General features: G+C 40.7%; 1 protein-coding gene across 1 annotated transcript; it reads left to right on the plus strand.

The window, feature by feature from the left end:
* Positions 1 to 5,965: 5,965 nt before the first annotated feature.
* On the plus strand, positions 5,966 to 57,454 carry LOC311225191 (uncharacterized protein). The gene is made up of 3 exons (XM_084310400.1): positions 5,966 to 6,016; positions 38,266 to 38,403; positions 54,625 to 57,454. Exons 2-3 carry the CDS (start codon positions 38,295 to 38,297, stop codon positions 55,428 to 55,430), a joined length of 915 nt encoding a protein of 304 aa, XP_084166526.1. The 5' UTR covers positions 5,966 to 6,016; positions 38,266 to 38,294; the 3' UTR covers positions 55,431 to 57,454.
* Positions 57,455 to 60,948: the final 3,494 nt, after the last annotated feature.

Genomic DNA, 60,948 nt, shown 5'->3' on the forward strand with positions numbered 1-60,948 from the left:
TTTACATCGTAAAACGTTCGGAATAAAGATTTCAAATCTATTCTATTCAGATTTTTGCTTACCACATCTATCTATTGCTATGGCCGCCTATCACAATCACGCAAACTGTAACGCTTGTCCCATATCCCTGTCTCCCTGTGAATGGCTGTCTCGTGGTGGACGTCCCGTGATGATGACCGGGAGGATGCGACCCTCTCTGCGTCGCCCCATGCCTCAAATAGATCCGCCATCAGCTCTATTTACAATCTTTTAAAATGTTCAGTTGCTATTGTATGCACTTATCCGTGTTTCATAACATGTGTGCATGCTTACCAACTGTTTTATTGCAACACTAATAATGTGTTTTTTTAATGAAACTACATTAAGTGTGTCTTTAGACGACACGTTAAGGACAGCATTAGTTAGCTTGATAGGATGATCAACATCATCCAAGCTAGCTAAGTTATTCCATTCTGTGTACTGCATATTACCATACTTACCATATTTACCATCAGTCATGCTCTTGCTAATAATGCTATGTCTGTGTCTAGGCAAACACTAGGAACGGGTATATACAAGCTCATGAAAGACATGACGGATGCACCCATAAGCTACCTTGCAGCAGAAGACACACCTGAGGTAGAAGCTTGCGGCAGGACATATGCCTCAGCCACCAGGTGAGAAACGTATATAATTATGGAATAAGATAAGAGTGCATAACTAGTCCCCAGCTCCAGTACTTCCTGGAGGAAGCTTGCACATTGGTTTCCTGTCAAATATTAGATGAAGTTATTAATCTCAGGTGTGCAGCACAGCTGATTAATCACATCAGGAAACCAGTGTGTGAGCTTCCTCCATGAAGTACTGAAGCTCAGACATGTGTTTCCTGTGCAGCACACTGCACACCTGAGATTAATCACTTTATCCAGTTGGGTTTTTTTTTCTTCTGTTTATTCTATACTTTTCTTTGTTCTTAGCTATGTGAAGCTTGTGGTTGACAAGTGTCATGTCTAAATGTGATTGATTGATCCAACACTGTTTGACATGAAATTTATGTGAGGGAATTTATGTTCCCTCTCTTGCTTCCCTGTGTTTTTTTTTTTTTTTTTTTTTTACATCCTCTATATTCCAGATTTGGACATACTTGTGATCCTGGCGTGTGCCATCCTCAAGAGAAATTGATAGTGACTGTTCGAGTGTTAACATTTCGATACGATTGAATGATTGTACAATAGCCTACGTTCATAATCTGCATGCAAACTGAAAAATTCCTTTTGTTGGTCTCCTTTTCCCAGGTCATCAGAGAGGTCAACCATCCTGTGGACGTCCATTTGTAAGTGCTTTGGGTGTCTTGAAAAGCACTATATAAATGCAAGTAATTATTATTAGACCATTTATTATGTTCTGATTTACCTCTGACCAATGAACGATCTTCATTCTTTCATAATGTTAAATCTATGTTATTGTGTTACTTTGTTAGACCTGTGCCACTGCTGCTGGTGTACAGTAGTGAATACTGCAGCACTCCCAAGCAGCCCCTTTTTACTGTATATTTATATTAGAATGTACATACATTACATAGGAAAGGTGAATCCTGGACCGTATTTTATTATTATTATTTTATTCTTAAGCTTACTTTATTCTTAGGCATTTTTTTGTTATTCGTGATTTGTTTTGTCTACCTAAATGTTTACTGTGAGCGATTTGTAGTGCCAAATTTCCCTCTGGATGATTAAAGTATTTATATTCTCTTCTATTCTGGTGTGGTGTGGGAAAAGATACAGGTGATCAACACCTTGATCAATGCTGCCTGCAATACATGAGTATTTAAAACTGAAACATATCTTTTCTTATTAACAGGTGCTTCTTGGGCATCAACCCGGAGAAAGGCTCAAGGGGAAAGAAACAAAGCTCTATTAACCCTCATGTGACCACCCTTCTCCGGAAGCTGATAGATTTTTTTTTATCCACTTTCTCATTTTTCTATTTTTCTCCCATCCCAATTTTGCCTCGCCAATTCTCCCCTCCCCTGTCTTGAACGTTGCTAGACTATGCCTCCCACTGGTCGGCTGCAGTGAGGACCAAGCCTTGCATCACGTGTCCCCTCCGGTACATGAGGAGGCAGCTGTCGCATCTTTTCACCTGTACAGCGCGATCTCTCAGTGGCGAGGAGTAACGCGTGGGAGGCTCACGCTGCCTCCGTTACTTCCTGATTCTGCTGTACAGGCGCACCAACCGACCTGTAGGCAACGTCCGATCCCCACCCACCAGCTTTCCCACCCCGTTAGTGGCGAGCGCCTTGCTCACTGCGCCACTTAGCCGCCCTGGAAGTTGATAGACAACTGTTATGATCCTGTCGTCCCTGCTCCTCTTTTTATTCTTTTGAGTGCGTGCAAGAAAACTGTTAATTTATTAGTTCCTTTTTTCACCACGCTGTTGTAGAACACACAAGCATGTAGTTTCATGTATTTCAGAATATGGTTCTTTTGACTTGTCAATAAATATGCCAGTGGGCTTCCATTGATTTTACCTCATTTGTGCGTTTGGGGTGTTTTTAATGTACAATATACAATAGCCTATGTGCATTTTTGTAGTCCAGCTCCAGTGCTTCCCGGCAGAAGCTCACACGTTGGTGGTTAATTTATGTAAATTCATGTTATTGTTATGGTGTTTTTGCTATTGAAAGTATGTGCAATGTTGAATAAATTGTTCATTACTAGGGAGAATAAATACATGAGATCTCCCTAGAATTGGGAGAGTATCTTCCAAAGGCATACAGCACAGTGGAAACTCAGTCTTTAGACCAAATAGCCTACATTATGAAATTTCTGAGGAAAAAGAAAGCACATTTGGGTGAGTGATGCCATAATTATGTGGCATATAATAATAATTGACAGTGCAACACCTGCTGGTCAGTTTCTGTAAGTATAGTTTTAGATTGTATGTTTTTCCACACTTTACTGTAGTGTACGTGTATTTACACAGTTAACAAAGTCCATGTAATATTTTACTGCACGTTAGAATACACAGAAGTAACGATGGACGTGTACAAATTGCGCATAGAAATTAGGCATATGTATTGCACTGATGAAATACCGGAGGCTATACTAATGTGCCAAAATACCTAGATTATAATGTATAGTTACGATTATTTTTCTGTTGATCAAATAAAAAGCCTGCCTACTGCAAATCAATATGATTTGTCGACCATGTCACGGCTTATTGTGGTCTGCATCCCCTGAGCTGTACTGTATTGTACCCATTCTGCAATCTGTTAATAAAGTTTTCAATCACACGGACAATAAATATAATGTCTAAATGAAATGCACAAAAAAATGTATGTATCATAACGTTACCCTGATTGATTGATTGATTGAAAAGTTTATTAACAGATTGCAGAATGGGTACAGTACAGTACAGCTCAATACAATTGTTAAGGGGATGCAGACCAGAGAAAGACTTTCGTCTTGTTTACATCAGGGTCCCCCATTTTCAATTCATCATAACATATATGACATACACGACATACAGATAGACAGTACTGCTACATCTATACATTTATGACATATCAGATTTGCAAATACAGTACTGTTTGTGATACAAAAATGTCCAGAAAAAGAGTGTATATACATTTGGCGTAGAAACTGTACATTGGAGGAGGTTGGGTGGGTGGGGTTGGGTAGGGGACACACACACATTTTACACTGTACATTGGAATACTGACAAAGCCTTACTTGGTCATTTACTGTACAACTAGGTTAGGACATTTGTAGGGGCCAGTTTTGAATTGCAGTCTCCCGTAGGTGTTCTTTGAGAGTGCTTTTGAAGGTGGGTAGTGATTTACATTCCTTTACAGCTTTGGGTAGGGCGTTCCACATTGTTGTGGCATAATTGCGAAACGTGTTTAGTCCCTTGTTTGAGCCGAATCTGGGTTTTACATGATTTGTGGAGCTCCCTCTGGTGTTGTGATCGTGGTATTCACTGACCTTTGGGAAGTATTTTGACATGTACATGGGTACCTTGGTCGTGTAGTGTATCTTGTAGACCAGGCCCATTGCAAGTAGCTGTACTCTGTTGTCTACTCTAAGCCATCCTAGGTTGGCAAAGTGTGCAGGGGTGAGGTGGGTTCTAGGAGTCAGGTCAAGTAGTAGTCTGACTAGTTTGTTTTGAGATGGTATAGATCCCTGGTATAGATCTGTATGAAACTCAGTCTTTAGACCAAATAGCCTACATTATGAAATTTCTGAGGAAAAAGAAAGCACATTTGGGTGAGTGATGGATGCCATAATTATGTGGCATAATAATAATAATAATTGACAGTGCGACACCTGCTGGTCAGTTTCTGTAAGTAGTTTTAGATTGTATGTTTTTCCACACTTTACTGTAGTGTACGTGTATTTACACAGTTAACAAAGTCCATGTAATATTTTACTGCACGTTAGAATACACAGAAGTAACGATGGATGTGTACAAATTGCGCATAGAAATTAGGCATATGTATTGCACTGATGAAATACCGGAGGCTATACTAATGCGCCAAAATACCTAGATTATAATGTATAGTTACGATTATTTTTCTGTTGATCAAATAAAAAGCCTGCCTACTGCAAATCAATATGATTTGTCGACCATGTCACGGCTTATTCTGGTCTGCATCCCCTTAACAATTGTGTGTATTGAGCTGTACTGTTGTACCCATTCTGCAATCTGTTAATAAAGTTTTCAATCACACGGACAATAAATATAATGTCTAAATGAAATGCACAAAACAAAAAATGTATGTATCATAACGTTACCCTGGTATAGATCTGTATGCATGTATTTATTCATAACGTTATACATATTCGTTAACGTTAGATCGTGCATGGCTTTTACATTGAAAAATGTACTTGTCACGTGGTTCCGTTCTCCATTCTTCACATCAAAAACGAAAAACGAACTATCAAAACGTACACGGCCCATTATTGACTCGTTTTTTTCATTTGATTCTGATACCAAAATACGAAAAACAGGTCCGTATTTCAGTTTTTCCCCGTTTTTTCGAGTTTGGTTTCAAACGGAAATAGGAAACACCTCGTATTTCCGTTTTTTTTCGTTTTTTCGTTTTTCCTTTTGAAACGAAAAACGAACTATCAAAACGTACACGGACCTGACGGAGACGGTTGTGATTAAGTTTGAAGGTGAGGTTGTTCCAAGTAAGGTGTATGTAGGGAATGGGGTGTATAGGGTTAGGGAATTTGTTCAGAGTCCTCTGAGATGTTACAGGTGTCAGGAGTTTGGTCATATAGCAGTTTCATGTAGGAAGGGACAGAGGTGTGCTAGGTGTGGCGGGGAGCATGACTATGGGAAGTGTGGAGAGGGAGTGAAGCTGTGGTGTTGTAGTTGTGGAGGGGAGCATAGTGTAGCGTTTAGGGGGTGTGAGGTGATGAAGAGGGAGGTAATGGTTCAGAGTGTTAGAAGGGAGGGTAAGTTATCATATGCAGAGGTGGCTAGGAGGGTAGGACAAGGAAGTCAAGTTAGGGAGCAGGGGTTTGGAGAAGGGCAGTTGGCAGAAAGGGTAGGGCAGGAGGATAGAGAGAGGGTGTGGGAGGAGAAATTGAGTATTGTGGGCTTCGTGGCAGGGGTAGTTAATTCTGCGGCAAAGATTGAGGGTAGAACAGATAGGAGAGTGAAAATGATTGTTAGGATAGCGGTTCAGCATTTGGGTATGGAAGGTCTGACATTGGAGGAGGTGGTTAGGGAATTGAATAAGGGGGCAGCGGGTGACCAAGGAGTACAGAGTCAGGCAGCAGGGGGCAAGGAGTGTCTCGCAGAGGGGGGCTCAATCAGGAAGTAGCAGCATTAGTTGCATTCCATGAAGGTGAGGGGAATTGGATTTTGTGGGAGGTAAAGGATACCAGTAGATGGCGGCACATACCCTAACAAGTGGTCGGCCGCCGTTAAACCTCAAGAAGAAGAAGAAGAAGAAGAAGAAGAAGAAGAAGAAGACTTGGACGAACAACAACAAGCTTCATTGATTCAGATCGCCCCTTTACAGGTAACAATGAGGATGATATGGTTATGCACCTAATCTGATGTATATGCTCAAATGAACATGCTAATGTTAAATATATCTGAAAAGTAATGTTAGCGAGTGAATTTAGTCAAACCAACGTCGTGTGTAGCTTGCTGGCTAGCTTGGGTCAGACTGATTTCTTGTTCAAATGTAGCCAAGAGTATGGGATGCACGATAATTATCGGGCCGATATCAGCAATTATGACGTCATCCCGATAAACCCGATAACATTATTGATAGTAGCTCCGATAATATATAATACATGTTTTGGTTAAAATAAATGCGGTGTGCAATAGGGTCCAGCTGCATCCCCGGAGAATCAGCTCACTGGCAACTTCCGCCAGCCACAGGACGCGCTGCGTTATTTGTTTCCGTAGCCGCATTTTGCGGAGACGCTCTCTGATTGGCCACTGACGTTTCTGGTGCGCCCAATCGTGTGACGCCTGTTTCTACACCGGTTAAGCTTAGGCACTCTTTCGAAGTTGGTTAAGGTTAGAGTTTGTCTTAGAGCAGGGCGATAGAACACCAGCCCTGATTTCAAACTCTAACCTTAACCAACTTCGAAAGAGTCGCCTAAGCGCACATGTCAGTGGCCAATCAGAGAGCGTCAGTCAGTGGCCAATCAGAGAGCGTCTCCGCAAAATGCGGCTATGGAAAAAAATAACGCGGACGCGCCTGCCAGCCACAGGACCAGTGGTGCAGTGCTGGGCAACCGCGGTCAAACGGTGTTTGGGCTTCGAAGTGCGCGCATCCTATTATTATGCAAAGTCTAGGTGATAAGTGCCTAGACTTTGCATAATAATAGGATACCGTTTGGCCTCCGCCCATATTACGACTGCACCCCTGCACAGGACACGCACTGATTCGCGGAAAGTACGGAAGTATCTCGAAGTACGTCCCCCTTGACCAAGCACGGTTGAGACGTGCGGTTGTAGAGAGTGATTGATTGAAAACTTTATTAACAGATTGCAGAATGGGTACAATACGGTTGGAGAGAGGGTCGCGGCCTGGAATTGATTGAAAACTTTATTAACAGATTGCAGAATGGGTATTTCTTAGCATGGTGTTATTCACCGTCAAAGATGACATAAAGAAAATAGAATTGATATTCTCCTTTGGTTCATTACAATCAGTGATGCCACAGATTACTTGTAAAATGCCACAACATAAGAATGACAATTATTTTCTCTCTCTCTACCAAATCCATTCTGAGACTGAATGAAAAACTTTATTTAACAGATTGCAGAATGGGTACAATACAGTACGGCTCAATACACACAATTGATACATTCCCTGAGATCCATAGATGTCCCTAGATAAGAGGTTAACACTTTAACTGCCGAAAACGCCGGAACTCGTCATTCCCCGCCATGCTCAAGTTGCCGAGGACGCCGGAACTCGTCTTTGATATCAATATTTCAAAAATCTGTGATCGAAATCATATTTCCGTTCCGGAGCCTTGACACACAGTGCTGATCTCCTCTCAACCCTCTAGCGGTTCAAGAGCGCCATCTGGTGGCCGATCGGCAGATCGAAACCGGATATCAACCTTTGAACCGGCAGGACTCACTCCATATGGGGTCCGGGCACTCGCTAATGTTAGAGAGACTCCGTCTTCACACAGTGAACATCGATCGGTGGAAATAACTCGAAAAAACAACATGATTTGGACGTATATACTATTATACAACCTGGAAATAGATCGGGCATTTCAACATCCCATAATCGAAAACTGTCTACTCCATGCTGATCGCCCAACGGCCCGACGAGACTGGGGTGAGTTTTAGCGTGTAGTATTACCTAGGGGTGGGACGATACATCGATCCAGATCGATACATCGATGTAATTATCAACGATCGAATCGGATCGATGCAATGTAATAAGATCGATTCATATCGATACTCTTATTTTGAAAATCCTGTGGCGAGTCTCATATCCGCCCAAGAACAACAGCAGTAGCTCTGTGACGTTACAGCATAGCATTCTCCCTTTCTGTGTGTGTGTGCGTGCGTCTTTGGAAAGACCAGATGAGGTCAGAGGAGTTTGATGTTTAAATGTTATTTAAACATAAACAATATAATACATAATAAATGTAGGCCTATACATGATCATGCAACATCAACAAATTGTTGTAGGAACGGTTTGGGAGAGGGAGGTAGGGAGGGGTTTTAGGTTGTGAGTTTTGAGTTCCAAAAAATGGAGCTTAAAGTTTAAAGCTCAATATATCAAAACGTGGCACTTTACAGTGAAAAGGAGGTCTATTTGTATTAAAAACAATAGATTGATTTTCCTTTTTAAATGTCTGGAAGAGCTCAAAAATACAAATGTCAAATGATATTTTCGTTACCTTTTTTTAGTTGATCTAAATGTTACTGATTGTGTTAAATGGGCATATCGATTGCAGGCACCTGAATCTAATCTAATCGTATTGTATCGTGAGAGACTTTGTGATATCGGCAAATATCGTATCGTTGTCCAAAGAATCGATATCGTATCGTATCATGATGAAACTGGTGATTCCCACCCCTAGTATTACCGTGTTCGATATAAACTGCTATGATGAACATATGACCCACATTAGATGAATGGTATAACGTTGCCCACGGAATTATAAATGCCCCCTCGCCCATCCGGTCAACATCAGATGATGTGTAGTAACTCCTAGAAGTACATCCAGTTGACATTTTTTATCTCGCACAGATTCCTACCAAACTGTATTTGATCATCAATATAATGCATTTGGGGCTATAAATCATGTTCTGGAGAAAGCTGCAGAAAGAGATTTTAGACCATATTTTTGTATGAATATGTGAATGAAAAAGTTTAACGTTGCTACACCATGAACAATACATATAGGACATTGAATGGGCCCTAATAATGGCAATCTAGCAATAGAATTAAAAAAGTTATAGCCCTGCAAAGAAGGGGAACTTCTCCATGTTAAATAGAGCTGGCAAGGGATGGTATATCATGAATTTAACCCATGGCAATCAAAGTGTTAATGGTGTTACCCAGTGTCTCAAAATACTGAGGATGAGGTGTAACAAATACAAACATAGTTCAGTTATTGGGTTGTAATGCTAAAATGCATTTAAAATCTAATGGCATTACATAACTATTTACAGCTTTTAGGTAACACAAGTGTTATTGATCTAAGCGATAGTTATTTCAACATGTAAATGCAATAATAAACTGCAGAAGAAATCAGTCGACAGTGTTTTCAGCAATTTGTAAAAAAAAAAATTATTTCCATTGCCGAGAACCAGTCCCATGGCCAAATGATGGTTGAAGGCGTTATCTAGAAGAAAGCACAAACATAATGTCTGTTAGGCCAGTACAGCTCTTGTGCATTAATCTCTTCAAATAAGGGACAATAATAGGACGAGTAATATTTCTGTTGCACACAAGAAATTGGCCGCTCATCACCACAGATCAAACTGAGGTTGAGAAAGGGCAGGGACATCTCCACATTCTTAAAAGGTTATCATAAATCTGAAGTGGACCCAACACACAACTTGGCACGCATAACAACATGGCCTAAGCTAATATTCAAACCTATGATTGTGAAGGAAGTAGGCAAAAGCACTACCTACCAAATGGTCTCCCTTCCTTCTTCATTTGTTTGTTTATCCTCCGGTCAAATTCCTCCACCTGACTGAAACAATACAAAAGGACAACATAATATATTTTATTTATATAGCACTTTATTAGAAGTCATCTCGAATTGCTTCACAAAAGATACATGCATAATATAATAATGAATACAATACATACATAATTATATAATTATTATTAGTAATAAAGAGAAAAATACAAAATTATCATAGAATTAGCAGTAAGATAATGTACCACCAAGTTAAAAACCAAAACATATCACTGTTGGGTAAACAGAAATATTGTATTGCAATGTGTGAAAAATTTACGTTCTCGATTCTTACCTGCGATCGTAAACGGGACCAGAGAGGAAGACCTGTTCTGCTTCCTGCAGTGAGACCGTCTTCAGAACAGCCAGGGCCTGTATGATGGACTACCAAAAGAAAAAGGATACGTTTAGAAAAACAAATATCATTAAAAATATAACGTTATACCTGTGTAGGACAGCAAGTTATTATACACAGGTCTGTACACAAGTAGCACCATGGTAGGTGTATGTTCAGGAAATACTACAATGTATGCTTAGGATAGTGCAGGAGCAGGAACACACACAAAAACAACAATGAAATAGTTAGGCCTACCTCCGGGAATAGCACCTTGAGGATGAAGTTCACCTCATCCATGAAGATCGGTCGTGGTCGAGGTGCTTTCTGCAGGACCGTCTTAAGGTAGTAGAAAAGGGCGTCCTGTTGTTTCTCACTGTCGAGGTATACAGGCACCTGGAAAGAGGACTTCTTCCTAACTAGAGTACATTACAGTACAGTGCGGGAGGGGAGGGGATATTTTGGTTAATTAAGAATTGTGATAATTAATCACCAACTAACCATGTAGCGACCAGTAGTAATCACCAATAATCCCCTTAGCAACCACACAGGCTCTGCCACACCTAAACGTAATCTCACAAGTTGCAAAAACACTTCTCAAGAACAGACAATCACCCAGACACAAAAACCGTGCTACATATGCATTACTGACATAGAAAGTCTATCAGAAAGACATAAACAGTCACTTTGCACAGGGTGTCCAGTTGTATGCGTTTAGCATTTAGATTATATATTAGTGTCATGGTTCCTGCCAGGCAGCGGTTCCTCCCTCTCTCTCCATCTCTCTATATTGGTAGGGCGGGCCATATTTTTTTTTTTTGGAAAATCAATCGAGTGGGGTGTCTAAAATATGTGTTTTTTTGTGGGGAATTCAAATATGGGATTATTTTTCTAATCGGATAACTCCTACCTACATTGTTTTGGATTTCAAAATGGCCGATTTGACAATTTTTCACCCCTTGGCCATACATGGATGCCAACATGAATCTGAAGGAAATCCTAACATGCAAGGTGTCTAAATGATGTGTTTCTTAATGGGGAATTCAAATATGAGTAAATTTTTGGGATAGGATAACTCTAACCTACATCATTTTGGATTTCAAAATGGCCGATTTTACCATTTTTCACCCCTTGGCCATACATGGATGCCAACATGAATCTGAAGGAAATCCTAACATGCAAGGTGTCTAAATGATGTGTTTCTTAATGGGGAATTCAAATATGAGTTAATTTTTGGGATAGGATAACTCTAACCTACATCATTTTGGATTTCAAAATGGCCGATTTTACCATTTTTCACCCCTTGGCCATACATGGATGCCAACATGTATCTGAAGGAAATCCTAACATGCAAGGTGTCTAAATTATGTGTTTCTTAATGGGGAATTCAAATATGAGGTCATTTTTGGGATAGGATAAATATAACCTGCATAATTTTGGATTTCAAAATGGCTGATTTTACCATTTGAACCCATTGGTATTGTATTACAAAATTGCAAAGATAAAAAATATATGGGAAATCATTTATAATGACAAAGCCATCAAATTTATTAACAAGTGAACTGTATATAACTGGATACAACTCCAAAGATCAATAATAATAATACTAACAATAATAAATTGTATTTGTAATGCACACAAACACCTAAGTGCTAAATCTCGATCTCCTGACTTCTTGAACTTTGACAGGTTCCAATATCTTGATTGGACTCATTCTTGGATGGCAAGATCTCCTACTGTACTGCTTTAGCCACCAACCTACAAACATGAACTTAAAGTCAACGCCAGCCATAAATAGGTGAGCTCTTTCCAGAACTACTCAGCAGAAACCTCTGTAACCATTTTAACAAACGTCTCAATGTATTGAGAAGATCCATGGGGCTCCATCAATCCTCTATCTTCTTAAAACATTGGAAAGGCAGGGGATGGAAAAGAAGGCAGAGAAAAGGAGAAGGGGCAAAGAAGAAAGCTTTGCAGCAGCAGACAGGGTTGCCAGGAAGGATGTTGAGAGCTTCCTTACAGTCCCTGAAGTTGAGCTCATTCCTGAAACTGACCCTGCAGCTTCAGCAAAGCTACGGAAAAATTATGATGAGATTCCAAACATCGCCCTTGCTAGTGTAAGGTATAGGGATGGGTATCGTTAGGATTTTATCGATACTACTACTCTTATCGATACTGCTTAACGGTTCGGTACTTTATCGATACTCTTATCGGTTCTTTTTGGTTCTTTTTTTGCAAGAAAAAAAGACAATTAATTAAGAACAGAATCAACATTGCTTTATTATTTATAAATACAACGTTATAAATAAGTATTATAAATAAATATAATTTCTTCAGCAGCAGCAATGTTCTTTTATATAACTTTATAAATAAATATAATAAATTAATATAATTTCTTCAGCAACAGCAGCAACAATGTTTTAAATGTGTCTGACTCTGAATTATAGACTTTTTATAATAAACAACAAATGCAAAAGGCTAACAGAACTGTGACACTGGTTCACCCTATCCTCTGTCATCCTTCCTCTAGCTGCTAGGGAGAAAGGACTTTGGGTGGTGGAGGGAGGTAGAGGGAGGGAGGATGTGTGGTGGCCTCACTGGCCTGGGACATAGTGGCTGACGCCTCAGCTTGACGATCTATAAAAAGTTTAGATTGTAGTATTTGTAGCTAAACAATTGTTTTGTTTATTAGCCTATTTGTAATAATTCGTTATTAGCCTAGGCAACTCCGTATCTTGGCTTACGGTTACGGCTGCAGTGGATGCAGATGGAACACTGCGCGCAAGGCAGTCGAATACGCGCATTTCTGCACACTAATATCATGTTTTGCCAACAGATGTTTTGATAAATTGATTTGCTCGTATTGCCACCCTTACTGGCAAATGTTTTGTTGCACTTGTGGCAACGTGCATTGTCGGCATTGACCCTTGTAAAGTATATCCATACTTTAGAACGCTTCGCTCTATCCGCCATGATCACGACTCAGTGCATGCAGAGCTGCTGTCTGTGTGCAGAGCGCTATAGCACGGGGCGTCGGGGACGCCTGTACGTTAATGCCAAGCAAGCAGTGCAAAAATGCTTCCGCATTCGTCACCGCACGCTAGTGCGGTAAAGCGCCCTTCTTTTCAGACAAATGCTACCGTGCGTGCACCGGCGGCGGCGTGCTCGCTCAGGTGCGTGCGTGCGCCGGCGTGCTCGCGCGAGGTGCCCGCGCATGCGCATGAGATCCCGCCTTGAGCGGAGCTCAATATATATAAGTCACCGCCCCTTATTCAGTATCTACCAATAGCTCAATTGGCAAGGACACATGGCTGTGGATCCTATGGCTTGTTTGCTGGCGAGTTCGAATCCCATCGAAAATATTTTTTAACGTGATTTTTTTTTAACGTGTATTATTTCGCCGGTTAAGGTTATTTCGCCGGTTAAGGTTAGGCATGGTTAAGGTTAAGGTTAAGGTTAGGCATTGTTTCGGAGTTGGTTAAGGTTAGAACGGTTAAGTTTAGGCGCTGTTAAGGAGCTGGTTAAGGTTAGAGTTTGTCAAAGAGAATGGCAATATAATTTCTATGGTTAAGGTTAGGCATGGTTTCGGAGTTGGTTAAGGTTAGAACGGTTAAGTTTAGGCGTTGTTAAGGAGCTGGTTAAGGTTAGAGTTTGTCAAAGAGAATGGCAATAGACAGCCTATTTCCGCACGACCTGGGCGCTGGGCGGCGGAAAATGAAAGGCGCATTACTGCATGCCACTACGGTAAATTTTTGCACTGCTTGCTTGGCATAAAGCTACACGCGTCGGGGACACTTTCATTAAGGAGTACCCGTATGTAGGACCCGTATGTCTATGTGTAGCACTAGCGAGCGACTCGCGAGGAGTGTGTGTAATAATTGACTCGCTGGCTGCGGCTCGCTTCTCGTGCAGAGACAGAGAGAGGATCGTTCGCAACTTTTAAATAATAATAATAATAATAATAATAATAATAATTTCTCTAGAGTATCGATAGCAGTACCGAGGACGTCAGAGCTTATAAATACTCCGGTATTTTCTAATATAGTACCGGTTCCCGTTTAAAACCGGGGTCCGGGGGGCATCCCTAGTAAGGTATGGCATAGGGCTAAGGCCAACTGCAGCTATAGCAACTGCAGCTCTGATTGATGCAGGACTCATCTTAGAAGATGACACAAGTAAAGAGATTGATAAGAATAAGGTTAAGAGAGCACAAGAAAAGTTGATGCAAGAGCTGGGGGAAGAGTTTGAGGAGAAGTGCAGGGAGGAGGGGGGGATCTCCTGTATCCTCTTTGATGGGCGGATTGACATGACCAATGTGATGATGGAAGCTGAGGGCAGTGACCAATCTTTTCCTGCAAAGATCAAGGAAGAACACTATAGTGTTGCTAGTGAGCCTGGCAGCAACTATCTGTTCCACTTTACACCAGAGAAAGCAACTAAAGAGGAGTCCCATGCAGAGAAGATTGCTAAGGTCCTGTTTGCCTGGCTGAAAGAGAGAGGTTCTGATAAGACCTTGTGGGCCATTGGAGGAGACTCGACCAATGTCAACACTGGAGTGAAGGCAGGTGTAATGCGGAAGCTGGAGCTGCACCTGGGGACAAAGCTGGTCTGGTTGGTGTGCAACCTGCACACTGGTGAACTTCCACTGCGCCGTCTCATTGTTGAAGTTGATGGGGCTACTCTGTCAGACAACAAATTGTCTGGGCCAATAGGACAGCTCCTTGATTCTGTTACAGACTTGGAGATCAATCCTAACTTCACCAGGATCTTTCTTGGCCCTCCGCTGATCAAGCTGCCTGAGAAGATCATTCAAGATCTCTCAACTGATCAACACTATGGCTATAAGCTGGTCTGTGCAATCAGGGATGGAGTGCTTTCTGCAAGGCTGGCTCTGCTGGAGATTGGACCGGTAAACCACAGCCGCTGGCTCACCACAGCAAACAGACTCCTCAGGCTCTGGGTGTCAAAGCATCAACTTAAAAGAAAGAACCTGAATAATCTACAATGCATTGTGGAATTCATCATTGGAGTGTATTATCCATGTTGGTTCAACATGAAGGTCAAGCACTCCTGGATCGAAGGGCCTAGGCACATCCTGTTTCAGCTGGACTGCCTCAAGTCTCAGAGGAAGGAGGTGCTGGATGTTGTGATGCCAACTGTGAGAAGATCTGCTTGGTATGCCCACAGTGAAGCCATCCTCCAAACACTGCTGTGCTCTGAGGATCAAAAAGAGAGAATTGAGGGGGTGGAGAGAATCCTGGCCATCAGGGGAGAGGGGGATCCAGACACTCAGCTGGGAGACTCCTGTGTCAGGATCAGAAGAACACCTCACATCAATAGTGACGCTTCCAGCATTGGTGGCTTAATCAGCTGGTCAGAAGATTTGTCAGAGCCACCTCTCACCTGCTCCCTAAGCACCTCCGAGGTGAAGAACTTAATCAACACCCCCATGGAGGTTCTCGACTGGCCTTGCCACACACAAAGCATCGAGAGGGTTGTTAAAATGGTGACTGAGGCCTCTGCTAAGTACTTTTCACAAGAAAAAAGGGATGGGTGGATCAGGGCTCAGGAGACCAGCAGGAGGCTGATGTCCAAGAATGAATCCAAGCAGGACTTGTGCAACCTGATCAAATTTAAGAAGATAGAGGATTGATGGAGCCCCATGGATTTTCTCAATACATTGAGACGTTTGTTAAAATGGTTACAGAGGTTTCTGCTGAGTAGTTCTGGAAAGAGCTCACCTATTTATGGCTGACGTTGACTTTAAGTTTGTGTTTGTAGGTTGGTGGCTAAAGCAGTAGAGTAGGAGATCTTGCCATCCAAGAATGAGTCCAATCAAGATATTGGAACCTGGCAAAGTTCAAGAAGTCAGGAGATCGAGATTTAGCACTTAGGTGTTTGTGTGCATTACAAATACAATTTATTATTGTTAGTATTATTATTATTAATCTTTGGAGTTGTATCCAGTTATATACAGTTCACTTGTTAATAAATTTGATGGCTTTGTCATTATAAATGATTTCCCATATATTTTTTATCTTTGCAATTTTGTAATACAATACCAATGGGTTCAAATGGTAAAATCAGCCATTTTGAAATTTGAATTCCCCATTAAGAAACGCATCATTTAGACACCTTGCATGTTAGGATTTCCTTCAGATTCATGTTGGCATCCATGTATGGCCAAGGGGTGAAAAATGGTAAAATCGGCCATTTTGAAATCCAAAATGATGTAGGTTATATTTATCCTATCCCAAAAATGAACTCATATTTGAATTCCCCATTAAGAAACACATCATTTAGACACCTTGCATGTTAGGATTTCCTTCAGATTCATGTTGGCATCCATGTATGGCCAAGGGGTGAAAAATTGTCAAATCGGCCATTTTGAAATCCAAAACAATGTAGGTAGGAGTTATCCGATTAGAAAAATAATCCCAGAGTTGAATTCCCCACAAAAAAACACATATTTTAGACACCCCACTCGATTGATTTTCCAAAAAAAAAAAAGTATGGCCCGCCCTACTATATTGGGTTCCAAACACAACCGTGATAATTAGATAATTTAGGATTAGATTGAGACTATTGGATTATTAGATTATATATTGCAACTACCGTACTTTTCGCACTATAAGCCGCACCTGACTATAAGCCGCAGCAGCTAAATTGAATGATGTGTACATATATAAGCCGCACTGGACTATAAGCCGCATGTGTTTTAATGTTTAATTACCATATGTAAGGAGTGGAGCCTGCGGCTTAATTTGACTCAACACAGGAAACCTCACCCGGCCCGGACACGGAAAGGATTGACAGATTGATGGCTCTTTCTCGATTCTGTGAGTGGTGGTGCATGGCCGTTCTTATAGAGCTTTAAGTTCCCACCTCTACAGAGAATGACTCCCACCTCTACAGAGAATGACTCCCACCTCTACAGAGAATGACTCCCATTGGGACACAATACTGTCGGACAAATAACAAGAATTAACTCTTTTACAAGTTGTATTAAGTAAATAAGGGAACAGATAAATAACATTTCAATGCAGTAAAAAAAGCAATATTTCGATTTTCGGGTTTTGTCCACATATAAGCCGCACCGTTATATAAGCCGCAGGGTTGAAAAATGGGGGAAAAAGCCGCGGCTTATAGTCCGAAAAGTACGGTATATTTATTGTAGGGCAGAATAACTGATATACATACCCTCATCTCGCACCTTGTTGCTCATATGCACATGTCCAGAAATAATAATATTGTATATTGTTTACACTGCCTTTTTATTCTATTTTTACTTCTCCACTGTACTATAATTATGTGACCTGTACCTCTATGTCTTCTACTACCTGTACCTCCCCTCCCCCCTCCCCATGCTGCTGAATTGATCTTATCTTATAAATGAATACAAGGTAATATAATAAGGCTAATAAAGGAATATCTTATCTTATAAATTAATACAAGATAATAATAAGGCTTACCATGTAATTGCATTTCTCCATCTTTGTTAAAGTTGTTTGCTAACGAACTGCGTGCTAACTAACTGCGTCTGCTTTTGACGTTCAATTAACGTTCGCTAACGTAGAGAAATGTCCGTAGTTTACGCCAGACGTACTGCGAGAAACTTCTGTACTTTCCGCGAATCAGCGCGTGTCCTGTGGCTGGCAGGCGCGTCCTGTGGCTGGCGGAAGTTGCCAGTGAGCGGATTCTCCGGGGATGCAGCTGGAGGCTACTCGCGGTGTGGGTGGATTGGGATGAAGGGCGTTTGTTTTACTGTAAGCTCCTCCCGTTTTGCCAGTACTGTGGTACGACTGATAGCGTGTGGTTTAGGAAGAGGGAGTTTTTCACAAATCCAGCGCTCCCTTTCTCATGACGTAGTTTCAGAAGCAGCACAGATGGTAAACAAACATGGCGTCGTCGGTAGTGTGGGACGTTTTCAAAGTTTCAGAGGAAAACAGTTCGCTTGCTATTTGTAACAAATGCAGAAGTTCCACAAGGAGGGAAAGGGGCAACAACCTAACAAGTCACCTGAAACACCACCACCGCTACGATGGTGTATTAAAATCCGACAAAAGGCGCGCGAGCAGCTAAAGGTTAAACTAATCCAAAGCCAGCTGCAGTCTTTTACCAACAAACTTGCAGTTCGCGAACCGGTGCGGAGGCGTTTGCAAAATTAAAGACGTTTGACAGAGATGATTTGTTTGGTTTATTTAATTCTTTTATTTTTATTTTATTTTTTTATTTATCCTTTATTTATCCAGGAATGTCCCATTGAGATACAAGATATCTTCTTCCAGGGAGTCCTGACCAACACAGCACACAACAAGTTTCAACATAAAACAGGGCATTAAACAAAAAACATACAATTCAAATATAAATACAGAGGGTCATTTGTGCAGTGGCAAGGAGCATAATCACATCAACAATAGCATCAGGTAAAACAGTTACATGTTTCATAAAGGGCTAATCGTAGCATACCTTTAAAAGCATTCACAGTAGGAAGTGCCTGTAGACAAAGTTTCACTTGCAGCGTATTCCATAAAAAAGGAGCATAGTGGGAGAATGCAGCTTTACCAAGCTCTGACTGCATCAAAGGAACATTTAACAGCATCCCATTTGCTGCTCGTCTGGTATTAAAAAAGCAAGTATAAAAGGACAGAAGTCTGGAGATATATAAGGGCAGCTTACCTAGCAATGACTTAAGGATAAAAATCAACATGTGTGATTGTCTTCTTTGGTACAGAGAGGACCATCCTAATGACTGATACAAAGTGCAGTGGTGGGTGCGAGAGCCTGCACCCGTTACAAAACGTATGGCAGTATGGTACACAGAATCCAGCTTTTTAAGCAGGGAGGAAGGAGCATGCATATAGATTACATCGCCATAGTCTAATACAGGCAGAAAGGAACTCTGCACAATTCTCTTCCTGGCTTCAGACGGGAAACATTTCTTTAACCGGAAGAAAAAGCCCAGTTTAGGTCTAAGTTTTCTCTTTTTGAGGCGTGCTGTCCTATAAATGCCAAGTAATAGTTGTTTCATGGACCAAGACCACAACAGTCTCCTCTCCTATAGCGTCAAATGTTTTATCTGCTGACAAAGCACAATACCTGTTGGTTTTTAGTTCACTCATCTGTCCAGGAGTAGGACCACATTATTGGCCAGGTAAGCAGCCTAAGCAGTTTCTAGCTTGGATGCTAACTACTAACGTTATCAGGCTAGCTTGGATGCTAACTAACGTAACCAAGCTAGCTTGGTTGTAGCTGTTTGTGTTATAACGAGACAGCAAATTAATGAATGAATGAAAACTTTATTTAACAGATTGCAGAATGGGTACAATACAGTACGGCTCAATACACACAATTGTTAAGGGGATGCAGACCAGAGAAAGACGTTTGTCTTGTTTACATCAGGGTCCCCCATTTTCAATTCATATTGACATTTATGTCATACTCAACATACATGACATTTATTGCATAGGGACATATAGGTATTTATTACTGATACATTTGTGACATATGCGGTATCCAAATATACAGTACTGTTACTCATAGATCCTGACAGAGTATATACATATGATGGGGAGGGGACTGTACATTAGGAGGGGGTGGGTGGGTGGGAGAGAAATATACATCCGGTGGTGAGGAGACTGTACACATTTAGGGCCAGGGGCTCGAATACGCAGTCACTTATTCCTCCATAGTAGCCAGGTTAATTTGGACATATGTACCTGTGATGTTTGTTTGGTTTATTTAATTCTTTTTGAGGCGTGCTGTCCTATAAATGCCAAGTAATAGTTGTTTCATGGACCAAGACCACAACAGTCTCCTCTCCTATAGCGTCAAATGTTTTATCTGCTGACAAAGCACAATACCTGTTGGTTTTTAGTTCACTCATTGTTAATTTAAATTTTTTTTACTATCTTTTTTCCCCCTCCTATTTTTCCTGATTAAAAAAAAATATCTTTCTCCCATCCCACTGTTAGTCGTTATGCCAATTCCCAACTCCCTTCCTGGTTGTTGCGCACCCCCCCTACTGTTGGTCCGGGAGGCCGGAGACTATCGCATGCTTTCCTCCGACACATGCGCAGCCAGCCGGCAGCCAGCCTGGCCGCGCAGATTCTCACTGGGAGAGTGTAACGTGTGGAAGGTCACACTACCTCCCTCCAGATCCTTCCTTCGCTGAGCAGGCGCCCCGACCGAACTGTAGGAGTATTTTTCTGTTTACAACGCCCAGGACCCACCCATTAGCTTTCCCACCCTCTAATATTGCCAATTGTATTAGTACGGACGACCAGCCAAACTGAAAACAATGTGGAGAGCTGGGATCGAACACGCGAACTCAGCGTCTCCAGCATTGGTGGTGAGTGCATTGCCCACTGCACCACCTGGCCGCCCTAGGGAAACACATTGTTAATGACATTGACGGATTGTGAATTTTGTGATTGGCTCAAATTATATTTATTTGGGAAAAAAAAAAGATAGTCACTTTATTTGAAGAGTCAAAACTGTTCTCTTGGCTTTGTTTTGTTCATAGTAGTAACGCCGCAGAGCCATACTGTACATGTTGACTGCTTGGTTTGACTGGCCGCCGAGCCATACTGTACATGGTGACTGCTTGGTCTGACTGGCCGCCGAGCCATACTGTACATGGTGACTGCTTGGCTTAAAAAAAATTATAATAATATTAATAACATATATATATATATATATTATTTTTTTTAATAACTATTTTTTTTGGCATCCTGTTATTTTACCCACGCGACGCCACTGCATAGTAGTAACGCTCATGTCGTGATACATCTGGTTAAGTCAACTACAGCAATATACATTAAAAAGATTTTTTTATAATACAATAAATATATATATATCGGTTATCGGTATCGGTATCGACCTTGAGGAGCAGAAAGTTATCGATATCGGGGTCAAAAAATCTATATCGTGCACCAGCAGTCAAAGTGTATATTTGCAGCACTACGTTTGTTTACCAATGGTTTTGTGTGTTATTATCGAAATATTGATTGATTGAAAACTTTATTAACAGATTGCAGAATGGGTACAGTACAGTACAGCTCAATACATACAATTGTTAAGGGGATGCAGACCAGAGAAAGACTTTCGTCTTGGTTACATCAGGGTCCCCCATTTTCAATTCATCATAACATACACAGTCATATCGTTTAAAGCGCGGCCTAGCTACAGCGGAGCGGGCCCCAACTAATAGCTGGCACCGAATGAATGAAGTGGTATGAAATACTTGCTAGTAGTAGTTAGGGGTGGGAATCACCAGTTTCATCATGATACGATACGATATCGATTCTTTGGACAACGATACGATATTTGCCGATATCACAAAGTCTCTCACAATACAATACGATACGATTAGATTCAGGTGCCTGCGATCGATATGAGATGATATCATATGCCCATTTAACACAATCAGTAACATTTAGATCAACAAAAAAAAGGTAATGAAAATATCATTTGACATTTGTATTTTTGAGCTCTTCCAGACATTTAAAGGAAAATTAATCTATTGTTTTTAATACAAATAGACCTCCTGTTCACTGTAAAGTGCCACGTTTTTATATATTGAGCTTTAAACTTTAAGCTACATTTTTTGGAACTCAAAACTCACAACCTCCCTCTCCCAAACCGTTCCTACAACAATTTGTTGATGTTGCATGATCATGTATAGGCCTACATTTATTATGTATTATATTGTTTATGTTTAAATAACATTTAAACATCAAACTCCTCTGACCTCATCTGGTCTTTCCAAAGACGCGCGCACACACACACACACAGAAAGGGAGAATGCTATGCTGTAACATCTACACACACGGAGCTACTGCTGTTGTTCTTGGGCGGATATGAGACTTGCCACAGGATTTTCAAAATAAGAGTATCGATATGAATCGATCTTATTACATCGCATCGATCCGATTCGATTGTTGATAATTACATCGATGTATCGATCTGGATCGATGTATCGTCCCACCCCTAGTAGTAGTATAGTTGATTGCGATGCCATTAGCTTAACTCACAGAGTACCGTGGTCGTGAGTTCTGGCCTGGTTCTGAGTGAACCTGGAAGCTTCAGACAGGCAGCAAACGAGGTCATGAGACAAAAAAGTGTTATTCCACCACACAATAACCTGCAGGCAAAAGTTGTAATCATCCACAGCAGAAAACATTTCCTATGCTTCAGAGTGACATGATGTGTTGAACTAGTCTCAGTTAGGGGTGGGAATCACCAGTTTCATCACGATACGATACGATATCGATTCTTTGGACAACGATACGATATTTTCCGATATCACAAAGTCTGCCACGATACGATACGATTTCGATTCATCGATATGAGACGATATTATATAATGCCCATTTAACACAATCAGTAACATTTAGATCAACAACAAAAAAAGGCAATGGAAATATCATTTGACATTTAAATTTTTTAGCTCTTCCAGACATTTAAATGAAAAACAATCTATTGTTTTTAATACAAATAGACCTCCTGTTCACTGTAAAGTGCCACGTTTTGATATATTTAGCTTTAAACTTTAAGAATTCTTTTTTGGGACTCACAACATGCAACCTAAAACCCCTTCCACAACCATTCCTGCAATTGTTTTGTTGCATGATGATCATGAATACATTTAATATGTATTGTATTTTTTATGTTTAAATATCAACATTATCTGTCCATCCTCAGTACATTTACTATAAATATACTACTGGTATACTTCATCTGGTCTTTCCAAACGCGCGCACACACACACACACACACACACACACACACACACGATTGGCACAACGATTAAATTGGGACGGGGAGAAAAACAGAGAAATGATATTTTTTGCAAAATCAACTCTGCCTCTCTTTGTTAACTACAACAAGCAATGCTGTTTGTTATTTAAGATGAGGTCGGACTCGGCACTGACAGATTTGTGTTCATTGTGCTGCTTTTATAAAGCCTCAAATGACGGCTTACAATATTTCATGAAAGCAAAGTGTTTTGTTTGTCTAAGATTTAAAAAGGTTTAAACTTTACAGCACTGACAAAGTTGAACAAAGTGCTGTACAAGTCCCACAACATAAAAAAATAAATGAATAAATACATTTATAATATATATATATTTTTTATCTCGAAGCTTCTCGGCCTGAAGCTTCGAATTCCCAAAGAAAATTCGAAGGTCAGCCCTAGTGACGTCACTAAATGCTGGGTCTTGAAGCATAGAAAATGAGGCACGCTGTTTTCTGCTGTGGGTGATTAAAACTTCTGCCAGGTCAGAACTCTGACCACGAGACTCGGTGTGTAAACTAAGGGCACTGCATCAACTATACTAGTATTTCATACCACTTGATGTCCAAAACTCTGAACTATCCCTTTAAGGTGACACTCATCATCAAGTCAGAAGGATCCGCCCCTTCCTGACAAAAGAAGCCACCCAACTCCTCGTCCAATCAACAGTCATCTCCCGCCTCGACTACTGCAACGCACTGCTAGCTGGCCTCCCGGCCACTGCCACCAAGCCTCTTCAACTCATTCAAAACGCAGCTGCCCGCCTGATCTCAAACCTACCGAAGTCGGCCCATGTCACCCCACTTCTTAGGGACCTGCACTGGCTCCCCATTACTGCACGTATCTGCTTCAAGGCCCTCGACCTAGCATACCGTGCGGCAAAGGGAACCGCTCCCGCCTACCTCCGGTCAATGGTCTCTAACTACACACGCTCAAGACCTCTACGCTCTGCATCTTCTGGCCGCCTCAGACCTACTCCTATCCGAGCTCCGGGAGGGTCATCAAAGAGAAGCCGCCTATTCTCAGTCCTTGCCCCACAATGGTGGAATTAACTACCCACCCCAGTTAGGACAGCAGAATCTTGTCCAATCTTTCGCCGTCGACTAAAGACTCACTTCTTCAACCATTATCTGAAATAATGAAAAAATAATAATAATAATCTAACCCTAACTAACCTTACTGTCATGCACTTGTCCTAATAAACGAACCTACACTGTAACACGAAACACTTTGATGAACATTGTTACTCAGCTGAAGGGTACAACTCTGTCGTACAGAACTTGTAAGTCGCTTTGGATAAAAGCGTCAGCTAAATGACTAAATGTAAATGTAAGTACCAGTGACGAGACATGTCTAACATAAAAAAACAACACTCAGCCAAACCTGTCAATCTACAATTACTCTGGGGAGAGTGAACGTTGTACTTTGCAAGACTCTTATTGTTACTGTTTTTTTATCTGGTTTATTTTTAGGTCACAGCCCCACTGATATCCAGTACAGTGGAGGAGATGGCGTCTTGCAGTCACCTCTCTCTGTTATAACGGTATAAAACGGAAATTTACGGATTATCTGTTTTTTGCATGTTGACTGGAAGAATTTCTTCCAATCGACAACGTTATTAGATCCATAGCTATACTATTGAATATAGTTTTTAGCACTGCAAACACGCCATTCTCTCCATTGAATAGAATGCTGTCACTGAAGGCCCACAGTGCCCCCTGCTGTCTGGCAATCAAAGTGTTAACAGGGTTGCAGATATTTCATTTCAACCTTTATTAAAAAATCTTAAGCTTCTGAAGTTTCCCTCATTTACAGAAATGACGATTGTACAAATGTAAACAGCAATAACAAATTAAAGTAATATTCACACAAAAGAGTAATAATAATTAAAAAAAATTCTAAAATAATTTACAATCTAAATAAATACCAGTGTTTTTTGCACCTTGCTGCAAGAGAAGGCCAACCCACCCTATCATACAGGACACAATGGTGAGTATCATATCTGTCACCATTTATAAACCTAAGAGCTGAGTGATATGCAGAACCCAGAGGTTTAAGAGCGGATGCCGCAGCATGCCTATAAATTACATCATCATATTCCAAAACTGATTCGAGGAAAATTGGATCTGTTTCTGTACAGGAAACCAAATTTCTGTCGCAGTTTAGAGGCAAGATTGTGGTGGGCACGGTGGTGTAGTGGTTAAACACTGTCGCCTCACAGCAAGAAGGTCCAGGGTTCGATTCCCGCTTGGGGACCAGGTTTCCATGATGCCAGTTACCCAGGTGGGGTATCTCCCAGGCCTTTCTGTGTGGAGTTTGCATGTTCTCCCCCCCCCCCGTACTCGCAAAGGGTTTCCCCTCCAGATAAGATAAACCCAATGGAAAAACATGCACAACAACAGATCGCTAATGCTGTGGCGTCCTTGACGAAGACAGGCAGGAGCACATGGATTGGTCCCGGGGCGCGGCTCATGTCGACGCCCTATCTGCTCCCGGCTGCCCATGGGGGGAAGGACGACGGGATGGGTCAAGTGCAGAGACTCAATCGCATTAGGCGACACAAGAAAATTGCATGTGTGTGTTCCTGTGTGTGTGTGCCGCCCATCGCATGTGTGTCGTTTGCATGCCAAATAAAGACTTCCTAAGTCCTGCATTATTATTATTATTATTAAGATTATCCACATGGAACTTAAATGTAAATTTCCCGTCGAGCCACAAGCCAAGATATGTATACTCAGTGACTCTCTCTATACAAGAGCCACTGACGGTAGATACCAGCACATTATCAAAGTCAATATTTCTGGCTCTTGAAAACAACATAAATATTGTGTTACTAGCATTAACACTTTGAGTGCCAACGACGACATTTCTTGTTAGTTCATGCCAACCGTTTAGTGCCAACGACGAGAGATCTTTTTTTTTTTTTTTTTATTATTAGCGATTTCCATTCATATTTCATCAATCTAGCCTCACGTTACCACTGGAACTCTCTCTGAGCTCCATTGGGAAAATACCGCCCCATATCGTCTCCGGATGGTACTGCACCCCTTTGGATTGGATTGAATTAAACGCATGAAGAAAAAAAAAATCCTGCTTCCACATTTTACTTGTCAGACAAGTAACCAGAGACGATCGAAGTCATTGCAGACCACCAGAACAGCGGATAATGTGTGTTTCCAGTAGGGATGCCCCCCGAAACCCGGTTCTAAACAGGAACCTGTACTAAATTAGAAAAAAAACAGAGTATTGATAACCTCCGACGTTATCGGTTTTGCTATCGGTACTTGAGAAATTATGGAGTTTTTTTTTTTAGGAATTTAAACGTCACAAACTAATCTTGTTGGCCGTTTTCTATATCTCCTCCCTCGGTCTCTCTCTGCCTGCGCGAGGAGCGGGCTGTGCTGTGCTCTTACACACACACACACACACACACACACACACACACACACACACACACACACACACACACACACACACACACACACACACACACACACACACACACACACACACACGGGTGCTTCAGAACATTTCTCAAGTTGTAGGCTACAGTACAGACAGCTCTGCTCTCATCATGGCGGACAGAACGAAACGTTCAAAAGTCTGGGTCTATTTTACTAAAGTCGATGCTGACAACGCTCGTTACCACAAGTGCAACAAGACATTTGCCAGTAATGTATAAGCGCTGGTACTTGTCAATGTGGCCGTCGGGGAGCTAACGTTATTAGCCTGAGCTTCGGTAGTTGAGTCTCCCGAGTAGAGTAATGGCCGACATTCCGGAAGTAAAAAAACGAATGAAAGCTTCCGATTGGTGGTAAGAACAGCAGAGGTGGGTGCAAGCGGTGTGACGTAATTGGCAGAATCTACTGTCAATCAAAATAGTATTGTATGACTCCGACTTCAGCATCATGATTATAAAATAAAAACACACATGGCATGGTGGAATACCATAAACATATTTACATTTACATTTACATTTAGTCATTTAGCTGACGCTTTTATCCAAAGCGACTTACAAGTTCTGTACGACGAGGTCATCAGGAAGGGTACAACTCTATCAGCTGAGTAACAATATTCATCAAAGTGTTACAGTGTAGGTTAGTTTATTAGGACAAGTGCATGACAGAAACTCGGAAAGGTTAGTTAGGGTTAGATATTTTTTTCTATTTTTTGATGTTTCCTTTTTTTAAGTAAGTAAAGAGGCCTATGTTCATATCGGTGAGCACAATTTGTAACACAAAAAGAGAGATGTGTAGCCTATTTATTTATTTAATATTTTATTTATTCATTTTATTATTATTTTATTTGTTGCCATGCAACGGTTTGTTTTAACTTTTGCTGTAAAACAGTAAAAAAGATTATTTTTTATCTTACATTTGTTGTTAATTATAAAAAGTCTATAATTCAGACACATTTAAAACATTGCTGCTGCTGTTGCTGCTGAAGAAATAATATTTATTTATATTTATATAGTTATATAAAAGAATAATAAAGCAATGGCGATTCTGTTCTTAATTAATTGTTTTTTTTCTTGCAAAATAATCAAAAAGAACCGATAAGAGTATCGATAAAGTACCGAACCGTTAAGCAGTATCGATAAGAGTAGTAGTATCGATAAAATCCTAACAATACCCATCCCTAGTTTCCAGTACCCAGCGTTGGATCAATAAACGCAATCGATATTTGGAATGGCGATCAGGAATTGGAATAATCTTTTTGGAGAACATCTGATCTGAGGTAAGGAATCTATTTGACCAGTCTTGGGATAATCAGAGCTTTTTTCACAGATATATCAACGTGGGCCCTATGTATGTGTGTGTGTGTGCTGATCAGGAAATGGATAATCGATTTTTCAGCCCGCTTCTATAGCGTGCATAAGTACAGATATACTATCGATAATCTAGCATTTATTTGAAAACGATTCATAAATAGGCCGAAAAATGACAAAGTTTTTTGTGTATTCCAGTAAAGGGCGTTTATCACAGAATCTTTATTTTCTTCTGGAACTTTCATAAAACGAGCGTTTTTCAAAATGGTATAAAACGGAAATGAACCGATAAAAAAAAAAAAACTTTTCGACAATGTTGACTGCAAACAAGTCATTGATAAGCGACGGCCATATTAGACACATAGCCATAATTTAAGATATAGTTTATGCGTTCGCAAATATGAGAGCTCTATCATTGAAGTGGGCGTTGGCACGCAACAGGGTTCTGGGGCACCACATGGCTGGCACTGAAAGTGTTAAGAACTAATTCAAGATTAACAATGGCCTCCTGAAGAGCATCAAAAGAAAGCTGCAATTTCTCAATGGCCAACTGAACAGAATCAGCAATACAGTACACCAGTGGTTCTCAAACCTTTTACACCAAGTACCACCTGAGAACGTAGATGGCTCTCCAAATACCACCATATGACCGGCGTTAAAATACAGTCTATTCAGCTATGCACAGTTCACGCAGGAGGCAAATGTATTCCTAATACTATTATTTATTGTTAACTTTTGTCAGACACAGCCACAATGTACAAAGGGATAAAAGCTTCCACACAACTCACAATGCAAGGGGCATTGAGAACATAATAACTAACATTCTCACATAGCAAGTGAGAAAATTAAGAACTGTATTTCAGCAAATGTACTTAATTCTCTCTCTCTTTCTCTTTCTCTTTCTCTTTCTCTCTCTCTCTCTCTCTCTCTCACACAGCAAGCAATTGTCCTTCATTCTCTCTCTCACACACACACACACACACACAATTATTTTGTTACAAAAACTTAATTTCCTGCATTCTGGTGCAGGCATTTTTGAAATTTTACCCTTTAAATGCCAGTGTTTGTGATGGGCATCACAAATTATTGTAAAAAAGAAAAGAAAACACATATTCAATACATTTATTTTTGAAATGTTACCCTTTAAATGCCAGTTTGTGTGATGGCATCACAAATTATTGTTAAAAAAAACACACAAAGTAAAATATTTTCAATATATCAAATGCAAAGTAAATTTTTCTGGGGGGGATTATTACAGGCTAGGCATGTGTCAATGATTAGCAACAACACAGATTTTGATGGATTTTTTTGTAATGTCAGATTTAACACCAACTCTTTTCAGAAAAGTGGGAGTATTTCATTTTTCATCTGACAAATCTAAAAAAAATAAATGGTTATGATCAGGGCTGAAGTTGAATTAAAGATTTATGACTGTTTAGACTGCATTACTCTCTGTCACAGTGATCTCCTGGTTGTTCCCCATTTAGGTTATCTAACTATCGCTCCGCCGCAACCAGAAACACTGGCCTGGCCTGCTTCTAAGTTCAGTGGCCTGACTGCAAAAAAATATATAAAAATGATCATTTATATATTTTTTTGTAAATGTTTTCAAGTACCACCAGCAGTACCACCAAGTACCACTAATGGTACGTGTACCACAGTTTGAGAACCACTGCAGTACACAATTGTATCATCAGAATACAACTGGAAATTACATCCGTACAAAGAAGAAACAATATGATTGATGTAGATCGTAAAAAGGACAGTACCCAAAACGGAACCTTGCGGCATACCTTTAGTTATGGACCGAAATTCAGATTGGGCTTGACCCAACTTCACACACTTAGAAGATGGATAATCCCGAAACCAGACACAGGCAGGCCTGGACTGGCCATTGGGAGCACCGGCCCTTACTGCCTTGCAGTCAGGCCACTGAACTTATAAGCAGGCCAGGCCAGTGTTTCTAGTCGTGGTGGCGCGATAGTTAGATAACCTAGGTGGGACAACCAGGGCCCAGGAGTTTAAAACATTGAATTCCGAGTGATTAATTGATTGATTGAACATTTTAATTAACAGATTGCAGAATGGGTACAGTACAGCTCAATACACACAATTGTTAACTCATTGACCGCCGGCGGGGATTAGTCGGGGGCCCTATGGTCGCATTGCCACACGTTAAAATATAGGACTGAGTCACCTTGCTTGTAGAGCTATAACTATATTCTATATTATAGCTATGGATACAATACTATGGCCCATTTGACATCACCTATCTATCGTTCAATATGTGAGAAAGAATGAATTTTTCCATCCATACATTCCCGTGTTATACCGTGGTGAATATAAGTATGGTTTTAGAGCGGTCTGGGGTAATTCATGAAATCCTGAGTTAAAGCCCTATAGGTCGATTCCACTATACACGTTGCCATTTCTTGCCTGTATATGCTATTATCCTGAAATAAAATCTATATCATAGCTATTATGTTCCATCATGAATGCATATAAGGGGGGGGGGGGGGGGGTCGTTTCTGATTATTTGATTGTCAGTAACGGCATTCGCATTGAACACTAAAAACAGTTATCAGCCCGATCGGTATGAAAGCATTGCAGGATCAAGCTTAAATTGACGTCAAAACATCCTTACCTGTGATCGGTAGTATTCTAAAAATAATATTTCAATTGTTTGATCGCCATTTGGTATATCCAATGTCCATTTGGTTGACGGCATAATCCACCACAACATATAGATCGGAGATATTTGACGCACTTCGATGCAACCGGCAGAATGGCTGCCCTCGCCCGACAAGGAAACATGAAACCGGGGACCTGTGGCCGTCCCACAGAGAAAGATAGAAGGGTATAAAGGGTGCTCGATGCGGCCGGTATTGCACTTTTACATTCTCATGAGGATTCCCCATGTTAACCCAGAGTCTGTGTGCCTGTAATGAATAGAAATATCAAATAAAAGGAAAACGGACCAAATAACGTATACGTGGTTGGCGTTCAACGGTTGTCGGACAAACACGTATATAATCGTTGTTGGCGGCCAATGAGTTAAGGGGATGCAGACCAGAGAAAGACTTTCGTCTTGTTTACATCAGGGTCCCCCATTTTCAATGAATGAGTTTAAATGAATGAATACAAATCTGATCCAATCAGATGGCGATTACAAGTTTTGAACTCCTGGGCCCAGGAGATCACTGTGACAGAGAGTAACGCAGTCTAAACAGTCATAAATCCTTTATTCAGGGCGGCCGGGTAGCGCAGCGGACTAAGCGTCTGTCTACCACTGCAGACCACAACTATTCACAAATAGTTCGACATACTATATTCAGGAGGCTGCCAATTAGTTCAAGGAAGTCGAAACAAACCTGGTAAGCTTTGTGTTCACAGCAGTTTAATGTTAGCTAGCGTTAGTGTGTAGTCAGTAAACAGATTTTGTACAAGTTACGTGACCTAACACTGCTCTAACGTCTTTCTCAGGTCTGCATCCCCTTAACAATTGTATGTATTGAGCCGTACTGTATTGTACCCATTCTGCAATCTGTTAAATAAAGTTTTCATTCATTCATTCATTCATTCATTCATTCATTCATTCATTCATTCATTCATTCATGCTAGCTTATCTAGAGGTGGCTAACATCTATGCTAGGTTAACTCAATTCCCGCCCACTCAACTAGTTGGTTAACTAACTTATATAAAGTTGGTAGCTGTTTAACTTGAACCCTAACCAGGAAATGATCAAATCGGTGCTTGTAAATGAATACTTCATTTTTTTTTAACAATATATTTATTGGGTTTTAGTTTGCAAATTACAACATGTATATCAGCAGAGCAGTATTCAGCAAACATTTTCACCCCGTTCTCCCTCCCCTAACCCCACCCCACACAAAATAATAATTAACTTCAAAAACAGGTTCACATAGGAAGGATACAGATTTAAATAATAAAAAATAAAAAATAAACATAAATAAATAATAATACAACCAAAATGTTTTACACATTAAGTAAAGGGTGTTTCTTGTCGTTTTTACACAATAATAAGAGTTGTCCCACAGTACTCCCCCTAATCCTGTTCTTGTTGAAGCAAGTTCCCAACATTCATATTATGCTTTAAGAAGTACACAAATGGTCCCCAGGCATTATCAAAAATGTTTTGTTTACGTCTAACAATATACACCATCTTTTCCATTGACATATTTGAAGCCATTTCTTTAATCCACATACCAATTCTTGGTCCATCAACATTTTTCCAATTAAGAGCTATTACACGTTTTGCTTGTAATATGCACATATCTATAAATCTAAACTCTTTGCGTTGTAGATGTGGGGTGGTAGGATATAAACCAAGAATAAAAAGCTTGGGATTCAATGGCAACTTCTTTGATAAAATTTGATCGATCAGATCAATAACATCTAGAAGGTTTTCACTTTCACACATTCCCATATGCAGTGGAACAGTGTCCCCCTTTCCTCACTACACTTAATACAAGTATCTGGAATATTATCATTAAACGTATGCAATTTAACAGGAGTTATATATGTACGCATCAGCCATTTATATTGTATACGTTTTAGGTTGCTACTGACTGTCTGACTCTGTGCCTCTTTACATGCCATGCTCCATTCTTCTAAAGATATTTCCTCCTCTATGTCTTCGTTCCATTGATTCAGTTTTGATTCAGATGATTCATCTGAACCAGATACAAATAAGTCGTATAGCATTGAAATTAGACCTTTACCATAACAGTGTCTAGTGACTGCTACCTCTAAGATGGAAATGTTCGGTATATCCAATGAATGGTTCTGAGATGATATAAAACTCCTTAGCTGAAGATATTTAAAAAAGTGATGTTTCGGAATATCATATTTTGTAGATATTTCCGCAAAGGACATGAATACTTCATCCTCCTCCCTGTATACGTCTTGCACTTTCCTTAACCCCTTTTCAGCCCATACTTTAAATCCACTATCGTTTTGCCCTAATTTAAAATTGGCATTGCCCCAAATAGGACTGAACCTGGATCGGGACGTATTTATATTCAAATATTTGAGTGTGTCAAACCACACAACTATCATGTTTAAAATAATGGGGTTGTCTGTATTTTTCTTCAGATATTTACGGTCTCCAGAATACAAATACAGGTGCAAGGGTAAGCTCGGTTTAACAGAGCAGGATTCTGAATGGATCCAAGCAGGGGGATTCTCCGATGAGAAGTAAAACATGATCGTCCGCAATTGTGCTGCCCAGTAATACCATTGGATATTTGGGCATTTCAGGCCTCCTCTGTCATATGGTAGGTAAAGTAGAGATAGACGTAATCTGGGGCGTTTATTTTGCCAAATAAAGTTGGTAAACAGTTTCTTGATTCTTGTGAACAAAGACGAGGGGGGAGGTAAAGGGATATTCTGGAATAGGTAGAGAAATTTAGGGAGTATATTCATTTTTAGAATATTAATCCTGCTGATAATTGAGATAGGTAGGGATGTCCAACGCTCTATTGAAGAAGTACTAGCTTCCAGAATTGGGTCATAGTTTATCTGAGAAATCTTATTCACCTCAGGGACAATTTTTATTCCCAAATACGTGAATGTATCTGACTGTTGAGTTGAGAGTAGAAGCACAAACAAGCCCGTCCTCCCTCTCTCTTTCATTGAGTAACATTATAGATGATTTGGAGTGTTTCACTTTATAGCCAGATATTTCCCCAAATGTTTCAATAAGACTTAGGAGTGCTGGGATAGATCTGTAGATTTTTTAGCATTAATATTACATCATCGGCGAAGAGGGCTATCCTATGTTCTATATGACCTTCTCGAATCCCATGAATATCACTGTGCATCCTCACCGCTATAGCAAATGGTTCGATCGCAAGAATGAAAAGTAAGGGCGATAAAGGGCTCCCTTGTGGGCAACTTCTACTAATTTTAAAGGGTTTAGAGACCTTGCTATTCGTCAGAACTTCTGCCGTAAGCCCTGTACAAAGCAATCTAACCCATTTGACGAATGTGTCTCCAAAGCCAAATCGTGTTAACACCTCAAACAGATAAGGCCACTCGACACGGTCGAAGGCCTTCTCTGCATCCAGTGAGAGTAAGGCAGTGTCTGTCGCCCCCTTGTGGTTATATAAAATATTGAGCACGCGTCTGACGTTATGAAAACCCTGTCTCCCTTGAATAAATCCATTCTGGTCTTCCCCCACCACCCTAGGTAGAAGGACCTCCAGTCTTCTTGCAATAATTTTACTAATAATCTTGGTATCCGAATTTTGGAGGCTGATTGGACGCATATTTTCACATTTTGTATTAGGTTTCCCTGGTTTTGGAAGTAAAGTGATTAGGGCTCCCCTCATAGATGTGGGGAGAAGACCATTCTCGAAGGATTCCTGAAACATCTCCAAGAGGGGTGATATTAATTTAGTTTGGAATTTCTTATAAATATCTATGGGGATGCCATCTGGGCCTGCTGCTTTTCCAGCCTGCATACAGCCGATTGCATCAGCAATTTCAACGCCAGTTATATTTTGATCTAAAGCCCTACTTTCCTCCTTTGACATTTTGGGAATATCTAGGTCGTCTAAGAATTGTGTTTGCATGTCCAGGTTAGGAGAACATTCAGAGCTGTATAATTTCCCATAGAAGACTCTAAAAGCCTCATTAATCTCTGTTGGTTCTACCATTTGGGGCTTCAATACAATTGATGGATCTTTCTGCTTGTTGTTGTTTAATGTGCCAGGCGAGAAGTTTTCCAGGCTTTTCCCCCTGATCATAGTAGGACTGTTTGAGTCTTATTAGGTCGGCAGCGGCTTTGTTAGCTGCTAATTCATTGTACTGTGATCTAAGCAGTAGTAGTTTTGAATGAGCATCTGTAGTCGTATGTTTATTATGATACATTTCCGTTTCCATTTTTTTTATATCCTGATCTAATTTCTCCATTTCAAGTCTTGTAGCCTTTTTCTTTGAGCTAGTGAAAGAGATTATTTGTCCCCTAATAAAAGCCTTGAAAGCCTCCCACCTCATGCCAGCAGAGGTCTGGGACTTGTTGCATTCAAAAAACAGGTCAATCTGTTTCTCCAAAAAGTCTATAATGTGTGATCCGTGAGCCATCCTGGTTGAAAACGCCATCTTGGTGGGTCATTCACTAGGTTAGTATCTTCATAGTTCAAGGATACCGCTGCGTGGTCCGAGAGAACTATACTGCTATACTGACATTCACCTACTTTGGAGGCAAGTAGTGCTGAGACTAAAAAGTAGTCTATGCGTGAGTGTGTTTTATGAGTGCTGAAATAGCAGGAATACTCCACTGCATTTGGTTTGCCATGCCTCCAAATATCCAACAAGTTTAATTCCTTCATAAAATGATGTATTGTCTTTCTCGACTTATTGTGAGTGCCTTCTAGACCAGTTGACCTGTCCTTTGAAGGATCCAACGTACAATTAAAGTCACCAGCTATTATGTATTGTCCAGGAAAAGTTGAGGCTGTCAAAAATAAATAAATAATCATAGAATTTAGGGTCCTCTTCATTGGGACCATAAACATTTATCAGCGTTAACGTTTCAGACAGTAACCTACCCTGGACCATAATATATCTACCTGCAGTGTCCCTTACTACATTATGTACCTGTAATGGGACAGACTTATGAATTAGTATCATAACCCCCCTGGCATGAGTGGTGTAGGGGGCAGATAACACTTGGCCCTGCCACCTTTTTGCTACTTTAGGAACATCTTCATTCAAAAGATGCGTTTCTTGTAAAAAAACAATTTTTGATTTCAAATATTTTAACCTGCTCATTACCCGTTTCACCTTTGTAATTTTGTTCAAGCCCCTACAATTCCACGAAGTAAATTTCACCTTGCAGTTCTCTGGCATTAGTTAATTAATATATATATATATATATATCCCTTATGAAAAGGTACATAGACAGCCACACCCATATGAGAGAAGAAAAAATAATAAAACACATAAGGAAAAAAACACCCACCCCCCACCCCCTACTAACCTAATGCCCATGCATCTCCCCTCACCCCACATTTCACTACTGGCCAAACGAGTTTCTCTAACTTGTCTTCCTCCCAAGCTCAAACTAGCTTTCATTTTTTCTAAATACTAATCACACATAACATATCTAGTGTTGTCTTGAACTGCGCAATGCTTGCAACTTGTAGGTCTAGTATCCATTAGGTCAGGGGCCTACTTTAAACGCCAAACACTATTATTACAAATCTGGAACACTTTTAGTACAAACCTGGAACGCGCGCACGCAGGCTGGGAGACGAGGAAAATGTAAAAAGTTAAATGTTTGTAGCCTGCCCCAGAATCTGCAATGCGTTGTAGGAAAAGTCTAAACCAGTGCTGATTTTGTCCATTGAACTAGACTCAGTCCTGTCCGAATAAGAATACAAATAAAAATCAGAGGAAAACTAAACAGTCATAGTCCAATCACGCCTCATTTCGTGGAAATGGCTATTTTTATAACGTCATTTATATATTCACTTATAAGAATACAGTAGGCTCAGTATGACTGTTACTTTCCTTTCGGAGCCTTCCAACGCCGGGACCGTCTCAATAAATCAAATGCTTCGGATAAACTTGTCCACCTCCGCCGGTGTTTGAAAGGTGCGGGCTCTCTCGTTGTGAGTTACCAGCAGCCGGTCTGGAAAGATGATTTGGTGCGTGTGGATCCCCCGGTCTCTCAGCTTCTTCCGCACCTCGTCGTATCCGCGCTGCCTCTTGTGCACACCTGCAGAGAGGTCTATGTGAAGACAAACCGGCTCGTTATTATAAAGGACCTGTCCCTTGGTCCTAGCTGCCCTCAGTACTCTCTCTCTGTCCTTGAAGTTCATGAACTTCATGATTAGGGTCCTTGGGCGTTGAGAGTCAAGTGGCGCACCGATTCTATGAGCACGCTCCAATACTAAGCCCCCTGGTTCAATATTCAGAGCCTCCGGTAACCATTTCTCCAAAAATGCAGTTGCATCCTGGCCCTCTGCCTTTTCCGGTAGCCCCACCAACCTGACGTTATTTCTTCGACTCCTGCATTCCAAGTCCTCCACTTTGTCGAGAAGGTTTTTAACGGTGTTCTCCAGAGTGCTAACCTTCGGTGTCAGCTTATTAACGTTGTCCTCCGCATCAGAAATCCGTTGTTCAGTCTGCTCTATGCGGCTTATGCAATCTTGTATCTGTTTCTTTATTTCCGTAATTGTTATTTGCATTTTGTTGAATTTCTTATACAGTCCAGTTTTCATAGTCAGTATGGCTTTCATGATATCTTGGTTGTCTGGACTCAACTTTTCATCATCAGATTCGTCGACGTCCTCGTGTGCGTTAGCCATCTTGTTTTCATCTGACTTGGTGGCCTCCTCCTCCACCTCAGACTGTTCAGCTTTCTTTCTATCCTTCTTTGCTTTTTCTTTAGCGTTTTTTCCTGACATTTTGATTCCGGATATTCTTATACTTATACTGCGCGACTTTGAGTGATATTTTGATTCGTTTTGTAGGATTAAATTACATGCTAGCAGCTGAGCCTAAAATGTGCGACCTCCTAGTTACTCGTCATGCCCGGAAGTCCCATGAATACTTCATTTACTTAAAAATAATGTGTAACGTTAGTTGCGCACATTTCTGTAACCTAAAGACTCAACCTTTTGCTCAAACAAACTCGACTAGAGGAGTGCTTCCCAATCCTCTCCTCGAAGCACCCCAGCCGTTCAATGTATTTCCACCACCAGCACATCTGATTCAACTTAACAAGCCCTTTATTAGTTGAATCAGGTGTGCTGGGGGTGGAATTGAACAAATACATGGAACAGCTGGGGTGCCTCGAGGAGAGGTTTGGGAACCACTGGACTAGAGCAAACGTTTGAGCTATCAAAGAAATGAAGCAAAAGTGGTTACCTGTGTTGAACTGGTTTATCTTTAGAAAATAAATAAATGTACTGGATTACTATTACGACTACTACCACTGCCAATACTACTATATATATATATTTTTTTTTAAATATATATTTTTAATTACATTTTTCTTTTGTTCATTATAAAACTGTGGCAGGCCGCCACGGTCTAGGTAATTAATGGGAAACACTGAATATATATATTTATATTAATCATATTCTGCCTTTCGGCATTCGGTTTTCGGCCAACTGTTTCCTATTTTCGGTATTCGGTTTCGGCCAAGAATTTCCCATTCGGTGCGTCCCTATTGATAATCAAATGGAGAGAACGGCAACACAATAAACCAACACCTTGGCTTTCATAGTATGAATTATTTCTCATTTAGACTGGGAAATATAATTTTGAAGCATAGAAACGAGAGATGGTTCTGAAATGTATTTGGTTACAGGCGATTATAGATGCTAAAAGCGCCATTTTGGGGGGGGGGGGGGTTATCTACGTACCACAAAACTGAACGTTATTGGCATAAATGAGAACGCAGTTAGTTTAGCTACATTTCTGTGATTGTTTAGCAAAAATTCACATTGCAATCGGATTCAAAATGGTGGAGCAGTGGCACTTGATGTCCAAAAATCTGAACTATCCCTTTAAGGTGACACTCATCATCAAGTACCAGTGACAAGACATGTGTAACTCAGCGAAACCTGTCAATCTACAATTACTCTGGGGAGAGGGAACGTTGTACTTTGCAAGACTCTTATTGTTACTGTTTTTTATCTGGTTTATTTTTAGGCCACAGCCCCACTGATATCCAGGAGGAGATGGCGTCTTGCAGTCACCCCTCTTTGTTGGGACTAAAGGAACTATCCATCTACTTGGTGGACTGCATTAAAACACCAGGACTTAAAGGAACTGTGAATGAAGGAGGAGGTAAGGCTCTAAATTCTCTCTTTATTTAAAAAATAATTCACATTGAGATACTTTTTTTTCTTTTTACAAGAGCGCCCTAGCCAAGACGGGCTACAGCACAATTAACCCTTTGGTTGCCGAAAACGGATATCTACGTTTCTGTGGCCCAGCGCTTGAGTGCCACGTAGACGTAGAAATGTAGATCTACGTTTCTGTTTTGGTATTTATTTTATTCACTATTGCCATTCATAATTCATCGGGGCAGCCTGTGCATGCTGTACTGAATGTGTCTGAGATCGCAGACGGTCAATACTACCGCCTTGCGCCCGCTATAGACCACCGCAACACTTCGGGATTCTGAAATCGGGGAGGAGATAGTGGGGGGAGCAAATGAATGAATGTGGATGAGAGCCTTGATGTAAGTGGTTGCAGCTACGGCTGTGGGGGTGCTAGAGACATGATCCAATAGACTTTTATGCGCCTGAGTCTCCTGAACACGGCGCGACCCACTCCAAATCGATCAGAACTAAATCGGCCGAGCTAAAGTCCCTTTTTCAGCACCTACTCCCCATACGCATGCGCAGATTGCCAACGGAGTCTGAACGACGCGAGACGACGCGCAAATTAATGTTGAATGTTCCATCAGAGGGGGGGAGCTTGTGCCTGCTTCGATGGCCAGTATCCTTTCAGCCGAACAGGATAATGGAAAAATGATCCCACTCAATGGCCAGACGCGTCTTATGGCGACATCTACAACTACCTCATTGAGTCTCCAGGTAGACTAATGTTTATATTTAAGTGCAGTGGTCTATAGCCGCTCACACTACCACCCCGCTCTGATGGAACATTCAACATTCATTCGCTCGTCGTCTCGCGCCGTTCTACCCCGGCTATCCCCGCCATGTGTGGGCTGTCAGCCCATGTCCCCACCCTGTCTCCCCGGAGCCGTGGCCCCCCGTACTATACCAGGAGGGAGGGGTGGGGAGCGAAGGTGGAGGGAGGCGCGCGCCTTCCCGTCCCCGACAAAAGCTTGGATCGAGGGCTAACTTTCAATAGATCGCAGCGAGTGAGCTGCTCTGCTATGCACGAAACCCTGACCCAGAATCGGGTCGTCTACAAGTGATTTAGCACCAGGTTCTCCACAAACTTGCGATGCATAACAGGAGAGGGGCGACCATCATCCGGCCGCACCCCAACCCCGTCACGAACGGCTTTCCTCACCGACCGGAGGCGGCTATCCCGGGCCAACTTGAGATCCACGGCGCTACGGTATCGTTACGTTTAGAGGGGATTCTGACTTAGAGGCGTTGAGTCATAATCCCACAGATGGTAGCTTCGCACCAGTGGCTCCTCAGCCAAGCACATACACCAAATGTCTGAACCTGCGGTTCCTCTCGTACTGAGCAGGATTACTATTGCAACAACACATCATCATCAGTAGGGTAAAACTAACCTGTCTCACGACGGTCTAAACCCAGCTCACGTTCCCTATTAGTGGGTGAACAATCCAACGCTTGGTGAATTCTGCTTCACAATGATAGTAAGAGCCGACATCGAAGGATCAAAAAGCGACGTCGCTATGAACGCTTGGCCGCCACAAGCCTGTGGTATCCCTGTGGTAATCCCTGTGGTAACTTTTCTAACACCTCCTGCTCAGAAAAAGAGGGAGTATTGATAATCTCCGAGTAGGGCTGACCCCTATAAGTCGATTAGTCGACTAATCGGTCAAAAGGAGCCGTAGTCGACTGGCCAACCTCTTAGTCGAATATATATATATATAAAATAAAAAAAAAGTATAATATATATATATATTTTTTAATCATTCTTTCCAAAATAAAAGAGGCCTAGAAGCATGGCTAACGCTAATGGCACGCATACCAGAGGCTAACTGCCTACGAAAACAGGCACAGAGGCACTGAAAGAGGATTTCACCTGTCTAATGAACACACTAGACTAGACAAATATCAAGATGTATCCATCAGTGGACCAATTGCATGCTTTTGCAGAGGACAAGAAGCCTTCAGTCGACTCCTTCAGACATTAAGCACCTCCACAGGCCAAATGGAACGATAAAAAAAAAATAAAAAAAAATATTAAAAAATATTATACTTTTTTTTGTATTTTTTTTTAGTCGACCAATAGTCGACTAACGGCAAATTTTGCCCAATCATAGTCGACATCCAAATCCTTAGTCGGGGACAGCCCTAGCGCCGAGGTTATCGGTACTGCTATCGATACTCGAGAAATTATTATTATTATGAGTTTTTTTTCGAGGAATTTAAACGTTGCAAACTATCTCTCCTCTCTCTGTCTGCACAAGAAGCGAGCCGCAGCGAGCCATTACACACACTCGTCGCAAGCCGCTGACACTCACACATACACATACGGGTACTTAATAAGGAAGGTGCTGTCCGTGGCTCCGTGCTGAAGCGCGCAGCACACAGACAGCTCTGCATGCGCTTGTTAGCTACGGAGCTAACAGAGTGTACCATCCAGCATCACTGGAAACCGAGTAACGTTAAGTCGAGTTCATACCACACTACACATATGAACTCGGCATAACGTTAACGTTACTCCGTTTCCATGAAGTGTTTAATTAGCAGCAATCTGTTCTGTTGTTGAAAATTTTACGTTAAGTTAGGTATCCGACGCACCGAAAATGCGAGGACAGGAAGCCGTCATGAAATCATTGTAGTCATATTGTAGTCTTTTAGTCTTATTAACTAAAAGATTTTAACAAAATAAAAAGCAGCAACACTATTGCATAACTGAGTCATGTTTGCTATGTATTTCTTTCTTTAGGGGAGTAGGACATTTGTTTCACAGTTTTAGCATGATGTTTTATAGATGGCTAGGTTAAACACAGGTTTTTGTTTTTAAGAGGGGGGGGTTTGATTTGATTTGATTGAAGTTTATTTCAAATAATGCAACGCAACAAACAAATATCAAGTACAGATATGGCCTTAAGCCGTTCAAATAATAAATGTGTAAATTTCTTTTTTAATTTAAATATATTTCAATATTTAAATAATAATAATCTAAAAGAACCAGATAAGAGTATCGATAAAGTACCGAACCGTTAAGCAGTATCGATAAGAGTAGTAGTATCGATTAAAATCCTAACGATACCCATCCCTAGTCGTATTTTACATTTTATTCCTAAAAACATGGCGAAATATGGAATTTTACCATAAAAATGGACTGAATGGAGTATTTTCTGATTTATGGAGTGATAAAAAGAGATATCCAAAATCCCCTCTGTAATAACCTTTGGCTCTAATATGTCAACAAAATGAAACTATAATTTAGAAAATGGCTTTATCCAATGTTCAGATTTCTGTCCTGGAATTATATGCAAATTAGTGCATATTTAAGTAGATAATGCCTCATTTGCATATTTAAACATACAATTTCAGAAAACTTGTAATACAAAAAAGTCTTGTCTTAATCTAAGTAATCAACTGGGGAATTTTCATTGTGATATCTATTAGTTAATTTTTTTACCCTATTCACCTGTAGTGTCTCCCCTTAAAGGAAACAGGTTAAGACGTTTTCTTCATTCATTCCTTTAGGTTCGATACAATTGAACAGGTGGATATAATAACATTCACGTTGCAGCAGCAGCTTGTGTCGTCTCCACCTCGCGCTGGCCTGAGTACTAACTCTAGTCCCATATATTTGAGGTCGTTGACGGTATGTTTACACTTAGAGAAATGTCGAGCTACCGATGACTTGACATCTGAATTCTCACAGCACATTTGTGTTCACTGATTCTTGATTTAAAGGCTCTCGTTGTTTTGCCCACATAGGAAAAATTACAAGGACATTTTAGCAAATACACCAGATTGGACGAATTACACGTAATCCGTCCTTTGACTGGGATATTTTTCCCCGTTTTTGGATGTGCGAAAAATTTATCTTTAATCATACCCTGGCACTGAACACAGGATTGGCAGGGAAAATTTCCATCTGGGATGTTGGACATAAAATGAGAAGGTTTCTTTAAGGGCAAATCAGTTTTGACTAGGAGATTAGATAAATTCGCTTGTCTCTTGTAAAAATAGTTAGGCGAATGCTGAAACGCTGTCCTTATGAGAGGGTCGGACTGCAGAATATGCCAATGTTTATTGACAATACTCTGCATGTCTCTCGTAATAGGGCTGTAAGTAGACACAAAAGATACTTTGTCAGGTTTATCTTCTTTCTTTCTGGGGGTAAACAACGTGGCCCTGTCGATATGCTTGGTTTTATTAAAGGCTTTTAGTGTCAAATCAGCACTATATCCTCTCTCGTGGAAACTGCCACGGAGTACCTTTGCTTGTGCAATAAATGTATCGTCAGTATCACATATTCTCTTATAGCGAAGTATTTGGCTATAAGGAAGACTGTTCTTCAAGGCTGGGGTGTGATAACTAGAATAATGCAAGAACGAGTTACGGTCTGTCTCCTTTTTAAAAACCTCTGTGTGTAATGAGATGCCATCTGGGGCTTTCTTGATCAGAACATCGAGGAAGGGTAAATTATACATATCAAACTTTAATGTAAACTTTATCGTTCTTCTACAGGAGTTCAGGTACTCAAGGAAGGCAAAAAGTTCAGATGATGAACCAGACCAAATAAAAAACAGATCGTCAATATAGCACATATTAGATTTGACACATTTCTCAAACGGGTTATTATTAAAGATATGATCCACTTCATATTTGGACATATAAAGATTGGCTAGGTTCACAGCGGCTGGAGAGCCCATGCTGAGGCCTCTGTTTTGTAAATAGTATTTATCTTGGAATCTAAAATAATTTCTAGTTAGAACTAGATCGGTTAAACTAACCAGCGCTTCTGTAGGGGGGAGTAATACTTCCCTCGAGTTTAAATAAAAACTCAGCGCATCTGCATGTGGAATGCTGGGGTAAAGAGAGGATCTTTCCTTGTTAGAGGAAGAAATTAAAACTATTCTAACCCCTGACCGAACTGCTCGAGTCAGTGAACCAGAAACTTGATAAGTATACACAGGACATCGAGCTGCACAAGAGAGCCAAGAGGAGAAGAGATGTGCAAGACTACGCAACACATATGGTGTATCCATGGCTCCACAATCCACCTTCCAGGAACCGCAGGCTGAATTGGCAGCCCAGAGACAGGCAACGACATACCGACTCCTCCTCCACAGCGGTGAGCTCCGACGAGGCGCCCTCTCAGCCGGGCAGATACCCGCTCCGGAGCCAGTCTGTTTTTCGAGGCGAGCAGGACGCTCCGCTTCCTCCCCGACCGGAAAGAGAACCCATAGGAAGACGAGGCGGGGCCAGAGGAAAAAATCCACGGTTCCGGTGATGAGCATTACATCTAACATTGTCAACATTTCAGATGTATTATTGAGCGACCCACACCATAATATCCTGTCTAAAGGTTTATCTTTTGTCCCAGCCCGCAAGGTGGATGCATTTACTACCAAGGTAGAGCTATTTAAGTTTTTTAGAAATATTAAGTTGAAAGCATTTTATGCCAGAGGGTTTAATAAGAGAACTCAATATGCCAATGAAAATGTGTTGATAAGTGATGATGATGCTGATGCTAGGCCTGAGATAGAGCCAGACACCTTTAGAAGAAAAGTATTTAAACCCCGTAGTCTGTTTACTCCCCATCTCAATCCTCCCTCAGTTGAAACTTTCTGCAGATTAGTACAAGATGATGTCCTTAAGTTATGCGAGACCAGTCACAAAGCCCATCTTTATCCAAATTTACTTGAATCGGAGTCTGCAGCACTGAAGGAGCTCATGAAGAAGGATGATTAAATTTTTAGAAAAGCTGACAAGGGTTCTGGTATCGTGCTCCAAAATAAGAGCTCGTATATATCTGAGATAAACAGACAATTGAATGAGATTGAGGTATATACCCTTCTAAATTCAGACCCTGTGTTCAGATTTTCTACGGAAATCAAAACGGTCCTTAAAAGCCTGAGATTGTCTGAGGCAATTACAGAAAATGAATTTAAGTTTATGTTCGTAGAGTACCCGGTTACTCCTATTATTTACACTTTACCTAAAATCCATAAGGATATGATTAGCCCTCCTGGTAGACCTATTGTTTCCGGTATTGGCTATGCCACAGAAAAAATCTCTCAGTTCATTGATGCGCATATTAAGGATTTGGCCTCTTCTCAGCGTGGTTACTTGAAGGATACTACTACTTTTTTGAACAGGCTCTCGTCCTGCAACATTAGTCCTACAGACTTACTAGTTACCATAGATGTAGTCAGCCTTTACCCCAGCATTCCACATGCAGATGCGCTGGACGCGCTGAGTTTTTATTTAAACTCGAGGGAAGTATTACTCCCCCCAACAGAAGCGCTGGTTAGTTTAACCGATCTAGTTCTAACTAGAAATTATTTTAGATTCCAAGATAAATACTATTTACAAAACAGAGGCCTCAGCATGGGCTCTCCAGCCGCTGTGAACCTAGCCAATCTTTATATGTCCAAATATGAAGTGGATCATATCTTTAATAATAACCCGTTTGAGAAATGTGTCAAATCTAATATGTGCTATATTGACGATCTGTTTTTTATTTGGTCTGGTTCATCATCTGAACTTTTTGCCTTCCTTGAGTACCTGAACTCCTGTAGAAGAACGATAAAGTTTACATTAAAGTTTGATATGTATAATTTACCCTTCCTCGATGTTCTGATCAAGAAAGCCCCAGATGGCATCTCATTACACACAGAGGTTTTTAAAAAGGAGACGGACCGTAACTTGTTCTTGCATTATTCTAGTTATCACACCCCAGCCTTGAAGAATAGTCTTCCTTATAGCCAAATACTTCGTTATAAGAGAATATGTGATACTGACCAGCGTTTCCGTTAGCCGGTAATTACCGGTATTTGACTGGCAAAATCTGGTGAAGTCCGACATATCTAATCTCTCCGGTCATAATGTCCGGTGAAAATAATTCCCTCTAAACACAATTAGATTATTTGAATTGTATTAAAATAGGCTAAAATTAAATAGCCTATGCGATGAACGAAACAATCATTACATTTGTCGTTGCTTCACCAAGCAGCCGGTCAATGACATCCTGTGTCAGCGAGCTGGCAGCTGATATATTTACGTGAAGCATGGCTTGGCAGGGTGCAGTACTCCAATTCAGCCATTGGCAATTCAGCTGTTGGGTGGGGGCGCTGCTGACACCGCTGCTCTGCTCTGTCTGCTCCTGCTCCATGCTTCACGTAAATATATCAGCTGCCAGCTCGCTGACACAGGATGTCATTGACTGGCTGCTTGGTGAAGCAACGACAAATGTAATGATTGTTTCGTTCATCGCATAGGCTATTTAATTTTAGCCTATTTTAATACAATTCAAATAATCAAATTGTGCTTAGAGGGAATTATTTTCACCGGACATTATGAGCAGCAGCACCAAGTCGTTGGGAGGTGGAGATATACATCACGGCGCAAACCCACGATAATGTTGCCGTCTCTCTGCCAAATTTCTCAGTTCTTCGCTTGATATAATTAATACAAATGTCCAATATAACGGAATTCGTTAGCTCATAAAAATGTGATTATAACAGACTGCTGTTTATTAAGGTCGGGCAGACTGCCCACCGACACCTCAAGTCGGCAGCAGCACGCAGTCTCGAGGGACTTATTTTATTTGGAATATATTAATGACTGTATATACGCAAAAGTAGTCTAGTTTTAAGTTAAAATATTATAAATGCCTTGATGATGTCATTCTTTATATAGGCCTATCAATTGTTTTTAAGCTCAATGAACTCTGACCGGAATTTATCCCATTTGTCCGGTAGATTGAATTGACACTCAGACCTGCAAAAAAAAATTCTAACGGAAACCCTGATACTGACGATACATTTATTGCACAAGCAAAGGTACTCCGTGGCAGTTTCCACGAGAGAGGATATAGTGCTGATTTGACACTAAAAGCCTTTAATAAAACCAAGCATATCGACAGGGCCACGTTGTTTACCCCCAGAAAGAAAGAAGATAAACCTGACAAAGTATCTTTCGTGTCTACTTACAGCCCTATTACGAGAGACATGCGGAGTATTGTCAATAAACATTGGCATATTCTGCAGTCCGACCCTCTTATAGGGACAGCGTTTCAGCATTCGCCTAACTATTTTTACAAGAGACAAGCGAATTTATCTAATCTCCTAGTCAAAACTGATTTGCCCTTAAAGAAACCTTCTCATTTTATGTCCAACATCCCAGATGGAAATTTTCCCTGCCAATCCTGTGTTCAGTGCCAGGGTATGATTAAAGATAAATTTTTCGCACATCCAAAAACGGGGAAAAATATCCCAGTCAAAGGACGGATTATGTGTAATTCGTCCAATCTGGTGTATTTGCTAAAATGTCCTTGTAATTTTTCCTATGTGGGCAAAACAACGAGAGCCTTTAAATCAAGAATAAGTGAACACAAATGTGCTGTGAGGAATTCAGATGTCAAGTCATCGGTAGCTCGACATTTCTCTAAGTGTAAACATACCGTCAACGATCTCAAATATATGGGACTAGAGTTAGTACTCAGGCCAGCGCGAGGTGGAGACAGACACAAGCTGCTGCTGCAACGTGAATGTTATTATATCCACCTGTTCAATTGTATCGAACCTAAAGGAATGAATGAAGAAAACGTCTTAACCTGTTTCCTTTAACCTCCTTACTCCCACATTGTTATTTCTGGTCTGATTAAAGATGTTGTTTGTTGCCAAACTAGAGGCATGATTCACAAAGATGCCCAATGTATAATTTGAAACTAATTAATTCAATTACGTAAAGTGGCTCAATTAGCCCTATAAATTAAGGGCATGCTATATGTTATCAAGTTTCTGGTAATTTTGTTTTGTTTCGTTTTGTATTGTATTGTTTATAAATATTTATTGATGATAGATATAGATATATCTATACATATGTATAAATTATGATTGGACTCTATTTGATAGGTCATTCATTTAGTCATATTGCATAGGCACACCTGCGTTGTGATGTCATTTCCTGCCGTGTCATTTATCTGCCAGGTGTATTTAACCATCACCTTGAATGCATTTCCAGTGCTAGCCATACCACTGATGAAGGACATTGTCCGAAACATGTCTGCTTTTGATTCAGGCTGCCAATAAAAAACATTAAACCTGTGAGTGCTGGTCCGGCTACCCTGCTTTGATATACTGAACTTTATGGGATTACAGCACCCAGTGTGAGAACTTGTGAGCGCGGTCTAACTTGACTATATCTAACTGTATTAAACAATATAAAACGAATTGGCCATAATTGACTGAGCAAACTAATGCTTACTGCTGTAACCTACTAATAACACTTAAGTAAATCTGAAGATTATTATATAGCAGATGCCTTGGAGAATAAGTCGTGGACAACTGTAGCGTGTGCTTGTTTATACATAACCCATTTCATGACTGTGATGCTTGAATACAGGGGCAGGGCTTGCATCACAGTCATGAAAGTCTAGTTTATACAGAGCTGGTGGTATTTTGCTGGCTGAAATACGGACGAGAGGGAACTAGGTAGCGGGGCTATATTACTTTTAACATGTGCTTAAACCCAGTGTTCTCGACAACGGAGTATGGTCGCAGATCTGCTGCTATAAAAACACCTATGGCGTTTGTTATTGCTTTGGCCCGGTCTGCATTAATAGCGAGATGCTGCTTGAATGCAACGTTGCTTCCAAATAAAAAGAGAAAATGCCTTTAATTTGTATTTAGTTTAAAAAGTATGAATCACAAGTGAAGCTCTCTCTGCTTCGGCCTGTAAGTGAGCTGCTGAGGTAGAAGATCTGCTGGACCTGCTGGTTCCAGACCTTGTGTGACCTTTGTGAGCAGCTTTTTTACTTTCCACATTAGAAATGCTGTCCTTTGGATTAATTAGATTTTGCACGTCCTCCTCATCCTCAGTTTTGGTACTTTTTGTCCATGCAGTCATGTGATCAATAAAGTCATTGACATTGATCATTTTGGCCTTGAACCAAATGTCATGTTTTTCCCTTTCCTCAGGAGGTACTATTGGCAACAGAGCATCCTGGTTTGCTGCTGCTTCCTTGCATATGTGGAGATATTGCATAAATGCGCATTGCACCGCCTGTTTGCATCCACTTTGCATTAACTCCAAAATCGTTTTTTGCAAGTTAGAAGCCTTGTTAAATTTAGATTTATGTAATTTATGTAATAAATGATCCATTTGGGCTTTTGGTGTTAATTTGCTCTTGCGTTTTGTGACCTGCTGTGCTTTGGTTTCAACATTGTGTGTGATTTGACCTGTGTCCACCTCGGACTGTTCTTTACAATGCGTTTCAGCCGTGGCGGGCTGTTCAACCATAACGCTAGACTCTGCTTGACTCTGAACACCTTTATCAGAATCCATATCAGCAATATAAGACCAACAGATTCAATATGAAACAGTACCTTCGGTTAAATCACTTAAACAAAACCCACAGTTAATCATCACATGGTTAAAACCAAAACCTAAATAGACACGCACACACCCACGAACGGGCTGCAACCATAAACCACCAATGCATTGGAATTTCGCCTTTTATATTTTTCTCAAGTGACCCTGTGTGCACACAATTGTTTTTTATATGGCCATATAAGGTATATCTGGTAGCGCGCTACATACCCGTTTGTTGCGCAGCGCTGCCGGGTCCGTTTTACTTTGTTCTTTGAACTTCGAAAATACTTCAAACAGCGCTCCTTGTCCGAGCGCTGTTCACTCAACTGCTTGCGTGCAGGACAGCTCCTGGTCGGTCCAAAGGAACGATCATGGCGCAGGGCAGCTCCTTGTCCGTCCAAACGAATGATCAACTCCAAATGGTGCAGGGCAGCTCCTTGTCCGTCTGCTTGTCCAAACGGTGCGGGTCGCTGGGGCAGCTGTCCTAATGCCGTGAGCAGCACCGTGGGTCCTTCTGGTCCAAACGCTGCGAGGCCGCCCGGCCGTGCGATTGTCCGAACGCCGTGCTCTCAAGCACCGGCGTGTCTTGGTCCAAATTGTCCACATTCCGTGCAATTCCAAGCGAAACGGTGAACCAAACAATTGTCACTAATTAGTGTCTTTTAGCGATCTCAGAAATCTAAACGCTGTCTCACTGATCAGCTGTTGAATCTTGAGCGCAGAGTGCGATTATCCTCGTCTTCCAATAAATAACAAAGGTTTCAATTGTCCATTTCAAACGAAGAGCCTTAGTTTTTGACTAATGTAGAGCCTTTACCTATAAGCCTACTGCGAGGGGCAAGTGGGCTGAGTTGAGTTAGACGCGTGCTTGAAGAATTAAATGTCCAGAGTGCTCGTATATTTTTGGATATGCCAATCCATTTATTGACCATTATCCACCAAAAAATATATACGAAACTCTTTTTACAAATAACACTGAACGCTGACCTATACGGCACATCAACACGATCACGGTCAAAAACTGTTTGGCTATTCCCCTTGCACACCTGGGGCTCGTCACCCACTGATCAGTATAAATGGGTAACCACCCCCTGTGATATATATTGTTACAGATTTCCCATAGCGTGATGTAAGATTTTATCCATAATGTGACACTTAAATCTGTCATAACCTGAGACTAAAGGGGCTTTAGTCCTGGACTAAATTAAACTGACCTTAATCATAGCCATGATAACTACTCCTGCTCCAGAAACTGTTGACTAACTGGTGCTTGAAACAAAGTGGTTTAAGTCTATAACTGTAGATGACTCTGGACCAGGGTTAGAAATTAACATAACTTTTTTTGCCCCCCTTAATTGATTTTCGGGGGCTTTTTTTTCCATTTCGGGGGCACTGAATTTTTATGATAAACGGTAGGGGTGGGACGGTTCACAAAATGGACGGTTTGGTTCGTATCACGATTTTGGTGTCACGGTTTTCAGTTCGATATACGTTAATTTTTATTAAAAAAAATTTAACACTCAAATCTAAACATGCTTCTCATTTATTAAAAATAAAATAAAAGGTTTACAGTGTTTACAGCCTTAAATAATGTTTGGCACACAAAGACCGAACTGACTGAAAAATATATTTGTCAAAGTAATAAGTATTAACTTCGTGCAAACAAACAATTATGCTCAGCCAGCACTAGACTTTCCTTTCTTTAATATAAACACACAAAAACAATGTCAACCATGTTTAAATTCCCTGATTGTCAGTTCTTAATGGAAAGATTCGTTTTCTGCTTGAAATTATTATGTTTCTGTCTACATTTATTTAGACTAACATTATTTAAATATTGAGTGCAACTGTGGTGGATTACGTAATTCGGTGAGTTGGAACTATCTATGGGTTGGCGCGGGTCCCCACGGACATTTTAGCGTGTGGCACCTTCAGCTCCGGTAACGTTAGGAGGAGTTCATAACCATAGATATCTATAGCATCAACATGCAGTGGGACAGCAGTAATAGTCCCGGTTGGAGTTAGTAAAACACAGTTGTATGTTAGCCTTCTTGGATGTTGAATAAACGCCTATCATTGTCTTTAAACACCCCGCCTCTCAGACTCCCATTTCCTCCTCTGCTACAGTAGCTAGTAGTAGCTACGGTGACATTTCATTGACTGTACAGGGCTGTACGCTAAGCTTTTTCACTAGGGGCACACTTGCCCCTAAATGAGAAATTTAGGGGCAAAGAATATTTTTTAGGGGCAAATTTTTAAATAACTATTTTACCATTATAATAGGGCTGGGAGATATGGCCTCTAAATGATATCGCGATATTTTTTGGCCATATCACGATACACGATATATATATCGCAATATTTTGACATTTCCTCTAAGTCTAAAGCACTTAAAAATGCTTGATTATAATAAGTCCCTGCAACATATGTTTGCATTATTAAACCATGAAGATGCTTTAAAAAATAATTTAATGAAAATGTACTAAGAGTAGTCTACTGACACACTAATAAAAAATTTATTTACATCTAAGACCATTTATATAAAAACTTTTGGGTGCCTTTTTTTTGCACAGTACTGTGTTTTCTATCCACTTTAGCCAAACACACACACACACACACACACACATATATATATATATATATATATATATATATATATATATATATATATATATATATATATATATATATATACACACACACACTACTGTGAGAAAATAATAATCACACACACAAAGGGATAATGGCTTATAGCAGACTTAATGATTTTAGAATATTTCAGATAATGAAATTAAATGTTTATCATCAACTATCCAGTTAGTATTTATACTGTCTGTAACGTTTGGCTACTTTAAATCATTGAATGTAGAGAGAGCTGTACTGTATTGTACCCATTCTGCAATCTGTTAATAAAGTTTTCAATCAATCAGAGCAAGAGAGAGAGAGAGAGAGAGAGAGAGGGGGCGAGAACGAATGAGAGAGCCAGCCCCCCCCCCCCCCCCCGGGTTTTGTTCTAGGTTCGCGTTTTGATCGTCTAAGCTGCCGTAGGTGATGACGTCACACTCGAATGTAAACAGGAAGCGTTTAACAGACGGAGATGGAAAGTGGATGATATACAGTAACAGAAACGAATAACCAATAAATATGAAGTTATGTTTAAACTTCTGTTGTCAAGCGTTGTCAATATAACCCACCCCCTTTCCTCCCGAATGGAACTAGTGTTGTGGAGTCCGCTTTGACTGGTGTCCAGGGTTAGCAGCAGCTAACGCTAGTTAGCTTAGCATAATCCTAATGGATACCGTGGATAGCAGGCTAACGTTAGCCCATTGCTCCTGTCAATCAAATTGCATGTTATTAAAGGTCCGCGCTGGTCTGTCTAATGAAATTACAACCGCAACATTATGCCCTGGTTGTAGGCTAATGTTTTATCCAATTTGTATGGATTAATTTAGGAGTGAAATGCGAATGAAGGGTTGCAATCACTACTCGCAAGCTTGCCCCCAGATGATATTTTCCACTCGCACCGGCCAGATTAGGGGGCAATTTGCGACGAGATGCTCGCAGTGTACAGCCCTGCTGTACAGTATTAGCTTGCGGGCTGCGTCGGGCTACCATAGTTAAAACGTGCGTTGTTTTGTACAAACTGCTAACGATATGGCAAGATGTGTGTATGCCTATGTAATGTTAATGGTATGTTTTTAAAGTCGTAATGAAGATTGATTTATATTGTGCGTGCCATTTTTACACAAACTGACTAGCACCTGGCTGCAGCTGGACCCTATTGGGCTGCAGTGCTGCTGCTGCCTGCAGCCAGTGCAGAACACCGGCTCCGCCAAATTAATTTTTTTATTTGCGCGTCATCTGAACCGTACGATACACAGACGCTCCATTACCGGATAAATATATATATAATTAGTAAACTGTCGGTGGCATTAAGTGCCCCCCTTAACTGATTTTCAAGGGCATTTTGTCCATTTTCAAGGGCATTATGCCCCAAGCCCCCGTTAATTTCGAACCCTGCTCTGGACTACACTGTTCTTAAACTATAAAACCAAGGTACATACCATTTATAAAGCTCTTACATAGAAACTAATTTACATAAGCCATCTTGCAATACCACTTCATAGGGTTTTATGGGGTTGGGGGTTCCAGTGGTGACATTCGTTTTTCGGGATTTGAGGTCACAGTCGCATATTATTTGATGACTAAATGGAAAACAATTATGATAATTTGTAGAAATTATGATAATTTGTTCAGTGAAGGTGAGGATCACAGTAGCTAAATTATTATTTATCGCTGCACACTATTCTTTTTGTTAACCTTAACAGTTAACCTGTTAAGCTGTAAGGTCCCCTTATAAGGGGACCCTGCTTTTCTTTATAATAAATCGATCAATAGAGACCGTATTAGATCCCCACGTGGGGTATGCATAATGTATTCAGCCTGACTAAGCTCAGTACCTCAGTGCTGATTGGCTCAGGTGTTGCAAAAGTCAACGGTGACATTGTTATTTCTCTTCATGTAGTGTGTGTGTGTGTGTGTGTGTATAGAATGTGTGTATGAGAGAGAGAGTGTGTGTGTTTGTGACATTTATGCGTAAGAGATAGGGATGCCCCGATCGATCGGCCACCGATCGTTATCGGCCGATAATCAGTATAAATATGCGATCAGTGATCGGTGATAATGCTTTATTTTCGCCGATCGTCAACCGATCTCACTCGCTGTCTCAGTTCTGTCTCAGACACCGGGTGGTGCGGCGTCTGCTCATCCCTCCAGCCCCTCCCGCACGCATGTAAACACGGGTCTAGTAGTCTAGTGGGACGGGACACGGGAGGACGGCGTCTCCCTGAGCTAACGTTAGCTTAGCTACCGTTACAAAATTACCCACTCAACTATTCACTTTTAGTTTAATACATGATGAGGCATTGTCTAACCGAATGGTATCTAGCCGGCCAGCTACCGATAGCTCCTGACATCAACAAACGCTCCACAAAGTCTAGTAGAGACGTGTATGATACCTGTTAGCTGTTAGCTCACGTTAGCGCAAGTTAGTTCACTGTTCAAAACGAAATGTCCCATTGAACTAAATAATTCACTGAGGCGTTGTATTAACGTTATATATCCGGCTAGCAGTAGCTACAGATAGCTCCTGATATCAATGTCTTATAACACTGATTCGATGCATATTCGAGCTGAGGGCATGTTGAATGTGATATGACCACAGTAACGTTATACCATTAGGGTCCAGGTGCAGCGCAGGAGAATCCTTGCCGTAGCTCGAGGCTACTAGAGTACACACAGACAGTGGAGCTTGTTGCGTGGTGGCGATGTCTCGCAGATAATACAAGTACAAGTCTAATTATATAATATATATATTTTATAAAAAAAAGAAAATTATATAAAATTAAATTACATTTTTTTTAATCAAAAACGATCGGTATCGGATCGGTATCGGCCGATATGGCTCACGACGATCGGTATCGGTGGCAAAAAAACGTGATCCGGGCATCCCTAGTAAGAGAGATAGAAAGAGACGAGGTGTGTGTCTGTGCGTGTGCGTTCTGCCCAGTGGGGCGTGTGTTAAGGACACAGTCGGTGTGAAATACCAGGCCGGTCTCAATGTCAGCTGGCGGCACCCGCCCCACAAAGGTCAGCTACCAAGAAATATAAAGTAAATAAAGGTACGACTGAAGACTAAATATTGGGTCCTCTACTAGTCAATGAAAGCAGGTGGATTTTATGCAACAACAACACGCTGAATAAAATCACCAATTATCTTTCTCTCCTTCCTCTGACACTCTTCTCCATCACTATCTCCATTCAGATAGCTGTCCTGTCAGGCCTGGGAGGAAACCAAGAGGCTTGGATGGAGGAAAAGGTCTCTGCTGTGACCAGTGTGGAAAAAGCTTTCTTTTTCCATCGAATCTGCAAATACACCAGAGAATTCACACAGGAGAGAATCTCTACTCCTGTGCCCAGTGTGGACAAAGCTTTACTCAGCAACAGACTCTGAAAAGACACCAGAGAATTCACACAGGAGAGAAGCCCTACTCCTGTGACCAGTGTGGACAGAGCTTTACTCGGCAACAGACTCTGAAATCACACCAGAGTATTCACACAGGAGAGAAGCCCTACTCCTGTGACCAGTGTGGACAGAGCTTTACTCGGCAACAGACTCTGAAAAGACACCAGAGAATTCACACAGGAGAGAAGCCCTACTCCTGTGCCCAGTGTGGACAAAGCTTTACTCAGCAACAGACTCTGAAAAGACACCAGAGAATTCACACAGGAGAGAAGCCCTACTCCTGTGCCCAGTGTGGACAGAGCTTTACTTGGCAACAGAATCTGAAAACACACAAGAGAATTCACACAGGAGAGAAGCCCTACTCCTGTGACCAGTGTGAAAAGAGCTTTAGTCGGCAAGAGCGTCTGCAAACACACCAGAGACTTCACACAGGATGGAAGCTCTACTTTTGCGACCAGTGTGGAAAGAGCTTTAATGAACTGAGTTCTCTGAAATCACACCAGAGAATTCACACAGGATGGAAGCCCTACTTATGCGACCAGTGTGGGAAGAGCTTTAGTCATCCGAGTAATCTGAAATCACACCAGAGAATTCACACCGGTTAAAAGCCTCCTTCTGTGACCAGTGTGGGTAGAACTTTAGGACAAGTACACATCTTCTGATTCATCAGCAAATCCATACAGCAGAGAAGCTACATCATTGTGGTCTGTGTGAGAAGAGATTCTTAAGCATTACATCACGAGACAGAGTGGGTTATAGAAATTAGATCACTTTCTTTTTTTTAAAACCTACTTTCTATAGAAGCATCTAAGAATGAAGTTCTTAACAGTTATTAACCAGTTCGAAACAAGGCGGACATTAATAAAATGTTCAATCAATCAATCAATTCAATAACCCACGCTCACTTACAACAGCGCACATCCGCATGAGCGTGTGTTATTGGTTAGATTGATTGATTGCCTGAAAATTGTATTAACAGTGAAATGAATGTCCTTTTGACAAATGGCAGATATTTTGTTCCACAATTACGCATGACACATTAATTACATAATCCAACATTGTGTAAGAAACTAACACATTTGCCATGACAGAATCATTTTTGAATTAGTCGTTATGATGCTTTCAACACATCCATTCGTAAAGATTATTAAAACCACGAACGGCGGGGGCGCCCGCGACACGGCCGACCCGGGTTAGATTCCGAACCCGTCGTTATTTGCCGAATGTCTTCCCCCCACTCTGTCTCCCGTTCCTCCTCTATCTCTCTCTACTGGACTGCCCAGTAGAAATAAAGCGATAAACGAAAAAAAAAAAAAAAACGCGAACGGCGGAGTGATTGTAATTAGGTTATGGGCGGGTTCTGGGATCAGGAGCATGGGTTATAAGTAGGGATGTCCGATATTATCGCCTACCGATATTATCGGCCGATATTGGCATTAAAATGTGATATCGGAAAATATCGGTATCGGTTTTCAAAACAAGTTTTTTTTACATTTCTATAACCTTTATTTACCCAGGCAAGCAAGTAAGAACAAATTCTGATTTTATTTATTGTCAAAATATGCATAATGTTGTGTTAATTCCACAACAAGAGATATGTAATGTTAATTACCTGAAATTATTCCGTTTTTGGGGGGGGAAACCCTGCATATATCGGTATCGGTTGATATCGGTATCGGAAATTAAGAGTTGGACAATATCGGTATATCGGTATCGGTAAAAAAAAATTACATTATAAAAAAGTAACTGTACTTACAGTAGATTTCATTCACAGTTTGTGAATCACGCCTGGTGATACTAAATCCAGATTGAACTCTGCCATTGAAAAGGGGAGATTTGGCCCAATCAATAGATGTGTGACTTGGCCATAATAAGGTAATTTATAGGCCTGATATTCTATATTCATATTTCGAATGGCATGTGTCCGGATGGCAAAATTCAGTACTGTATCTGTCATGGTCCCAGCCGGGGTTCCTTCCTGAACAATATGAACAGTGGTTTTCTGCCGCCCTCTGGTGGCCAAACGCAGCAGCTCCAGATATTGAACCTTCTCAGGCATTTAGGCCTAGGTTTGAATACTATTATTAATGCTATGCTGCCTCTGTTCATGTTGTGTTTCCCCGGTCTAGCTTGTGTTTAAGGGTTCTCTTTACATATGTTTCCTTTAAGGGTTATCCCTTTACATTATGTTTTCAGTGTGGAGATTATCTCCTTACATATATTTTTCTAGAGTGGTGATATTCCCTTGACATATGTTTCCAGTAAGATAATCCCTTTACACATGCTTATATTTGTGATGTGAGTTTTCTTTTTACTATTACTTTGTGTTCACCAGTCTTGGTCATGCCTGGTCTTAAACCCGCTGGCGCTCATCAGTAATCACGGGCAGTATTTATTCCTGCCCGTTTCTCACTTCCCTGTCGCGCCATTGCCATTGTTTTGTTGTTCTACACTTGTGTTCGGTCGTACTCTGTTCACCTTCACTCCTGTATTTCCCCGTGAGTCCGTTCCTTATTACTAGTCCACTTTTTTCCAGCACTGCTGAGTTTTATTTTACGCGTTTTGCAGTTCGCTTTTGTTTGTTACCGTCTTAACGTGTATCACTGTTTGTTTGCAACTGCTAAGTAAAAGCCCGTTCATTTTCATTCCGTCGTCTCTGCCTCTACTCTTCTGTCATCGTGTTCAGCATTTGGGGTCTCCTCACCTATCCTCATACCGAACCCTTACTGTATCTACAAAAACCCCTGTAAATCATCTGCCTATTAATTTGCTTAGATCATTTGTACACTTGATCTCAAGAAGGTGCTGAATGAGCTCAGTGGCAACCTTTCATGTCTGGTCAATGTTAGCATGGTGTTATTCACCGTCAAAGATGGGGGGTCATTACAATTTACTTAAGGGGAGACACTACAGGTAAATAGGGTAAAAGAATTAACTAATAGATATCACAATGAAAATTCCCCAGTTGATTACTTATATTAAGACAAGACTTTTTTGTATTACAAGTTTTCTGAAATTGTATGTTTAAATATGCAAATGAGGCATTATCTACTTAAATATGCACTAATTTGCATATAATTCCAGGACAGAAATCTGAACATTGGATAAAGCCATTTTCAAAATTATAGTTTAATTTTGTTGACATATTAGAGCCAAAGGTTATTACAGAGGGGATTTTGGATATCTCTTTTTATCACTCCATAAATCAGAAAATACTCCATTCAGTAAATTTTTATGGTAAAATTCCATATTTCGCCATGTTTTTAGGAATAAAATGTGATATAAATCAGGGTATGAATGCGATATCAACAAACCCTTCTGTAAATACCTTCAGAACATAGATATGAATAGAACTGGAAGGTTTGGTGTATGTGATTGCTACTGAAGTGGAGATTTCTGGCTCAGAGTATGAGGAAAAACTCTTAAAACTCTTTTTTGGGAAAACGCCTTCAAAGTTCTGTATTGTAAAATGCCATACTTTTTTTTTGAAACAGATATTTACAAACACAATATCTAATCAAACCATTAGTAATAGACAACCTAAACACATGCCTGATAACTGAATAATAATAATGATGTTATTGAACTGAACAGAACTACACACAGGCTACACACAGTGTAGTACAGTGTAGTACCCCCTAATAGGCAAATAATATTTAAATAGATATCACTATGAAACTTTCCCAGTTTGTTATGTACATATAAACTAAGAAAAAATATATTGCAAGTTTTCTGAAATGTATGTTTATATATGCAAATGAGGCACTTCCCCATTAAATATGTGCACATTTATGGATGCAATAAGGCAAAATGAAGTAAAATAAACAACTAAATGTGTGTTATTGACGTTTTATTGTCATTAGTTTCATAGAAGACATGTTTAGGAAGCAAAATATAACAAAATCTCAAAATCAACAAAAAAAAGTATATTTGCCTATTCACCTGCAGTGTCTCGCCTTAAGCATAGTAACAGACCAAAAAAAAAAAAAAAAAAATCTAACCCTAACTAACCGTACTGTCATGCACTTGTCCTAATAAACTAACCTACACTGTAGCACTCAACACTTTGATGAACATTGTTGCTCAGCTGATAGAGTTGTGCCCTTCCTGATGGCTTGTCGTACAGAACTTGTAAGTCGCTTTGGATAAAAGCGTCAGCTAAATGACTAAATGTAAATGTAAATGTAAACAGACACAATATTTCTGACACTGGGTCATTCCCTGAGGTCCATAGATGTCCCTAGATACCAAGAACATGCAAATGGACTTGAAGTAGAGCAATCTTCCATTTACATGGGTATGTACTTTTAGGCAAATTTTCTGAAAATACTGTATGGCTAGGGCTGGAGAGGTTAACTTACCATCTTTAGATAATACAGTTTGAAAACATGGTTCCTTTGAAAACGAAATATGGTTCTTCTGAGGTACTCAATTATACTTGAATTCATGGTAATCTAAGAAGATAATGGTGCCAGAAAGTTTTTCAGTCAGACAAATCATGTGATAACAGATAACATGATGTGATATCATTATCATAATATTGACAGAATTTATGTTTATGACTGAAATCAACAGTCAGAACATGGGAGTTGGAAGCCACATGAATGGAAAAGTGAGTATTAAGTGCTTCACGCAAAACAAAAAATAGAACACAACTAAACACCTAAGGTACATCCCTGAAACGGCTCCAATCCTCACTGAAGACTTTTTGACCTTTGGTCCCTAATCTGGTCGAATGGTTTGGATTTACCAATTCAATTGTGAAAATAATACAACAGCTTTTGAACTTTTATTAGTTTCAAATGTCTCCCTGAACTACATATTTTTTACGTTGTTTGGAAAGTGACACGTTAACGAACCCAATTGACATCCAATGTCATTGCTAACAATTTATCATTTCAATGTCTCAGAACCCATAACCCCCAGTGCCAGTGAGTTCTAGATCAATTGAAATGACTCCCAGTTTGTGTCAAATCACTATCAGGTAGGCCTTTCTTTTAACAAAGTGATCTTTTCCTTTAATGTGATATTTTGATTAAGTTGCCTTTGTGGTGCGAAGTTCATTCCACCATTGTGGAGCAAGGACGGAGAATAGCCCGGCTTCTCTTTGATGACCCCCACGGAGCTCAGATAGGAGGGGGTCTGAGGCGGTCAGAAGATGCAGAGGGATCATGAGGGTGTGTAGTTGGAGACCATTGACCGGAGGTAGGAGGGAGCCGTGCCCCTTCTGCATGGTGTGTGTGTGACTGTGAGGTAGGTAATACATAGATATATATATAAAGACTAGATGGCACAAGGCGGAGTCTCCCGCGTAGTTCACCGGTGGCCATCTTGCTACTGCTTTAACTCTTTGACTGCCACCAGCTTTCACCATCTGCACTGGCTGGCGACTTTAGCGATGTTTGCAGAGATGTGTGTTCTGTATTATAGCTATGGAGACAATAGTATGGCTCATTTTACAGGCATTGTTCATAGTCCATCACTGACTAATTAGTTCATTTCTACACACTGTAGTTTGTTACACGCTAAACAGCGCCCCATTTCCAAAATAATCCAGTCTTTTTTCATAGATCGCGAGATATGACACATTATATGCAATAAGCCCAAATCGTTCTGGTTGATCGCCTGAAGCCACGAATACTCCCAAATCAAAGGTATATACCATGTACACATGTGCCTTCACAAAATCATCAAGGGGGGGTGGGGTAGTCTTACCCCGAAAATGCGATCGTTACTAAAAGCTTGGTTTAGGTCCGGTAAGATACGACACTGATCGTTACAGAAACATGTTTCAGGTTTGGTAAAATAGACATAGAGTATACCTTACCTTAGCCAGAAGGTACTCCAAAAAGAATAATTCCAATGATCCCATCGGCGATCGCGATTACTCGTTTATATGTAATTACTCGTGTATACAGTAAACTATAGGTTTTGAGGCGAGGAGATCTAGCGATTGCTCTGCAAGAGCTCCTCCCCCTCAGAGCGAGTCAGGACAGACAGTCTAGTTCAGACAATCAGAGTTTAAAAGGTAGGCGATACTGCCACCTGGTGAGATTCAATCGTCATTGCAATTCCAACGTAGGTAGATGAATCAGGGACACATAGAGGGCTCCGGCTGACCGT

The sequence above is a fragment of the Notolepis coatsorum genome, assembly GCF_963971535.1.
Source record: "Notolepis coatsorum genome assembly, chromosome: 3".
NCBI classification, from domain to species: domain Eukaryota; kingdom Metazoa; phylum Chordata; class Actinopteri; order Aulopiformes; family Paralepididae; genus Notolepis; species Notolepis coatsorum.

Bases quoted from the DNA above. Each gene is read 5' to 3' on its own strand.
- LOC311225191 (XM_084310400.1), top strand. From the start codon at position 38,295: ATGGCGTCTTGCAGTCACCCCTCTTTGTTGGGACTAAAGGAACTATCC. The intron at 38,404-54,624 runs GTAAGGCTCTAA...ATCTCCATTCAG, and splicing joins AACTGTGAATGAAGGAGGAG to ATAGCTGTCCTGTCAGGCCT.